Source organism: Maylandia zebra, linkage group LG1 (genome assembly GCF_041146795.1).
Source record: "Maylandia zebra isolate NMK-2024a linkage group LG1, Mzebra_GT3a, whole genome shotgun sequence".
Lineage (NCBI taxonomy): Eukaryota > Metazoa > Chordata > Actinopteri > Cichliformes > Cichlidae > Maylandia > Maylandia zebra.
In genome coordinates, this window is record NC_135167.1 from 29528118 (window position 1) to 29600206 (window position 72089).

At 41.3% G+C, this 72089-nt stretch overlaps 2 protein-coding genes and 3 long non-coding RNA genes across 5 annotated transcripts; 4 read left to right on the forward strand and 1 right to left on the reverse strand.

Moving 5' to 3' along the window:
* The first annotated feature begins 5330 nt into the window (after positions 1 to 5330).
* Positions 5331 to 10921, forward strand: LOC143419077 (uncharacterized). The gene is made up of 3 exons (XR_013099135.1): positions 5331 to 5619; positions 9831 to 9904; positions 10390 to 10921. It is a non-coding gene; the product is annotated as an uncharacterized LOC143419077 (long non-coding RNA).
* A 696-nt stretch (positions 10922 to 11617) lies between these two features.
* LOC112435312 (serine/threonine-protein kinase pim-2-like) lies at positions 11618 to 15349 on the forward strand. Its single transcript, XM_024803719.2, has 9 exons — positions 11618 to 11870; positions 12261 to 12497; positions 12623 to 12748; positions 12872 to 12966; positions 13105 to 13152; positions 13237 to 13455; positions 13545 to 13725; positions 13812 to 13982; positions 14072 to 15349. Exons 1-9 carry the CDS (start codon positions 11810 to 11812, stop codon positions 14161 to 14163), a joined length of 1230 nt encoding a protein of 409 aa, XP_024659487.2. The 5' UTR covers positions 11618 to 11809; the 3' UTR covers positions 14164 to 15349.
* A 54-nt stretch (positions 15350 to 15403) lies between these two features.
* On the forward strand, positions 15404 to 16785 carry LOC143418896 (uncharacterized). Its single transcript, XR_013098819.1, has 2 exons — positions 15404 to 16494; positions 16577 to 16785. It is a non-coding gene; the product is annotated as an uncharacterized LOC143418896 (long non-coding RNA).
* A 1961-nt stretch (positions 16786 to 18746) lies between these two features.
* Positions 18747 to 22085, forward strand: LOC101481717 (serine/threonine-protein kinase pim-2). Its single transcript, XM_004569867.6, has 9 exons — positions 18747 to 19417; positions 19807 to 20043; positions 20169 to 20294; positions 20418 to 20512; positions 20651 to 20698; positions 20783 to 21001; positions 21091 to 21271; positions 21358 to 21528; positions 21618 to 22085. Exons 1-9 carry the CDS (start codon positions 19357 to 19359, stop codon positions 21707 to 21709), a joined length of 1230 nt encoding a protein of 409 aa, XP_004569924.4. The 5' UTR covers positions 18747 to 19356; the 3' UTR covers positions 21710 to 22085.
* Positions 22086 to 22651: 566 nt separating this feature from the next.
* LOC143418897 (uncharacterized) lies at positions 22652 to 56013 on the reverse strand. Its single transcript, XR_013098821.1, has 4 exons — positions 55951 to 56013; positions 54924 to 55097; positions 52289 to 52413; positions 22652 to 23435 (listed from the first exon to the last, which is right to left on the reverse strand). It is a non-coding gene; the product is annotated as an uncharacterized LOC143418897 (long non-coding RNA).
* Between the last annotated feature and the right edge of the window lie 16076 nt (positions 56014 to 72089).

Below are 72089 nucleotides of genomic sequence, written 5' to 3' on the forward strand. Positions count from 1 at the left end.
GTTGTTAGCAACAACGACAGTAAGCCCATCGCGTGTCTGCTTGTTTATCTTCCACATACACCTTTCACAATAAAGCTCAAGATCCTGTTGAGACTTTTCAAAATAAACTTAATCACGTAAAAGAGTATGCAGAGTGCCAGAGAGCCGCCAGGTGCTAAAAAATAAACCTTAGACTCAAACGTTAGAACAGGCTTTTCCCCGCAGCACGCCGTGTAATAAATACTCACAAAGGAAACAACTTATGTCTAAAAAAGTGTAGTTTCATGCTTCGGTTAAAACACTCGACTCCAGCTACACGACGCCCAGCTGGAAACACTTTATGCAAGTCGAGCTGCCTGCGATTCTCAGAATGTACATAAAATGTAAAATTTTTGTGATTTATATCGTTATCGGGATGATAGATGTCTTATATCGGGATATGAGATTTTGGTCATATCGCACAGCCCTACTTTGACTTGAGCTTCCAAGGAGCAATCCTATTACTTTCCAGTCAGCTATAGTATCTTAAACTTTCAAAGAAACTGTTCTCTGCATACAGTATGTCAATTCTTATTCATTTCAGGTCAGTGCAGACTTCAACAATGCAGCAATGTTAGGATTAGTTTTCATATAATAAAAATTAAACATAATTTTTACCACATTCTATCACTAATAGTTGTCTGACACAGTGATATTTTTGGCCACTGTAATTACAGAATAAAAATGGGATGCCAGCACCTCTGCTCACCAAACCAAACTACAGAGTAATACTGCAAAGGATAATCCTTTTGGTGTGACCTGCTGTGAAGTTAGGAGTGTGGACCATGAAGCTATTAAACTTAGAGGTCTGTCATCTATAATAGTGTGCAGTGCATTGCATTGCAAGTTATGTTTATGATCTAAAGGCTACAAACTGCACTGTTGTTTCCTTTGACTCTAACTATAGACAGAATAAAGTGTGTGTGCTGTGTGCACATGGGATCAGTATTACAGTGAGAGTGTGATTGTTCTTGTGCGTGTAAGTGTGCATGCACATACACTCAACGCACACACACACTACATGGTGTAATGGGCTACGGGGGTGGTGTTCGTAGTCTTAAGCAGAATGGATGCAAAATCCACATTACACAACACATTCCCATTCCAGAATAGAGATCCATCAAGCCCTTGCACTAAGCATCTGTACATAAACCTCAATTATGCTAATGCTAATCCCTGGGACATTGACGTAAGTAGGCAAGAAGGCTAACAGCTAAAGACTTTGATGTGTTGTGCCATTTGGCTGGGCCTCCTCAAAGACTAGCATTGGACCCCAAACTCAACCAGAGCTTAAGGAGGAAAAACCAGCCCGGCCTTGTCTGTTCCTCTGCTGATTACAAGGGCTTAGGGGGCTTCTTTTATTTACCTCTTTGGTATGGACCCAATCATGGGTGTCAGTTCTCTCCACTGCTGCTTGGCAGTCCTCCTGCATTCATTTCTTGGTCTTACTCACCCCTGTACTGTGCCAGACTTCTGCTTTCTTTTGTTTTGTTTTTCATTTTCATCTTGTGGTTGCTTGCCATGTGACACGTTATGTTGCATTTGTAGGGGAAAGAAAATACACAATGGTGTGCACTGTACCATTTTTGACATTTTATTGCTAGGGATTAATAATTTGATAGAATATAAAATCAGCTATTGGAGTGTTAATCCCCATTCATGCTGGGATCAGAAAAAAAATCCATCCTACCTGTCTTGGGCTTTAATCAAAGAGAGAGAAATGATGAACAAAAATGGGAACCGGCTCCCACCCATCTAAAAAAAAGCATCCTTGGCTTTGGTATTGTCTTCTCGTTGCCTATTTGCATAATGGGACTTGTGTGATTACAAGTTGCTTTTTGGAAATTGAGCACGTAGCTCTAATCTCCTCCCTTATAAAAAAGAAATGGGAGATCAGACATTGCCTGGCAAACAGAAACATTGTTAGTAGTGATTTAGTTCCATTAACAGCAAGTGTTTTTTGAAGTACTTTGCCCTCTTTCTTACTCTTATGTTCTAATTTCTTTGAGCTTTCAGGGAAAACCCAGCCACAAGAGAAGGATTAAAGCTTATTTTCAGTGAATGAGTCAACACATGAAAATGGGAGGAAAAAACACTGCAGACAGTTTGTGTAACAAAAGAGATTATGAACATTTAAGAGGGATTTGGGGAAATAATTGCGGCTTGTTCTAATTTTAGGGGTAAGGACTGTAAAATGGTGGCAAAACCTTTTAGGTTTGGATTGAGAGAAGCAAAAGCAAAGGCCAAGCACTCAGGTTTTATGTGTATAATCTCAAACAAGTGATATGTTGAAATAGCATCAACCGGTTCTACTTGTTATATTCAGTCTGAGTGCCCATTTGTATAGTAACAAGCAACTTGAAACGTACTTTGGCAATAGCCAGCATTAACATACAATGCATCCTTCTGTAGATGGATTTGATAGTTATGACTGGTAAATATGGTGAGTTATAGCCCCTTGAATACTTGCTAATGCTGAGAATATGAAGCCGGCATATTGCTCACAACAAACATGTTCATATAAAACCAGGATCTTTCTGTATACAGAAATTTGGTCTTTCCTTAAGAGGTTTTGGCCTTCCCCCAAATCTCCTGGGGACAGACTCACTGCCAATGATACGTATTAGGTAGATCAAACCTACGAGGTTGGAACCCCCCCCACTCGGAACTTCCTTCGAACTGGATTAACTCTTCGTGTTCATAGATTCAACAGGGTGATGGAAACACACCTCAGAGATTTTGGTTAGAGTAAGTACCAGCTAAAGCATTAACTGCTAAATATTAGATTTTTTTATTGTTAGTATTCGATTTAATGAAAGAAAAGTTATTCCTATTTACTATGTACAATAGGATTCCCCTTTTTCAGAAGGAATTCTTTCATTTCTTTAACAGTATGAGCTCAGTGAGCCCTTCTCATAGGTTTCTTTGGTATACTACAACAGCATTTCTTTGTAATCTTGAAAAAAAAAAACTGTATAATGTTAAGACTCTCAAGGATTAATGATGTAGTTAATCTCCTTTACACTGAAAGTAACAACTTGGAGGTGTATTTAAAAAAAAAAAAGTTTATTAGACAAAATCTTCACTGGTCTGGCCGACTTAAGATGAAATAGAGCTGTATGTGGCCCATGATGATAAATGATTTTAGCACCACTCCTCCACACTGTCCACGCATTGAGTTGACAGAGTCAAATCACATATTGCACTAAGGAACAAAGGTATACCTACTCACCATACATCAAACATTCTTCTTCAATTTCTTCATCGCATTTGCCGATTTCTGATTTCACTGCAGGTGTAAACTTTGCATGTGACAAATAAAGGTTAGACTGATTGATCGATGTCTGATGTGAAAAGCAAAGACATTACTTTCTGGCAATTTTTTGAGATCGTGAGAAAATTCATCTAAGAATCCACCCATGTGACTGTTTTTCATAATCTCCAAGCACAAGCTTTGAAGCGCTAAAACAAGTAAATCACAACCAGAGGAAAACGGCCCTACACAGGCAAAGGTGTACAACTTAACAAAACCAGAGGGTGGTAATACAAGTACTCGCTGGCGAGAATCTAAATAGCACTCTAGGTATTACACACATAGTATTGCACATTTTGACATTTAGAATATTGGCGGCTTTCCTGTGCAGCCGAATGAAAATAAGGCTTTGCTGGGCTTTTTTCACTTTTGTGTTAATGTTGAGAGTACGGCTCCAGTATTAATTCCTTGGTCTTGTCTGTGTTGAGGATGAGGTCATTCTCCTCTCCATATTCAAGAACGTTGTCTACCAGGGTCCTGTACCTGGACTCGTCCCCCCGCCTCCTTGATGAGCCCCAGGATGGTGGTGTCGTCAGCGTATTTGATGACCATTGAGTTGTCCTGGGTGGAGACACAGTCATAGGTGTACGGGGTGAAGAGTTTGGGGCTGAGGCAGCAGCCCTGTGGAGCTCCTGTGCTGAAGGGGGGCTCAGCAGACACCCGTCCTCCCATTCTCACCACATGTCAGGAAGTCCAGAATCCAGTTGCTGATGGGAGTCAGTATGCTGAGGTCTGTCAGCTTCTTGATCATCTTGCCCGGGCGGATGGTGTCGAAAGCAGAGCTGTAGTCCAGAGTTTTGAAGGCCTAGCTGGTGCATAAACTGATATCTTCAACCTGTCACTATCCCAGGCAGTAGTCCCCCACCATCATACCAGTCCTCAAAAGACTGGACACATCCGCCCTGAATGACTTCGGGCCAGTGGCACTCACACCAGTCGTCATGAAGTGTCTAGAAAAAATGGTTCTCACACACATCAACCACATGGGTCTGGACACTATAGACCAGTTTGCATAACGCACTAACTAATCAATGGATGATGCATCAGCAATAGTCCTGCACCACACTCTGCAACACCTTGACAAACAAACACCTGGACAAACTTCCTGGTCATGTATGACTTTGTGTCAGGGTCTGCGGAGGCAGACCGTGCGGAAACGTGTGTGGTGGACCCAGGTGCGAACACAGGCGAGGATGCAGGAGTGGATTTAAACAAAAGCGAGCCGTTTATTATGGCTGATGAAAAGGAACAAAACGAGTGAAGGCAGCATAAGAGTAACCGTTCAAACGAAAACCTAAACTGGAAATAAACTAAGGAAAAGCTATGGCTTGGAATACGGAACACAGAGGTGGTAACACAGACGACGCGACACAGACTGTATGAAACACAGAGACTAAATACACATGAGGGATGATCAGGGGAAGTGGATGCACACGGGGAACACAGGTGACACTGATAATCATAACAAGACACGGCAGGAGTAAACGTAACACTGATGGGAGATGGGCAAAGTAAAACAGGAAGTACACAGAGGTTCAAACAGGAGGGGAGAGAGCACGGGGAGAACGCAGACATAACGGGCTGGGGAAAACATAGAATAAAACACAAAGAGAGACGAGGGCTCATAAATACACAGAGGGGCACACAGGGGGTGAGAGTCACGAAGGGAAAACACATAAGGAACAACGTAACAGATCAACCCAGGAAGCATGGCCTAAATAAAGAACAAAATACAAAAATACATGAAAACTAAGAATACTGGGCCCACATGGCCCAGGACCATGACACTTTGTGACTGACAGTCTTTGATATTTAAGTGAAGGCTACACTGAACTTTTGTTGGCAGATGCTTTATTTGCTAAAACCAAGTTCAGTTTTACTCAGGACTCTCATCAGTGAACGTCACTGAATTTCATTGACATTTCATGGTGTCTACATGGCTGTAAGTCTGTGTTGATGCCTTTCAACAGTTGACACAATTAGAGATGGACCGATCCGATATTACGTATCGGTATCGGTCCGATACTGACCTAAATTACTGGATCGGATATCGGAGAAAAATAAAAAATGTAATCCGATCCATTAAATATCACGAAAGCACCTCACAAAACTTGCAACACACCGTAACTCACCTCAGAACGTTAGCACGTCGGAGCAGTATGCATCACGTGATAGAGCGGCTGTGGCATGCGGGACCTGTAGGTGGTCTGGATAGCATGTGGAGCTTCGCTAGCAACCCGGCATTTCATCTCCGACAAAGTTATCCCCGAGAGAAGTAAAGCAAGTGTGTAAGTCCATCTCTGAATGTTTGTAAAGCATTCCTGCGTTAAGCTTAACAAACGATATATGGAGCGACTGCCTCTTCTTGCTGCTACTTCAATCATGAAACTGCTTAACGATCAGCTGATCAGCTTTTCTGTCGTGAGTCCGTGTCTCTAGTTTGCTTTTGGCCCACTTTGCACCAGAAAGAGGAAACCAGCGGCTGAACAACAGAAGCACGTTTAAGCTTGATCAGCTGTTGTTAGAATGTATTTAATATTACTTTCTACTCGAGGATCTTTTTCTACGTAGCTGACACTGGTAACTGTGCAGGGGCGGATCTAGCAAAGTTTAGCCAGGGGGGCCGATAGGGCATTAACAGGGAAAAGGGGGCACAAAGACATACTTTTCTTTCTTATTCTCATTTAAAATGTCAAGCTTTTAATAAATAATTATCTGACACCCAAAGTTTCAATTTGATGTAAAATGAATAGAAGTCAATTACTGTATATAGTAACTATTAAGTCTAATATATATACCCTAGTAAGCTATAGTACTTTTTCCTTTGGGAAGGTACCATCTGTGCAGTCTGCAATTTTGTTGAAGAAAGATGTTGAATCTATTTAATATTTCTTGAAAAATAATTGATTTCTGTGCATTTTTTTTCACACTGCATCAAATTAAGGTTGATTACGTCGATTAAGCATCATGAGGTGGAGCGTGAGGGGTGGTTCCCTATTTTTTATTTATTTATTTTTGTTGTTGCTGGGAGTTGGAACCCTGTTAGTTAGGTTGCTTAATATTTATGCTAAGTACTCTTTAAAATACCAGAATAGGGAGGATGGTGTAGGTTTAAGTTTATTAGATTGATCAGTATTGCTGAACTATGAAACTTTTTTTTGCATACAGGTATAACAGAATAGCTTTAGTGTAGTTGTTGTTTTAAACTTGAGTATGAACTTATACAAAATGCAGCAAGATATTTAAAAAACAGTTTTGTTGATTAAAAAACACTATATCGGATTCATATCGGTATCGGCAGATATCCAAATTTATGATATCGGTATCGGTATCGGACATAAAAAAGTGGTATCGTGGCATCTCTAGACACAATCACGATTTCTTCAAAACCCTCCATCAGCCCATATTACTTATTACGAGGGGGGTGGGGGTATTTAATATATTTGGTCTAATTCAACACACAACAGGTAGGTAAATCAATAGGCACTTTGTCAAGGGCCTAATCCCCCCTATGTAACGACAAGCCACTAAATCCTAAGCACCAGCTCAGGCTTGAGAAACAGTGCTGACAGCTTTAGTGAACTGGCTAAATTCCATAATTTGTCTCCATGTCTCTGCTGCTCTTGTTTTTAAACGCTGTCTTTTCTTGAAAATGCAGAGACTTTCTGTCCAGACTGTTTTCAATTCAGACAACTTCAGGATGGACGAGCAATATTAGTGAAAGATGATGGTGACCTCCTTTTTTAGAAAATGTACTGTGAATACTGTACGCACGCAGGCTGATGGATGAGGAGACTGAGGTGGATCTAATGAAAGAAGACATTTGTGCTTGGGCCTTTCAGAGGCGCTGTCACATCTCTCTTCACCAGCAGCAGTTTGTGTACCACCTGACTGACTGAGTAATTGCTGATTGACAGTTTGTCTGTGTCTGAGTCTCCATCTAATTGGTTGGCTGGCTTATGTTCAGCTTCCCGATGCGTTGGCAAACAATTATCCTCGACAACAGAATCACATTTGTCTAATTAATTAGATGTGTTTGCTACAAGAGCAGGTAGTTAGCGGTGACAAGAAAAGCGAGTTTAAGGCCGAGGCTGCTAGTCAGATAAATAGAGCTGTAATTGTTCTCAGTGTGAGAAAAGGAGAGGTGAAACTTGTGATGTTCACATGCAGTAAAGTGACTGTGTTCTTTTTTGGGTTTATATATATATTTTTTTTACCTCTTTAGCAGTTCTTTTGAAGACAGACATGAGGGAAACAGAACAATTGCTTAAAGCGTCTGGTCTGTCAAATCCTTAGTATGGGAAGAAAGAAAATACCTTTAGCGAGACAGCGGAACCCAGTCAGTCAGCCGCTGTTGGCTCAGTGAAGCAGTGAATCAATGCAGTCAGACAGGCGGACAAGGCAAGGAGCAGGTACCTCTGTTGTCAGCGGCACTCTCCTGACACTTATCTGCCTGGACAACCACTTTCAAACTCCTTCTCAAACACTCCTCCTTTCCCGCTCCCGTGATCAGCTTCTCAGATGTCCACCTATCACAGCTATTTTCTTTAAACGTGTCTTCAAGCTACACAAATCTCACACATCTGTCTCATCTCTTCCTCGCCTTTCTCTCAAATCTCTCATAACCATCTCTTTACGCTTTGCTTTGTATCACTTCAACCAGCCGTGGCGGGAGGAAAACGGTGAGGAAGATTGTGTGCGTTTGTGTGCACATGTGCACGTCTGTGTGTATGTGTGTGTCAAGAGGGCCTTGTATAGCGGTCCCAGCAGCAACAAGCTGTCATTAGAGTGGGCAGGAAAGAACCCTTGTGGCTTGGTTCCATCAAATTGTAATCCCCAGCACATTATTACCATAGCAGGGTCACCTCTCCACTACTGCTCTAGGGCAGGAGCAGGTGGAGCGCACAACACACACACACACACACACACGCACACGCACACACACATACACACCTTTCATTTGGTACCATTTCCACTGTTTTGCTAGTGTTTTTCTTGACAGTCCTTATATTACCTGGCCAGCCCCCCATAATGAATCCATCTGAGAAGGCCAGGCCGAGCTAGCCATCATGCATAATTCATTATTTACCCCCAATCCCCCCCGCACCTCCAAACAGACTCTCTTCTCCATGTTCCTCATTCCTGTCATCCACTGCCTCTCGTGGGGCTTCTGCTTCTGTATTGCCCAGCCCGATGGACTTCGAAGATTGCATATGTCTATAGTTGAATGTGTGTGTGAGAAGTGTTTCTCTCTCTACACCATTAAAGTATAGGACTCTGTCTGTGTGTGTGTGTGTGTGTGTGTGTGTGTGTGTGTGTGTGTGTGTGTGTGTGTGTGTGTGTGTGTGTGTGTGTGTGTGTGTACAAAGAAGAAATGCATTCACCCAACTTATGGACATCTATTCTAATTTGGGCATCAACTACAAAGAGAGCCTCCTGTGACTCCACAACTCATAGTACATGCAAATGATTTTAGGTAGAGCTCCCAGAGCGGATCTTCACTCTTCATTTTAGCTGTAAACTATACAGTTTACAAAACAGGGCATAAAAGAATGTTTGCATTGCTGTGATGTAAGATTAGAGGTTGAATTTGAAACCAAGAAGCCACAACTATAAAGTAAACATCTTAGCCCACTAAGGGTTTGAAACAATGGTTTATTACTGCTAATGATCCACTAATGATTTCATACTTGATTTGTGGCCTTCAAAAGCCCAACAAACAAAAACAAACACAATTACAGTACTGTGAAAAAGTCTCGAGTTCTCCGGGCTTTGCCTTTTGGCTGTTTTTTCACTCATTTCAAATACAGCAACTGAAGATTTGAGTGTTTTTTGTTCCTTAAGCTACTTAACAATGACCCACGAATCATTCTAGCATAAGAAATCCACCAAAGTCAAGGAACCAGTATTGTGTCTACACAAAACACACAACTTGGAAAAGAACCAATCTGCAAACAAATGCCAAAAAATAACAGTTTGACAAGCCTCCAGTCTGTAGGAATTTTGCACCAGCAAAGTGATTCCCAATTAGCTCAAAACTTGGAATATATCTGCGATCTGTGCAGTGAGTCCTTAAAAAATTTGAGGAAATTTGACAAGTGGAGGACAAGAAGTTGCAGGCCTAAAAACTGTCTAGAGCAGATGAACGGTATCTGAAAGTCACGTTCTTAATATTTCACGTCACTGCAGGCCTTCAAACAATGAGATTTGAGCCTAAACAGTGAAAGGCAGTCGTGTTTTAATCAGTAGAGGATGTCGCATAAAAAGAGATGAAAGAGCAAACCATGTACCGTAGTTTTGATTTATTTATTTTTAGCACAACACCAGAACAACCCCACGTGCCCATAATTTGCGGTACTTCAGAAAAAAATGAGTGAACATAAAAGGGAGTAAAATGTTGTGTCAGGTAATTTCAAATGCAGCATTTCTATCACCTCAACAAACACTAACTGTGTCACAGTGTGTTGCTAGCTAAAGCTCCACTTGCTGTATTTCACAGGAAGAGAAAGAATGAGAGCTAACTTCACTCAGAGATATAGAAAGAAAGAGAAAGAAACCAGGCTGTATTTAAAGGTAAGGACTGCTTAGTGATATTTGATAAAATGTAATTGTATTTTAACGGGGACATAAAGTGCTTGTCTTACTCCCTTCATCTAGCTCGAAATTACTTGCCAAGTGGTAAGGACCGTTCATGGTCACACGGTGAGAACATTGGTGTTGACTATGAAGAGATAGGGTCAGACAGGGGAGGGGCCAGTCAGATTTATCAACTCAACCTCCTTAAAGCATGGAGAGAGGCTGAAACCAGTCTCTGGTGAGCCCAGTTAAGGAAAGAGATGAGTTGGTGCCTGAGATGCCAAATTCCAACGTCCTCATTCCCGCCATTGAGATAACACTCTCACACAGACCCAGTAGGCAGATGTTGCTGCATTGCAGATGTGTTATACCCCATGCCCAGCCGAATGACTCTCAAAAAGAAAATTTTGCAGAAAATCAATGTGATCGCTTGGATCACTGGAATTATCATCTGGATATCTCTTGTCCTTCTTTCATTTCAGACGTCTTGAAAACAAGTTTTAACAAAGTCCTGGAGAAGTGCCCAAAGCTGGAGGACCTCCTGCTTTACCCCTGGCTCAGATAAACTCCTCTCTGACACAAACACACACACGCATACTGAATTCACATCTTGCCATACAAATGTGATACAGTAACCAACTTTCTTTCTTTCAGAAAAAAAGAAAATTGGGAGATTCAAAATTTTCCTCACCGTAATGTTTGCATCAGTCTATCAGATGAATCCCCTCCAAGTCCAATATTTACATCAGTTACAGTGATAATGCTTGGTGTCTACTTTCAGCCACCGCAGTATGCCAGGAATGAATCTCATTGAAATTGTAGTTGCATTTGCTATTTAATTTAATTGTCATGGATGATACACAGACAACCCAACAGCAAACAGAGGAAAACAATGGGCTTAAATACACAGAGGGATAAATGAGGGAATAAGACACAGGATGAGAGCACAGCTGCGAGAAATCACAAACAACAAGACCATGGGGAAGGAAAACTGAAAACACTAACATAGTCTAAGGAGCTTAGAAAGAAAACGTCTGGTCTTCTTTAAGTTGCTTGAAGACGTTCAAGCAAAGTTTAAGTTCTTTCTCATCTTCAAGCAACTTCAAGTCCAGACGCTTTCTTTCCAAACTCCTTAGACTACGATGACCTAGATGACTGAAAACCTTCACAGACATGAAAAAACTAACATAGCACACATGACTATCAAAGTAAAACAGCAAACAAGAGACTTTTACAAAGACACAGAGTTGACACAGAGACATGACTGACTGGGGAGAAATTGGGGAACATGGAAACAAGAGTGACTAGACATGACAAGTGGGACACAGGGGCAAGGCAAAGTAACAGAAACCTAAAGCCTAAGAATATGACACAAGAAGAAAACAATAAAGAGAACCAAAAACATACATAAGAATAATCAATGAATATAAATGAACAAACACAAAACACTGGGTCACAGACTCAGTACCATGACAGTTAAATGTACATAATAAATACTTTAAATCAGATGACAATGTAGCTGACACTGTGTTTATTAGTGTGTGGTCAACCACAAATCTTCATACTGTCATCCATACATGAGGTCTTTATACAAATGATGAAAGAAAATGAAAGAAACTGTTTAATTGATATGAAATGATTGAATCATATGAAATATTATGGCTTTGTCTGCCAGAGTGTTTTTTTGTAAACTACTTTGAACTGCTGGCAGTCAGTGAAGTCACTGAAAGGCAAGATTCTATGTTGTGTTGCCGTAGTTTCCAGAGTTTACTTATAAAGCTCACTTACAGAATTCAGTTAGAAAAGTCAAGCATTTGAAAGGTGCACATTTGAAGGAATATTAAGTCAGTATTAACTCATTACGGTTTACATTTTCGATTTTAAAGGGTCTCCGAAATTACAATGAAAGAGGAAACAAGAAAAATGACCACTCCAGGCGATAAGAAAGATTCAGGAGATCAAGGTAAGTAAAATAATAAAATAAAATCCTGGTAAAATACAAATCCTAGAACTGTTGACACTGTGTGAATCATTTTTAGAGCAATTGAATCATATGTTTGATTGAAAATAGCTTTAATACAAGATGTCTAATCAAAGAAAGGTTACCGGTCTTTTGGTAAAATAAGGTAATAAGTTTATTCTTGGACTCAACAGTAAAAACAGACCAACAAGTGTCATCAAGATCTAAGACTTAGTGAACCTAGTATCAATTCGCACTGGTCAGTTTTTTTTTATCCCAAGAATAAACTTGTGATAATTTAAGCAAAAGCAATTTCAAATTCTTTGCCATCAAACTACTTCCAGTCCTGATGTTGGGGACTCTTTTTCACCACTGTGTTGTTGTCGTTTATAGATTGTAAGAGCAGGACTGCTAAAAGAAAGGCCAGTCCTGAAAAGAAGACCCCAATAAAAAGGAGGAGGGTCGCTGACCAGGCTGGTCCTTCCACCAGCTCAGATGTGGTCAAAGGAGTGAAACGCAAGGTTGTGCAAGATGAAGAGGGCACAACAAAGAAAGCAAAGAGGGCTAAACTGCTTGATCATATGAGCGGTGACAAGGAGCAAGCATCCTCCTCGTTGGACTCTGGTAAAGGTAGGCTAATTAGTTGAATAAGGGGGTAGATTAAGTGTGGTTGCTAGGTTTAAGATATTGGTGTTTAGTGTTTGTGTCTATCATCCAGTGAGCTGATGTGCTTTTGGTGTTTTCCACATCTCCAGACTTGAACAACAAACGGGTGTGCGCAAAAAATGGCAAAAGAAAGGCCACGGGAGACAACAGAGAGTCACCCAAGAAAAAAAGAAGGAATGTGGACCAGGGCAAAAAATCAGTGGCAGACCAAAAACGTAAGTAGCAAGCAGCTTGGGTTTTATATTCAGGGGAAGGGCAAAAGGAACATTTAGGCTACAGAGGAGAGTAATTTGTGTCACAGCTGTAATAAAACAAGATTTGCTGTTTTGTCTGTTCAGGTGAATTCCAAGCCAGATATGTGGAGGAGCACCAGCTCGGAGAAGGAGGCTGCGGAGCAGTGTTTGCGGGCTACCGGATAGAAGATCGTTTTCCAGTAAGTGTTCAGATGATGGTAGTAAGACAGGCAGTAACGCAGATAATGGATAATATCGTAAACTGAAACGTCTGCTGTGTTTCCACCTTTCATTATGTCATACTGAGGAAATGCTCACCAATGCTCTGTGTCTTTTAGGTTGCCATCAAACACATTCCCAAAAATAAAGTCTACTGCAAAGTGGCGGTAAGCGTCCAACACTTGAATCAGTTTTACATTACTGGATTGAATGCGGCGTTCCTCATCATCCACTTTGTTGTAACATTTCAGGATGAAAGCGGGAAGAAGCTCTCGGTGGAAGTGGCCATTATGCTTAAACTTGCAGGTGAAGCAGAAGGGTCAGTGGGAATATCAGCACCTGTGTCCTTGCTGGAGTGGTTCGACCTTGGCAAAGAGCTGATCCTGGTGCTGGAGAGACCTGTCCCTGCTGTGGACCTGCAAAAATACAAAGCAGAAAAAGGAAGAACTTTACCAGAGGACAAGGCCAAGGTAGGTTGACTGGGAGAGCCTTGGACTGTACAGCGTTCAATCAAGGCAGAAAAGCATTAACTCATTATTGTGTTTTTCATCTTTTCCAGGTCATTCTGAAGCAACTAGTTGATGCTGTAAAGGAACTTGAGGATAAACACATCTTTCATCGGGACATCAAGGGAGAAAACATTCTGATTGAGACCGGCTCAGATGTGCCTCGAGTTCGCATCATCGACTTTGGACTGAGCTGCTTTGTTAAACAGCGATCTCTGTATCGCATCTTCTATGGTAACATATTCTGCTCCTGCTTTTCACAGATGTAACAATTTGTGTCTTTTGTTTTAGAAGAAATTGTAATTGTGTCTGTTTGTTAGGCACGCCTCTTCACACCCCTCCCGAGTGGTACAGGAGGAGCTGCTACAGGTGTGGACCCACCACGGTGTGGCAAATGGGAGTGGTGTTGTATGAAGCGCTTCATGCACGGGACTTTAGTACCGAGAGGTTCCTCGCAAAGAAACTGAGCATCAAAAAGCGTCTGTCCGCAGGTAAGAAAACTTCACACTTCCAGATTCACTGATGCCTTGGATCACTAGAACTATCATCTTCATCTTTTTGATCTTTTCTTTCTTTCAAGGATGCCGGAATTTCTTGGAGGCATGTTTAACTACAGTCCCGGAGAAGCGCCCAACACTGGAGGAGCTCCAGCTTCACCCCTGGCTAAGATAACACACACAAACACACAATTCACACCTTATCATGCAAGTGTGATACATTGTGGTAACTTCCTTTCTTTTTTCTGTTGGACAGGAATAGATAGGATGGGTCAATCTTAAAAAATAAATAAATAAAAATTTAGCTTTTTTGGAGCTCCTGTAACCCCCCCAGCCATCCCAGGAAAGGGGATCTCTCTTTGAATGGGCTTTCCCGAGGTTTCTTCCCATCGATCTGGCCCCCTGGGGAGTTTTTCCTCGTCTTCATAGAGAGCTTGGGCTGGGTCAGGAGCTCCATCAAAACTGTCTTTATTTGATGACTTTAATGCCATCAAATTAAGATGTGTTTTACTTAAAGAAAAATTTGATCAAAATAAAACTTGTTTAATTCATCTTTGCTGAGGATTCTCCTTCATTACTATTTTGTTTTGTTTTTGTTTTGTTTTTTATTACCCATGGTGCATTTTGACAAATAAGAAAACTGAATCAGGTCAAAGTGTGCACAAAGACAGTCACACTGCAAATGATCTGAAGACTTGCATCTGTTGCTCTAACCCCCAACTAGTTTAGACAGATTTCCTGGTTCTACCAGAGGTTTTTTCCTTCAAGAAGGGAGTTTTTCCTTCCCACTGTTGCTGAGTGTTTGCTCATAGTGGGTTGTAAAAGCATAAAAGAAAAAAGAACTACAAATTTGGAAAGGAATTCATTCATGTTCTTACTCATAGATGGAGTACATGGTTTAAAAAACACTCAGGAAACAGATATGAGGCATCTGTATCAACATAAAAACATTAATACAGTTAAAAATGAATAAAAAGTTGCACGCTTAAACTTATTTCTCTACAGTTTGTACAATTAATCCATGTAACAATAGGTTCTCTCTTAATATAGTAGTTAATTAAAATATCTTTACATAAAAATACATTTTTAAGTACTCTCCGGTGGAAGTCTGTTGTGGCTTATGTTTCTAAATGACACAACCATAAAGCAGCCCACAGAATATACAAATATGTCTTTGATAAGTGAATGTTGGCTCCCACAATGGCCTGTTAAGTTATTGCAAAAATAATTTACTGCATAATATGTCAGATTAGAACATGTTATAAGCACAAAACTGAAGGGGAAACAATAAAAACAAAAATGAAAAAACAAATACTAAATTAAGTTAAAGGATATTTCTTACTATACTATATAATTGTGTAATGTTGCGTTTGATTGCAAAAGAAAACCCACCAAGAAAAAAAGAAAGAAAAAAAAGAGAATAGAGTTTAATTTATTCAAAACACATTCTTTTCTTTTATTTAAGCTGTAGCGAGATTCAAATGGACAAAAGAGAAAGAAAAATATTACAGATTTGTTTTATTAATCAAGAATAAACTTTATTATACACAACTCTAAATTTCAGTTGGTCTTAGTCAGATGTGTTTTTAATTCAATCCTGCAACACTGTGCTCGCTGCCATCACTTTATATCTTAGTGTGCAATTCAAATATATACTTATTACAATATTTTTCCCCCTTAACTCTCAACTCGCGTTTTTAAAATGTCTGTGATCATGTTTGTCCATTGACTTCTGTCTGGGCCTCGAACGATTCATCAGACAGGTTGGCAGCCTCCAACTGATGCTCCAGACTTTCATCATCGCCTCTATTCTGATCAACTCTTATCTTAAACTTAGTGATGAACTCATTACTGGCCAGCGCGCCCTCCTTTTTAGGGCATGTGGGCTTTGATAGTCGCTCTGCAAAGAAAATTCACAAAACATTTCTTATTTGGTAAGCTTGTTAACAAATTTTAGTTCAGTTTTGCTGCAAGTTATAGCATGCATCAGGTAAGAAGCAATTGGTTCTTAAAAAGCATATACATTCCCCAAAACATTTTTATTATGTGCATTTTGGAGAATAAAAGATTGTACACAATTTCCCTTTTTGAAGTAAAAAGATTATTAAGTCTAATTCTTACTTATTCAGTAGATTAAAGTATTGAAACATCATTATTCATAAAATATGCACATTACAAAATTAAAGTTATTCAAAAATTACTCAAGTACTTACTCCAATACTCACATTATTCAAGTAAATTTAATTTTTGCCAATGTAATGTCACATAAAATCTTAATCTGAATAAGGGATTTGAACCCCACTGTCACGGCCAGGGGATCAGCAGGCCGCTGACTAGTAGTGTTCTCTCTCTCTCTTGCTCTCTGTCTCTCGCTCTCTCGCCAGGGCGGAACTCATGGTGGGTTCACGCCCTCGGCCCACGCCCCTCTGAAGAGGAAACACCTGGGCCTCATCAGTGCAGCCAGCATTTAAGCCAGGGAGTGGCTTCTACTCATCGCTGGACCGTTGTGTGTGACTCGTGCCAGTGCAGCAAGTTCTCTTTTGCTTCCCTGTGCAAAACCTCTAACGTGTGTTTCCTTCTGTACATAGATCCCCTGGACCCGACTCTGCATTCCCCGAGCGGATTCCCTTTTTGTGTGAGTGTTTGGAGAGAGAGTCAGAAGAGGAGCAAGTGGCTTTTCCCTACCTGGATTTCCCCGGAGCCTTTTCCCTGTCACCGCTTTGTATATAGCACTATCCCCTGCACTGTTTGTATATACACCTGGTGGAACTGTAATAAATACTGACTGTGCCTCTGAGTCCTGCTTGTGAGTCCTCAAGCGAACCGTGACACCCACACAGATGAGAGCTTAGCAGTGAAGCTCTCTCTTAAAATTTGAGTTATAAAGTCAGAAGTTATCACGGACAGAGATCCATGTTCTTTTAACATAAGAAAGAATATTTGCTGGAATTGACATTAATCCAAGCCCTTAAAACGCCATTTTGGATTAAGCATTTCCTTTTAGAAAAGTCTTCAATGAGCAGGAAGCTCCAGTACTGGCGCCGGTGAGGTCGGCTGCCGTCACGACTGCTCCGACCACTTTTTCTTTGTCTTTGTTTTTTAAGTTAGTTTTCAGCGTTTCTAAATCGGCAAAATCATCACCATTGGGTACATTAGGTATGACAGTGACACTCTTGTTTCTATTGGTATACAATGTACTCACAATTCGAAGTTTTTAACTCCGGATCCGAGCTGGCCGAGTGAGATCTTGAGGGAGAACAAAGGGAAGCGGCGGCGGCCTAGAGGGAAGCGAGCCGGCGTCAGGAACAGGCTGAGAGCTCGTGCACACCGCACACCTCTGCCTAGCATCCTGCTCGCCAACGTCCAGTCACTGGAGAACAAGCTTGACGACCTCAGGGCCAGGGTAAAGTTCCAGAGAGACATTCGGGACTGCAATCTCCTCTGCTTCACCGAGACATGGCTGAACCCAGCGGTGCCGGACCACGCCATCCAGCCGGCCGAGTTCTTCTCGGTTCACCGCATGGACAGGACACGGGACTCAGGGAAGTCAAGGGGAGGCGGCGTGTGTTTAATGGTGAACAACAACTGGTGCAACAGTGCGAACGTTGTTCCTCTCACATGCTCCTGCACACCAAATCTGGAACTTCTGTCCATCATGTGTCGTCCTTTTTATCTACCTCGGGAATTTACATCGGTCATTGTAAGTGCCGTTTATATTCCACCACAAGCGGACACGGTCACCGCCTTATGCGAGCTGCATGAGGCACTCACACAGCACCAGACACAACACCGGGACGCTGCGCTTATTGTGACGGGGGACTTTAATAGCGCCAACCTCAAACGCGCAGCGCCGAACTTTTATCAACACATCACCTGCCCCACCAGAGGTGAAAGGACACTGGACCACTGCTACACTACGGTCAAGGACGGCTACAAGGCACAATCCCGCCCTCCGTTTGGCAAATCTGATCACGCCGCCATCTTCCTGGTCACTGGTCACTACATTCTTCATTTCCGGTTAATACTTGTACAGCTGCTGTTATTGTGTGTATATATATATATTTATTTATTTATATTTCTTCATACATTCTTATATAGTTCTATATTGTGTATTTTGTTGTACAGTTATTTTATTTTCAACTTTAATTTATATATTTTATCTTATTCTTTCCCAGTTAAATTTACCCTTCATTCTAATTTGTGTTGTACAGTTATTTCATTTTTAACCTTAATTTATATTTTATTCCTTCCTAGTTAAATTTACCCTTTTTAATTTTTCAGATTTATTTCCTATCTTTTTCATAGCCTTTTCCTTTTTTGTTTTCTTTAGGTCACGAGCAGTTGTCCAAGCATTTCACTACATATCGTACTGTGTATGACTGTGTACGTGACAAATAAAATTTGAATTTGAATTTGTACTGAAAAAGAAGCCAACATCAACTACTAAACGTGCTAAAAGTAAGTAAGTCCCCGTAGACTCCTATGATCAAAGCACATACAGTATAAAAGTTATAGGTTACAGATCTGAAAAGTAAAACAAATGTCAAAGTGCAAAAAGACTTATGGTCCCATAGAAGTCTATTCCATTTGCCTGGAATTAGGTGAACACCTTTGTGACAAATTTAATGGCTCAGTCATTTGTTTCATGTCATGTTTAATAAAAGACCGACATGGTGGCATGTTGAATTGTCCATTTTGCACATATTTGGTCATTCTAAGCGTCAGAGGGGGAAAGATCATTCTGGGAATGCCTACTGGCATTAAGAGTGACTAGACATGACACGTGGGACACAGGGGCAAGGCAAAGTAACAGAAACCTAAAGCCTAAGAATATGACACAAGAAGAAAACAATAAAGAGAACCAAAAACATACATAAGAATAATCAATGAATATAAATGAACAAACACAAAACACTGGGTCACAGACTCAGTACCATGACAGTTAAATGTACATAATAAATACTTTAAATCAGATGACAATGTAGCTGACACTGTGTTTATTAGTGTGTGGTCAACCACAAATCTTCATACTGTCATCCATACATGAGGTCTTTATACAAATGATGAAAGAAAATGAAAGAAACTGTTTAATTGATATGAAATGATTGAATCATATGAAATATTATGGCTTTGTCTGCCAGAGTGTTTTTCTGTAAACTACTTTGAACTGCTGGCAGTCAGTGAAGTCACTGAAAGGCAAGATTCTATGTTGTGTTGCCGTAGTTTCCAGAGTTTACTTATAAAGCTCACTTACAGAATTCAGTTAGAAAAGTCAAGCATTTGAAAGGTGCACATTTGAAGGAATATTAAGTCAGTATTAACTCATTACGGTTTACATTTTCGATTTTAAAGGGTCTCCGAAATTACAATGAAAGAGGAAACAAGAAAAATGACCACTCCAGGCGATAAGAAAGATTCAGGAGATCAAGGTAAGTAAAATAATAAAATAAAATCCTGGTAAAATACAAATCCTAGAACTGTTGACACTGTGTGAATCATTTTTAGAGCAATTGAATCATATGTTTGATTGAAAATAGCTTTAATACAAGATGTCTAATCAAAGAAAGGTTACCGGTCTTTTGGTAAAATAAGGTAATAAGTTTATTCTTGGACTCAACAGTAAAAACAGACCAACAAGTGTCATCAAGATCTAAGACTTAGTGAACCTAGTATCAATTCGCACTGGTCAGTTTTTTTTATCCCAAGAATAAACTTGTGATAATTTAAGCAAAAGCAATTTCAAATTCTTTGCCATCAAACTACTTCCAGTCCTGATGTCGGGGACTCTTTTTCACCACTGTGTTGTTGTCGTTTATAGATTGTAAGAGCAGGACTGCTAAAAGAAAGGCCAGTCCTGAAAAGAAGACCCCAATAAAAAGGAGGAGGGTCGCTGACCAGGCTGGTCCTTCCACCAGCTCAGATGTGGTCAAAGGAGTGAAACGCAAGGTTGTGCAAGATGAAGAGGGCACAACAAAGAAAGCAAAGAGGGCTAAACTGCTTGATCATATGAGCGGTGACAAGGAGCAAGCATCCTCCTCGTTGGACTCTGGTAAAGGTAGGCTAATTAGTTGAATAAGGGGGTAGATTAAGTGTGGTTGCTAGGTTTAAGATATTGGTGTTTAGTGTTTGTGTCTATCATCCAGTGAGCTGATGTGCTTTTGGTGTTTTCCACATCTCCAGACTTGAACAACAAACAGGTGTGCGCAAAAAATGGCAAAAGAAAGGCCACGGGAGACAACAGAGAGTCACCCAAGAAAAAAAGAAGGAATGTGGACCAGGGCAAAAAATCAGTGGCAGACCAGAAACGTAAGTAGCAAGCAGCTTGGGTTTTATATTCAGGGGAAGGGCAAAAGGAACATTTAGGCTACAGAGGAGAGTAATTTGTGTCACAGCTGTAATAAAACAAGATTTGCTGTTTTGTCTGTTCAGGTGAATTCCAAGCCAGATATGTGGAGGAGCACCAGCTCGGAGAAGGAGGCTGCGGAGCAGTGTTTGCGGGCTACCGGATAGAAGATCGTTTTCCAGTAAGTGTTCAGATGATGGTAGTAAGACAGGCAGTAACGCAGATAATGGATAATATCGTAAACTGAAACGTCTGCTGTGTTTCCACCTTTCATTATGTCATACTGAGGAAATGCTCACCAATGCTCTGTGTCTTTTAGGTTGCCATCAAACACATTCCCAAAAATAAAGTCTACTGCAAAGTGGCGGTAAGCGTCCAACACTTGAATCAGTTTTACATTACTGGATTGAATGCGGCGTTCCTCATCATCCACTTTGTTGTAACATTTCAGGATGAAAGCGGGAAGAAGCTCTCGGTGGAAGTGGCCATTATGCTTAAACTTGCAGGTGAAGCAGAAGGGTCAGTGGGAATATCAGCACCTGTGTCCTTGCTGGAGTGGTTCGACCTTGGCAAAGAGCTGATCCTGGTGCTGGAGAGACCTGTCCCTGCTGTGGACCTGCAAAAATACAAAGCAGAAAAAGGAAGAACTTTACCAGAGGACAAGGCCAAGGTAGGTTGACTGGGAGAGCCTTGGACTGTACAGCGTTCAATCAAGGCAGAAAAGCATTAACTCATTATTGTGTTTTTCATCTTTTCCAGGTCATTCTGAAGCAACTAGTTGATGCTGTAAAGGAACTTGAGGATAAACACATCTTTCATCGGGACATCAAGGGAGAAAACATTCTGATTGAGACCGGCTCAGATGTGCCTCGAGTTCGCATCATCGACTTTGGACTGAGCTGCTTTGTTAAACAGCGATCTCTGTATCGCATCTTCTATGGTAACATATTCTGCTCCTGCTTTTCACAGATGTAACAATTTGTGTCTTTTGTTTTAGAAGAAATTGTAATTGTGTCTGTTTGTTAGGCACGCCTCTTCACACCCCTCCCGAGTGGTACAGGAGGAGCTGCTACAGGTGTGGACCCACCACGGTGTGGCAAATGGGAGTGGTGTTGTATGAAGCGCTTCATGCACGGGACTTTAGTACCGAGAGGTTCCTCGCAAAGAAACTGAGCATCAAAAAGCGTCTGTCCGCAGGTAAGAAAACTTCACACTTCCAGATTCACTGATGCCTTGGATCACTAGAACTATCATCTTCATCTTTTTGATCTTTTCTTTCTTTCAAGGATGCCGGAATTTCTTGGAGGCATGTTTAACTACAGTCCCGGAGAAGCGCCCAACACTGGAGGAGCTCCAGCTTCACCCCTGGCTAAGATAACACACACAAACACACAATTCACACCTTATCATGCAAGTGTGATACATTGTGGTAACTTCCTTTCTTTTTTCTGTTGGACAGGAATAGATAGGATGGGTCAATCTTAAAAAATAAATAAATAAAAATTTAGCTTTTTTGGAGCTCCTGTAACCCCCCCAGCCATCCCAGGAAAGGGGATCTATCTTTGAATGGGCTTTCCCGAGGTTTCTTCCCATCGATCTGGCCCCCTGGGGAGTTTTTCCTCGTCTTCTTAGAGAGCTTGGGCTGGGTCAGGAGCTCCATCAAAACTGTCTTTATTTGATGACTTTAATGTCATCAAATAAAGATGTGTTTTACTTAAAGAAAAATTTGATCAAAATAAAACTTGTTTAATTCATCTTTGCTGAGGATTCTCCTTCGTTACTATTTTGTTTTGTTTTTGTTTTGTTTTTTATTACCCATGGTGCATTTTGACAAATAAGAAAACTGAATCAGGTCAAAGTGTGCACAAAGACAGTCACACTGCAAATGATCTGAAGACTTGCATCTGTTGCTCTAACCCCCAACTAGTTTAGACAGATTTCCTGGTTCTACCAGAGGTTTTTTCCTTCAAGAAGGGAGTTTTTCCTTCCCACTGTTGCTGAGTGTTTGCTCATAGTGGGTTGTAAAAGCATAAAAGAAAAAAGAACTACAAATTTGGAAAGGAATTCATTCATGTTCTTACTCATAGATGGAGTACATGGTTTAAAAAACACTCAGGAAACAGATATGAGGCGGCTGTATCAACATAAAAACATTAATACAGTTAAAAATGAATAAAAAGTTGCACGCTTAAACTTATTTCTCTACAGTTTGTACAATTAATCCATGTAACAATAGGTTCTCTCTTAATATAGTAGTTAATTAAAATATCTTTACATAAAAATACATTTTTAAGTACTCTCCGGTGGAAGTCCTGTTGTGGCTTATGTTTCTAAATGACACAACCATAAAGCAGCCCACAGAATATACAAATATGTCTTTGATAAGTGAATGTTGGCTCCCACAATGGCCTGTTAAGTTATTGCAAAAATAATTTACTGCATAATATGTCAGATTAGAACATGTTATAAGCACAAAACTGAAGGGGAAACAATAAAAACAAAAATTAAAAAACAAATACTAAATTAAGTTAAAGGATATTTCTTACTATACTATATAATTGTGTAATGTTGCGTTTGATTGCAAAAGAAAACCCACCAAGAAAAAAAGAAAGAAAAAAAAGAGAATAGAGTTTAATTTATTCAAAACACATTCTTTTCTTTTATTTAAGCTGTAGCGAGATTCAAATGGACAAAAGCGAAAGAAAAATATTACAGATTTGTTTTATTAATCAAGAATAAACTTTATTATACACAACTCTAAATTTCAGTTGGTCTTAGTCAGATGTGTTTTTAATTCAATCCTGCAACACTGTGCTCGCTGCCATCACTTTATATCTTAGTGTGCAATTCAAATATATACTTATTACAATATTTTTCCCCCTTAACTCTCAACTCGTGTTTTTAAAATGTCTGTGATCATGTTTGTCCGTTGACTTCTGTCTGGGCCTCGAACGATTCATCAGACAGGTTGGCAGCCTCCAACTGATGCTCCAGACTTTCATCATCGCCTCTATTCTGATCAACTCTTATCTTAAACTTAGTGATGAACTCTTTACTGGCCAGCGCGCCCTCCTTTTTAGGGCATGTGGGCTTTGATAGTCGCTCTGCAAAGAAAATTCACAAAACATTTCTTATTTGGTAAGCTTGTTAACAAATTTTAGTTCAGTTTTGCTGCAAGTTATAGCATGCATCAGGTAAGAAGCAATTGGTTCTTAAAAAGCATATACATTCCCCAAAACATTTTTATTATGTGCATTTTGGAGAATAAAAGATTGTACACAATTTCCCTTTTTGAAGTAAAAAGATTATTAAGTCTAATTCTTACTTATTCAGTAGATTAAAGTATTGAAACATCATTATTCATAAAATATGCACATTACAAAATTAAAGTTATTCAAAAATTACTCAAGTACTTACTCCAATACTCACATTATTCAAGTAAATTTAATTTTTGCCAATGTAATGTCACATAAAATCTTAATCTGAATAAGGGATTTGAACCCCACTGTCACGGCCAGGGGATCAGCAGGCCGCTGACTAGTAGTGTTCTCTCTCTCTCTTGCTCTCTGTCTCTCGCTCTCTCGCCAGGGCGGAACTCATGGTGGGTTCACGCCCTCGGCCCACGCCCCTCTGAAGAGGAAACACCTGGGCCTCATCAGTGCAGCCAGCATTTAAGCCAGGGAGTGGCTTCTACTCATCGCTGGACCGTTGTGTGTGACTCGTGCCAGTGCAGCCCGGCTCTGAGCAAGTTCTCTTTTGCTTCCCTGTGCAAAACCTCTAACGTGTGTTTCCTTCTGTACATAGATCCCCTGGACCCGACTCTGCATTCCCCGAGCGGATTCCCTTTTTGTGTGAGTGTTTGGAGAGAGAGTCAGAAGAGGAGCAAGTGGCTTTTCCCTACCTGGATTTCCCCAGAGCCTTTTCCCTGTCACCGCTTTGTATATAGCACTATCCCCTGCACTGTTTGTATATACACCTGGTGGAACTGTAATAAATACTGACTGTGCCTCTGAGTCCTGCGTGTGAGTCCTCAAGCGAACCGTGACACCCACACAGATGAGAGCTTAGCAGTGAAGCTCTCTCTTAAAATTTGAGTTATAAAGTCAGAAGTTATCACTGACAGAGATCCATGTTCTTTTAACATAAGAAAGAATATTTGCTGGAATTGACATTAATCCAAGCCCTTAAAACGCCATTTTGGATTAAGCATTTCCTTTTAGAAAAGTCTTCAATGAACAGGAAGCTCCAGTACTGAAAAAGAAGCCAACATCAACTGCTAAACGTGCTAAAAGTAAGTAAGTCCCCGTAGACTCCTATGATCAAAGCACATACAGTATAAAAGTTATAGGTTACAGATCTGAAAAGTAAAACAAATGTCAAAGTGCAAAAAGACTTATGGTCCCATAGAAGTCTATTCCATTTGCCTGGAATTAGGTGAACACCTTTGTGACAAATTTAATGGCTCAGTCATTTGTTCCATGTCATATTTAATAAAAGACCGACATGGTGGCATGTTGAATTGTCCATTTTGCACATATTTGGTCATTCTAAGCGTCAGAGGGGGAAAGATCATTCTGGGAATGCCTACTGGCGAAGGATGTGTGACTGACAAGTCCAGTGTGTGAAGTTTAACTACAGTCTAAGGAGCTTGGAAAGAAAAGCATCTGGACTTCTTTAAGTTTCTTGAAGATGTTTCACCTCTCATCTGAGAAGCTTCTTCAGTTCACAATTTCTTCAGAGAACTGAAGAAGCTTCTTGAATGAGAGGTGAAACGCTCTTCAAGAACCTTAACAGACAGTTCTTCCCTTCATTCATCATGCCTGATTTCAAAACACCAAGATGGCAGTCATGAAAACACTCATCTTGAGTCTTCATGGGACTACGGTGAGATCAGTTATGCCTCTTATGATGAGGCATACTTTTTTGCCCCACTGTACGTTGCTGCTCCTGGAGGAGCTGGAAATGTTTCCTCTTTTCATCTTCAGCCTGCAGCAACCTGAAGGAGGGGAAAAAGGGAAGAAGCAACTGAAAATGTTAATACTTCTCATGGATATATCAGATCTCCATCACAAATAAAATAATAAAGGGCCATAATAAGAGTTAGAAATCCATTGTTACCGCTCAAGCTCCAGTCTGGCCCTCTCCTCCTCCAGCCGAGCCTGGATCTCCATATTAAGAAATATGGTGAAAAAAATCCAGCACAGACCTGACACAGGACCTGTGATCTGGCCCCTTCAGTTGATCCATCTACTGTTCACTGAAGCCTCATCAGAAATGGTGTCAGTGGATTCTTCAGGGAGGCAAAAATTAAGAAAAGGCCGAAGTTGCCCAAATTACACAAGAACTGTCACTGAAAGAATCAGTGAAAACAGGCCTGATGGAGTAAGGAATCCAAACGTTTTGCATTATTGGTTGAAATTACTGTAGCAAGTGTCTACAGCCATTTATAAAATGCAGATGGTGTTGCAAATGATGAAAATATTAACACAAAAAAGTACAGTCAGATTTTGATCCACCATGGAAAACTATGTGGAAAGCACTGGATTGGTATTTTTTCCTTATGTACTGTATTTTCATGTATGTTTGTATTTCAGTAAATAGCTGCAACATTTCTCAAGCAAAATATAAAGAAATTGAAGGTGGCTCAAGATGTTTTCCCAACACACATAATTAAAACTAATCAATTTGATAAAAATGGCACAATGAAATAATTTCAAACTACAGTGGGGCAAAAAAGTATTTAGTCAGCCACCGATTGTGCAAGTTCCCCCACCTAAAATGATGACAGAGGTCAGTAATTTGCACCAGAGGTACACTTCAACTGTGAGAGACAGAATGTGAAAAAAAAATCCATGAATCCACATGGTAGGATTTGTAAAGAATTTATTCGTAAATCAGGGTGGAAAATAAGTATTTGGTCAATAACAAAAATACAACTCAATACTTTGTAACATAACCTTTGTTGGCAATAACAGAGGTCAAACGTTTACTATAGGTCTTTACCAGGTTTGCACACACAGTAGCTGGTATTTTGGCCCATTCCTCCATGCAGATCTTCTCGAGAGCAGTGATGTTTTGGGGCTGTCGCCGAGCAACACGGACTTTCAACTCCCGCCACAGATTTTCTATGGGGTTGAGGTCTGGAGACTGGCTAGGCCACTCCAGGACTTTCAAATGCTTCTTACGGAGCCACTCCTTTGTTGCCCGGGCGGTGTGTTTTGGATCATTGTCATGTTGGAAGACCCAGCCTCGTTTCATCTTCAAAGTTCTCACTGATGGAAGGAGGTTTTGGCTCAAAATCTCACGATACATGGCCCCATTCATTCTGTCCTTAACACGGATCAGTCGTCCTGTCCCCTTGGCAGAAAAACAGCCCCATAGCATGATGTTTCCACCCCCATGCTTCACAGTAGGTATGGTGTTCTTGGGATGCAACTCAGTATTCTTCTTCCTCCAAACACGACGAGTTGAGTTTATACCAAAAAGTTCTACTTTGGTTTCATCTGACCACATGACATTCTCCCAATCCTCTGCTGTATCATCCATGTGCTCTCTGGCAAACTTCAGACGGGCCTGGACATGCACTGGCTTCAGCAGCGGAACACGTCTGGCACTGCGGGATTTGATTCCCTGCCGTTGTAGTGTGTTACTGATGGTGACCTTTGTTACTTTGGTCCCAGCTCTCTGCAGGTCATTCACCAGGTCCCCCCGTGTGGTTCTGGGATCTTTGCTCACCGTTCTCATGATCATTTTGACCCCACGGGATGAGATCTTGCGTGGAGCCCCAGATCGAGGGAGATTATCAGTGGTCTTGTATGTCTTCCATTTTCTGATGATTGCTCCCACAGTTGATTTTTTCACACCAAGCTGCTTGCCTATTGTAGATTCACTCTTCCCAGTCTGGTGCAGGTCTACAATACTTTTCCTGGTGTCCTTCGAAAGCTCTTTGGTCTTGGCCATGGCGGAGTTTGGAGTCTGACTGTTTGAGGCTGTGGACAGGTGTCTTTTATACAGATGATGAGTTCAAATAGGTGCCATTCATACAGGTAACGAGTGGGGGACAGAAAAGCTTCTTACAGAAGACGTTACAGGTCTGTGAGAGCCAGAGATTTTCGTTGTTTGAGGTGACCAAATACTTATTTTCCACCCTGATTTACGAATAAATTCTTTACAAATCCTACCATGTGGATTCATGGATTTTTTTTTTTCACATTCTGTCTCTCACAGTTGAAGTGTACCTCTGGTGCAAATTACTGACCTCTGTCATCATTTTAAGTGGGGGAACTTGCACAATCGGTGGCTGACTAAATACTTTTTTGCCCCACTGTATATACTGTCAAACTACAACCCTGTGAGTGCTTACTGTATTTGGGTCATTACAAGCTTGTGATTTTATTTAAACTGTCTCTTTAAATTTAACATGTAAACACATGTTACACACTGCATGTTCAGTCAGTAACTACAGAAATAAGGATATAAGGAAAATCCCTGTTGTTTATTAAGTGTGACAAAACTCATTCAGTCTGTAAACATTTAGTAAGCACGTTAGCAAGTGATTCATGGGGTGTCTCTGTGTATGTGCTGGGACGGCAGGGCGCATTTCATCATGTCATTAGCAGTCTAGCAAGCAGAAATGACTTTTTCTGCACCTTGGAGCATGTTTCAGATCAATGCCCTTGGCAGTTCTTAAATCAATGAGTGATGCTGTAACTAGGGGACTCATCTGTGAAACAGACCCCTGGGAGAGAGCTTGAGTGAGAGAGCGGCTGTCAAAGAAGAAAGACGAGAGAGAAAAAATCCACAGTTTAAATAAACAAAAAGACAACTGAGGGGACAGGAGGACAGGCGGAGGGGAAGTGTAGGTCATCTTAGTGGATATGCATGTAGTATGTGTGGTATGGATGTGTGCGTGTGTGTCTGTGTATTAAAGACCATAAAACAGAAACACATCCAGAAGCACTGACCTTTCTAAGTGCCTTTTGGTACAGCACAATGCAAATGCAATCATGTCTAAATAATTGGTTACTTGATGAGGCAGGTGAATCTCTGCACCTCCATCTTTCTCTCCATCTCGCTCTGCCATGTATTCCTGCAAAGTGTGCGCCTCATACGGGGTGGGGGAGCAAAGTAATGGGCAGGAGGTGGAGCATGAAAAAGGTTAGGGAGAAAAATCACATCACCAGAGAGAGAAACGATGAGAGTGCGCCCACCACCCAAGGCCAGATGTATTTACCTGGGTAATGATAGTCATCTGGACCGACAGGGTGCGTATATGTAGTGTATATATATGTGCATGTGTGTGCTTGTGCGCGCGTGTGTGGTACAGGTGCTGTGTAGGCTAGGTTTCTCTTTGACTGCTAGCTTGCCAATTTATTTGCTGGCGAAAACACAACAGTGTCTCTTGTTCGCCCTTTCCTCTGTTTGTCCTCCCCTCATCTCATTTTTGTTAACATTCTCTTTTTATTCCTCTCATCCCATCTTGCTTCTCCGGTATCCTCTCTCTCTTTCTACCACCATCATCTCTGCTTTGCTTGAAACGTTGCCTTTATTAATTCATAAACAACACACTCCACACACGATTGGGTTCCATAGGCACCGGAGCATGATTCAATCCCCTGCATGCACACATGCTCGCGCACTTTTTCCTTGTTTATGCACCCTATTACCTTGCCTTCCCTCACCCCTCTTCTCGCCGGCTACCTCCGCCAGACAGTTCCCTACTTCAGCAGGCATAAAGTGAAGGCTACAGCCATTTGTGTTCTGTTATGTACAAATAGTTGGCACATTGACTCGCCTCTAGCACAAAGGGAGAGAAAGCAAGCTGATGTAAATACTTCGTTTTTGCCTCGGTTGTCCAGCGCTCTTCGCCACGGGTCATGGATCTTTCTGTTTTGCTGATTTTCTGTATTTTTTATTTTTCTCGCAAACATTTTTCGTTTTGTGCATTTGCAGAAAAGAGAAAAAGTCTGTCTGCGAGTGCGCGTACACGCACATTTGATTCATTTCTTTGGGGCATGTGTGTGACACTTGACTGTTCTTATCGAGGGTTGCCAGATGTGAGCCCTGAGGTCAAAGAGGGGTCCCATTTATGCGCGTGCACGCACAAACATGTACATGCCCTTTCTCAAGCCTCCCTCCTCCCCACTGGAAAAGAGTAGGAAGGAAAAGGAATGGGTGCTTGGATATGGATTGCTGGGATTGAATTAAAAACATTAGCTTGAGGCTGTACGGCTGAATTCTGATGATGAGGCCACCGGGGGAAAATGGAGAAAATGGGCTTTCGCTGCCAGGGCCTTGAAAATCCCTTACTAATGGAATGAGAAAAGGCAGATAGCAAGAGCGAGGGAGGGGAAGAAAGGATATCACACATATGAGTGTGCGTGAATGGTTACAAAGACAATGCATTCTGTTTGTGTGCGTGAGTGTGTGTTCATGTGAGAGCAAAATGGGCTGAAACAAATGGAGCAGAGCCAGAAGGCCTCCAATGAAACATCATTACAAGTAGCTCCAGAAATATTATGCCAAAGGCATAACTAGCAATGCTGGGGAGGGCAGAGCAGATTATTTCCAAGGAGCACACAAGTCACAGCACAGGCACTCGAGCGCTAACACTTGGACACAACATTCACACACGAGTTTGATGTTGTTGAGTAGTCTCAGCTTCGGACATTAAATCGATCCAGCTCGGTTTAGATGGTTAGGACTTTTGCCAAATATGTTTAAAAGATGTGCTTATTTTGTTCATGGCGGACGTTTCCATTCCTGGTGCCAACCACACCGGAGTTAAACAAAAGATCGTATAGAATAGAAGGAAAAAATGCTGAAGGCATGAAGTAGCAAATGGTAACTGCCTTCTCTTAATCGTTGTCTTTATTCCTGTTATAAACAATTCTGGACTGTAGTCTGAGAAATATGGGCAGATGGTTAATTAGAAATAAAAAGCTCTGAGTGCACACTGAAGAAATGCCTGTTTCTTTTCCTCATTTTGCCTTTCTCCACCACCATCACGGTTAATTCTCTGGTAAATTCTCCAAGCGGTGGGCATTTCAGCCCCCTCATTTCTCTGTAAAATGAATAGAAGCATCTGACATGGGCTGCCATGGGCTTTAAATGTACAATCTGGCTGTTTTTATAATGGGAACAAATTAATAAGTGAATGTTATCTGTGAGTAGCAGCGCGGGGTGGCTTGCCAGGCCCTTTTGTTCCCGTACCACTTCTTTTCATGTAAAATGACAGAAGACACAAAACAGACAGAGCTCTTGGTCTGAACTGGATTTTGACACGGGTATTGACACACTTTTTGTGTGCATGCACGTGCAATGTGGCACGCATTAAAGTGCACACACCGAATGCGGATAGGAATGTGTATTGCTTTGTTAGTGCAGCGCTATTTAAATGTGTTTGCGCGCAGTGTTTAGGATGAGACTAGTTTCAGGTTTGATGGAGAACGTGCGGCTTCCCTGTGGAAACATGAATTTTCTGAGCATAAACAGGCGGCCAGAGCAGGAATGAAAAATAAGGTGAGGCTGAATCAAGCATAGGTGGCCAGCAGCGTCTCGCTCCTCTTTCTCTCTCAATATTGGTATTGCGAAGTCACAGAGATGGCAATCAGCAGGAGATGTGTCTCGAAGATGAAAGCAGGGAGAAGAGAAACAGAAGGAGAGCGAGAGAAAGGACAGCCTCTTAAGGCACCTCTATCAGTCTGTCGTTAGGAGGGTAATGAACCCAGCACCAGTGCTGCCAAGCAACCAATGACTCACTCGCACACACACACAGCACATGCACAGACTATACAAAATAAACACACTAACAAAATGGAAATCTCTCAAGTACCTGAGACGTGTCCCTGCTACTCAGCCATTATCAGACCATCTTCCCAATTACACAATGTTTATGCAGAAAAGAGAGGATGCACACAGTGCATCATACGAGCAGGAGTAACAGATTGTTTCCATGTTTACTCAGATCCATCGTTCTCTTATATTTTTCCCAGGCTGCTCGGCTTTTGCCATATGCTGTAGGTTTTACTCCACTTGATGTGTTCTTCAAAGATCCATTTATCTCAGACAGAAATATGCCTTAAAGGATAATTCCAATCATTTTACTCCTGGGGCGCACTTATCTAGATTTTACCAACACGCCATCTAATGATTTTTTTTTCAGTTACCACACTAAAGAGCTGTTTTGAGCTGTTTGTGAAGTGTTTTGTAATTCATTCAAGATTTTTGAGTCACCCCTGATTTCTTCATATTTTGTTTAGAAATTGGGACATCGCCATAGTAATTTCTTAAACATGTGCAAAACCAATAGAAAAGCAATATACAAGTGTTCAACTCTTGTAGCTTGAAAGTCAGTATTTGGTATGACCATCTTTATTCTTCAGCACAGGTTGGACTCTTTCAGACAGCTTTTTTGTCATTTCTTTAAGTACTCTCCAGGAATAGTTCTCCAATGATCACTGTTGTACCTCTCTCCTGACGTCCTCCATATGTATTAACAAATATATGAATACAAATTTCATCACTCCATAATACCTGCTGCCACTGATTTTCAGTCCAGTTCTTGTAGAACTTGGCATCCTTGTCACGCCATTTCCCTCCCTGAAGAATGGCTTCTTGACAGCCACCCTTGCACTGAGACAATGGACAAGGCCTCAGCGAACAGTAGATGGATCAATTGAAGGATCAGATGCATCTCTCAGGTCCTGTGTCAGGTCGATTGCTTCCATATTTCTTAAGGACATGACTTTCAGATACTGTCATTTGCTGCAGTTTTTAGTCCTATTGTCCTCATTGGACACCATACTGAGATATGCCAATTTTTCAGCTAATAGCTCTTTAGTAATCACTTTGCTGGTGCAGAAATTCTATCTAATGCCTGTCAAACTGTGTTACCTTCGGCATTCTTGTATATTCAGCTAAAGCAGGGGTGGCCCACTCCAAGCCTTGAGAGCCAATATCCTGTAGGTTTTAGACATCACCCTGGGTCAACACACCTGAATCAAATGATTAGTTCATTACCAGGCCTCTGGAGAACTTCAAGAAATGTTGAGGAGGTAATTTAGCCATTTAAATGAGCTGTGTTGGATCAAGGACACATCTAGAACCTGCAGGACACCGGTTCTCGAGGCCTGGAGTTGGCCACCCCTGATCTAAAGAATACTATGTATGTGTTAAGCAGCTTAGCAAACAAAAAATACTCATCTAAAAATGTTCAGGTCCAAGGACTGGACTGAAAAAGCAGCTAATGTACAGTGAAACACTATGATATAAACTCACTTAAGTGTAAATGATGCGTCTGATCAATATTCAAAGTCAACCCTACTCAACAAGCTTACACTTAATTTGCCAAATGCAATATAATGTATTCCTCCTGCTCTAGCCACTATTTAAGTTCAGCTGCCAGGAATGTATTTGTGCCTCATGTCACAAAAATCTGAAAAATGAGTAAATCACACCCACGTGGATTGGCTGCCAGAGTTTGGGCTTGTGATTCTGCCCAATGTGAGGCAAAAGAAATCTATCATCACAAAACTGAAGTGAATTCCTCCTGCTGCTGTCACTGGTCACTAGCTGAAGCTTTAAATAATACAATCTGATCAGCTCAAATCCAGGACAGCTGATTTTTCAGCCGAACAAACGCTTAAAGGAATTCCCTCAAGCTCTGCCTACGAATCTGAGGCACTGCTTCTGTTAACGTAAAGTACACAGCACAAGACAAATGTTCACATATTCAACTGTTGTATGCGCATCCAAAGCAGTGACGAAACAAATGCACATTTTAACTTTAGGAAGCACATCATGCAAGGTTGCAATCTAATTACTCAAACATCAATCACATTACTCTATCCTTGCTTGAACTCAGCCCTGCTCACTTCTAGCTCTGCCTGCACAGATGCATGTTGTGCATTTCTGCAACACTGAACCAATGTGTTTGTTTTTGGCTGCTGTGTTTACATGTCAGCAATCGTCATCAACAAGCCACCCCCCCTGAGGACATGGGTTTAACTGTCAGCCTCAGTCAGACATCACACACACACACACACACACACAGTTTTTGATGTGTGTCATCTTCTCTTAAGATATCAGGCAGACATATACATGGCTCAATACCTCCATCATCTTCCACCAGAGTGAACCTGGACTGGGCTCTCCATGAAAGCGAGCGTGAGAGTTAGAAGTCAATCGTCCTCAAAGCTGGGCCTCATAGAGTTCACAAGCAGTGCCGGTTATGGCTGAGCCAGAAAGCTCCCCACAGTAACAGTGACTGGGTTAGTAAGTGACTGACCTAGTCCTCTCCCCATCACCCTCACTATCACAGACACTCAGGCCGACTGTGGTTTGTCTTATTGTCACTATGTGAGATTGCCAACGCTACATTACCAACACTCTGATTTATATATTCCAGTGACGTCTGGTACGCTTACAGGCCTTTGTTGTTCCTTTCACTTAAACCACAACAGTACTGGACGGTATCAAACCTTCATGTACACAGGCTAATCAGAATGAGCCCTCATACAGTTATTAATGTAATTACCGACAGATCATCCGTTCCCATCCTTTGTAATGTCTTGGTCTCTTGTTTATTCCCGGCCTGTTTGGTCCAGCTGAAATGGCTGTCATCTTAATTGACCAAAAAAAGGGGGAGCCAATGCCACATTTAATCGTGTAATAGTGTGAATATTATTACATGCCTAATTTCCATTAGCCAGCATTAATCCACTGAATGAAGTGGTGCTCACGGCCCGCTCACCTCTATTCAGGGACAAATTGCACGAGTCTCTAGGCTTGTTTCTGTGTCTCCACTGGTCGTACTCGCAAGTCAGCTCGGTGGCCAGACTGTGGTGCTGATTATAGGTGACAGGGACACTGCTGGCCAGAGGGACCTGGGAAAGTTGGCATGGCAATGGTGAAAGGTCATTACCACAGCACTGTCAGCATCATCACTGTGACACTGTGACAAAAGAGCCAAAGAGAACAACAAGGAGACTCCAACACATTCACACCTCCCCTTTTTGGGAAAAAGGTCTTTGCTAAATAAAAGTAAGGGTTATTTAAAAATGAAAAATGTTTTTCTCAGATTGTTACAAAGCCAATAAAACATAAAACACTGCTGAGTTAAAACAATATATCCTACAGCTTATTAAATGGCTTTAAAGCAATTATTATCCAAGCAAGGATCTGCTCTAAGTCCTCACATGACTTTCATCTAAAACCGCTACATGCTTCAGCTATATATTTATTTTTTGTCCCTCTAAGGGTGAAGCATTACCTCATTAATAAAGAATTGAGCGAGGCTTCTCGATATTATCATTCCAAATAACTTTCAGCCTCATTTGAAAGTAATGTTGCTCCATTACTGGGGCAGTAAACTCTATAAACACACATATGAGAAGATTTCTGGCAGTAAAAGCTTTCTGTTTGACGTTGGTACTCCGATTCATGGTGACTAATCACATTTAAGCAAGCTTTAGTTACATGCGTGTAAACAGCACATGTGAGGAGCAAAAGCAGGAACGCCTTTGCAAAGTACAACCTAAAAACCATTGGCTAATGTCTGACAACAATGGAGCTTTTTATTGTCTTATTAAAATGTGTGTAGAATTTAAACAATGACAAGGACAGGAAATGTTGATATTCGAAGCTACGACAGAGTAATCCCGCCTCCTCCAGATTTCTACATGCATATATATATATATATATATATATATATATATATATATATATATATATATATATAGGGGTGCAACGATACTCGTATCAGTGCTTTCGGTTAGGTACGCATATGTATCGAACAATACAACATTTTTTATTTATTTTATCAGCTTTCCTTCTGACTATGCTGTCTGTGTTGAGCGCTCAGTGGATCTGCGCTCGACAGTGCAGCCTAGGCGGAGTAGTCGAACGCAGATTCACTGAGCGCAGGGCAAGCTAGCGAGACAGAAGTTAAGCTGTCGTTGCAACATGGCAAATTGAACCTCCCCCACCCTCATTCAGATCTGGCGTTTGGAACTATTTTGGTTTTCATGTGACGTATGACCCTGAAGTAGAGCTGGGCGATAGAACGATAACGATATGTATCGCGATATAACTTTTACTCGATAGAGAAATTAAGCTACCGCGATAGACCTCGCCGCTCTTGTCCTCTTAAAAAAAAAAAAAAAAAAGTCAGCCAATCCAAATTCAGTAGCGCAGAGCCGAACCAATCACAGCCGCAGCGTCACGTCGCGTGACTTGTTACGTACAGCACAAGTGCCAAGCCGCACGTGTGTTTGTTTGGGAAGCAGCCAGCGGGCAATGGAGCCAGCACGTAATGGAGGAAATGAGTGTGCCGACTAGAAAAATCAACCGAGCGTGACCGAAGAGAAAACAGATGATGGTTCCAATGCCGGAGAGATTGTCGAACGGAAGAGCCATAGAAGTTCCGTAGTGTGAAGGTATTTCGGCTATTTCAAGTCTGACAAAAACAGAGTAGCGTGCACTGTAAATTGTGCCGAAAGCAAGTCTGGAAATACAATAAACTGGTGCATGCGTCACACTGTGCGCCACGTTATTGTTTCGGTGAAATGAATTTCTACAATACTGTTACTGTTAATTCTACTCTCTGCAGTGTTTAAATGCTTACATATACACACAGTTACTGTCCCTCCACACATACGACTCTGTTCTGCTTCTATGCCCCAGCTTTGTTTACTTTTTCCCACCGAGGCTTCTAGACTTCTGATTGGCCAACATTTCTGCACGGTTAGGAATCTAGCGCCACCTGCTGCTTTGGCATGTTCATAGCAGCGTTTTCCTTCATTTCTGCCTTTACGTGTGGACGGGATTATTTTTTAAAACGAAAACGGAAAATCTCCGTTTTCAAAAATACCCGTGTACGCGTGGACGTAGCCTCAGTCTCTGACTGGAAGCGCTAATTCGTCATTCGGCTTTTGTCAGACTAAAGTAACTGTTAAAACTGTTTGAAAAGCTAAGCTATACAACAAGGAGAGATTGAGAATTTCCTTTTAGTTCTCAGTTTATTTGATATTAACAAAAGTTAGTCAGTTTTGTCTGTTCTTCTGTAAAACAAACTAAGATTTATTTTTAGAATTAATATTTTGTTTCTAAGTGGAATTGACAATTTAGTCTGTTTCGTTTGTTCTATTTTGAAACTTAAACGCTTTAGCGGCTGCCTTTTGTGTAGTTTGCAATATTTGCCTTTATTTATCTGAAAAAGTCTCATGTTCCTTAAGTACATCTACCCTGTTGAACTTATTATGGGAAATAAATATTTAAATAAAAACAAGCTGCTGATTATTTCACATTTTACTTGTGAGCAACGGCACATTTAAATCTTACAAATATAGTTATTTGGCTTATATCGTGATAGATATCGTTATCGCCTGAAATGAAAAAAACATACCGTGATATGAAAAAATCTCATATCGCCCAGCTCTACCCTGAAGGTAAGCGCGTCATGGACTAAAGTAAAACAGTATGTCGGATGTGCCACGCAATGCTCAATTACATTGGTGGGAACTAGTGTGTTAGCGCAGTTAGCTCGTTAACGTGTTGACCGTCCAGCTCTACGCCCGGGGCGATCCGGGGTCGCTCGTTAACGGAGATTTGCCGCGTTGTGGCGTTAACGTCATTTCAACGAGATTAACGCTGACAGCACTAGGGGGAACACAACGAATATGACTGCACATTTACTCCGACATCATCCTAGTGCAAAGACAAGTGGAAGCAGACAAAAACGACAAGCATGCATGCTACAAACTTTACCCGAGTCATTTAGACAGCCGTTAGCACATGATTCTCCTTATGGGGACCTGATATGTTTAATATGCTGCTGAGAATATAGCCCAGAAGAAGCGTATAGTACAGCTTTTATTTTGGAAAGAGCCATTTCTCTGTAATAAACTCTCTTTTCCAAAGATGAGTGATTTCTCGATCAGATAGATTAATTATTTTATTACTTTGTTGTTTCAGCAACATTAAATTTAAAAACTGTGCTTTTGAGTTAAGATATATATATATATATATATATATATATATATATATATATACACACACACACACACACACACACACACATACATGTGGTTCATCTCTTAAGTACTATATTTTTACCAATAAATAGCTGTAGACTGGCTTGTCATTACAGTTATTTTGAGTCGTATTTTTTGTTCCCCATTACTATCCATGAAATCCATAGAATATTTTTGTTAGAGCTATTTTTGAATTTTACTTTCAGACATTTTTTTCAGGCTCAATTCTCTGCGTGTGATTCTTTTGCTAAACACTTCAATCCCTTGGACTGCACGGCCTCTTTGTCTCTCCATTCGGCACTCTCCTTTTTATAACTTCTCGAGTACAAGTGGGAGCAGAGGGTAGGAGGAGGGAGTGATTGGAATTCATTATGGTCAAATGATTGCAAACTCTAGAAGCTGAGAGGCTTTTCTAATCACAGCTGAATGGGCTGGAGAGTTAATGTGGGCAGGCTGTGGAGAGTGGAGAGGAAAGGAGGAGCGAGAACTCCATCGTCGGTGTAGCGCTTTCAAGGGCTCTTCACGGGGCTCTAATGGTGGAATTGTTCTGACACTGAATGGATGTTTGAGATGTTGTGTTTCATGGCCGTGACTCACTCTAAAAAATGTAGTTAGGTTCATTTCTGTGCAGAGGTTTTTATAGAAATGTTTTCACAGGAAAGAAAATAGACAATTTTCCTCATGACAGCAGGTCGGTCGCCAGTCGGGTATTGATGCGTGCCCATAAGGGTCCTTTAAATCAGAGCCCATTTGGTTGGCTGCTGAATCAAAAAATAACGACAACAAACCAGGTGAGATGCAGAACTCCAGTGAACATCTATGCATCTGCACCTCAGTCGGAAACAGAAACTCCGATCTGACCCAGATTTCTTCTGGCGATTGTTCAACTACAGTCATTGTATATGCAAGAATACTATTACCTATAACTGCAGTTCAGCTTTTCATCTGTTTTCGCAAATACTGACTGATCTGGATGACTTGTATGGAATTGCTCTTTCTCTACAGTGTGATTTCATTTGTTGCTATGAGAAGAAATACAAGGACGACAAGGTCTCTGTTGAATTCATTTAACTCTGCCCCTCGAAAGTGTATGATGAGTTAACCTTGAAGCTCTTTTCAGCACTGAGTTGTTTCTGTCATATTTCTGCCTGTATATACAAAAAATGGGTTTGCAACAGAAGTTAGTGAGGATGGTCTCTGCCTGTGCAGCTACCCCTGGAAAAACACAGAAACTATTCTAATGGTCATCAAACCAGATCTTTATTGAAGGATACTGAGGTGTCCAAACTAGAGATGGACCGATCCGATATTACGTATCGGTATCGGTCCGATACTGACCTAAATTACTGGATCGGATATCGGAGAAAAATAAAAAATGTAATCCGATCCATTAAATATCACGAAAGCACCTCACAAAACTTGCAACACGCCGTAACTCACCTCAGAACGTTAGCACGTCGGAGCAGTATGCATCACGTGATAGAGCGGCTGTGGCATGCGGGACCTGTCGGTGGTCTGGATAGCATGTGGAGCTTCGCTAGCAACCCGGCATTTCATCTCCGACAAAGTTATCCCCGAGAGAAGTAAAGCAAGTGTGTAAGTCCATCTCTGAATGTTTGTAAAGCATTCCTGCGTTAAGCTTAACAAGCGACTGCCTCTCCTGCTGCTACTTCAATCATGAAACTGCTTAATGATCAGCTGATCGGCTTTTCTGTCGCGAATCCGTGTCTCTAGTTTGCTTTTGGCCCACTTTGCACCAGAAAGAGGAAACCAGCGGCTGAACAACAGAAGCACGTTTAAGCTTGATCAGCTGTTGTTAGAATGTATTTAAGGTTTGGAGTCTTCTCCCACCCCCATTCTCTGCGGCCTGCTGGAGCGGGAGGGCTAGTAGGAGGAGTTGGCCGTCCGACTGCGGTCTGGGGTGTGGGGCCTCCCTGCTGCTGCGGAGTCGGGGTGGTCTGCCTCTCCCCACCGCAGGGGAAAGGGTAACACCACCTGGGTCTGGGTGCAATTCCCACCTCCAGGGGCAAGGGTACCTAGACCCGGTTTGTAGAGTACGCTTGGGGAGTGTGATTGTGCGTACAGCGTCTCTTTATGTCTGTCTCCACGTTGGTTAAGTGTGGAGTGAGTGCATATGAGAGCATGAGGGTGGGAATGGATGTTTGTGTCTGTGTGTGCCTGTATGTCTGTGTCTATATGTCAGGTTGGGTATCAGACGCCACCTCTCTGGGGACACCTCAGGCCCTCCAAGGTTTGGAGGCCTATCTCCACCCACCACCACTTCCCCTGCCGGTGGCGGACTCCCTCAGGTGTCGGTGTGTTGGTGGTTCTTTGTGTCTGGGGGTGGGCGTCCGGGTACACACCGGCTCACTCCTTGGCGGCCGCTTGTCGGGGCCTGGGGCCTGGGGCTCGCTCGGGCCCCTTTGGAGGTGGGGTGCCCCCGGCCTCTCGGCCTAGGGCTCGGTCACTCAGGCGCAGCTGGGGGCCGGCGGAGCTCACGGGCGCGTCACTGCAACTCCCCCTGACTTCTGCTCCGCGGCTGCTGGGCGAGCCCTCATCTGGGACTCTCCTCAGCTCTTACTGGGACAGTGGCGCGGCTGCCCCTCTGTTGGTCTTCCATGGTCTCTTGTGTTCTGGGGGCCTCTGGATGTCTGGAGTTTTGATCTCCTCCATACCCGCTTCACACCCTGGAGGATGGGGCTGTGGCCCCCCCACACTCCCTAGCAGATCATTACATGGAGAAACCTTTGGAATGCAAGCATGCTGATCCACACAGGTATGCACACATGGGTATTCACAGACGCGGACTAAAGCTTTCTTGGCTGCTGCCTCAAAGCACACTGTGCGCTGTCTATCTTGCGTGCTGCACAATATCGTTTATTACTTAGTAAATACTGATATCTATGACTAGCTAGTTTATTGTGATGGTGCTTTGTTTTCTCTATTATTATGTTGCTCTTTGTTGTTTGCTGTCTCCTCTGTTTGTTTTTGTTTGTTTGTTTGTTTGTTTGTTTTTTTTTCTCCATACAGGTGACCTAGGAGTTTTTTTTTTTTTTTCTCTCTCTCTTCCCCCCCCTTCTCACCGTCTCTTCTCCCCTTTGGTTTTCTTTCTTTCTCTCCCCCTCTTTCTCTCATTCATTCCCCCTGTCCTATTTATTAAAAAAAAAAAAAAAAAAAAAAAAAAAAAAAAATGACAAAGGATGAACTGAAGCTCTGCCATCACGTAATGTCGCATACTGCTGTTTCTGATGTCATTTAGAAAAAAAAGAAAAAAAAAAATAGAATGTATTTAATATTACTTTCTACTCGAGGATCTTTTTCTACGTAGCTGACGCTGGTAGCTGTGCAGGGGCGGATCTAGCAAAGTTTAGCCAGGGGGGCCGATAGGGCATTAACAGGGAAAAGGGGGCACAAAGACATACTTTTCTTTCTTATTCTCATTTAAAATGTCAAGCTTTTAATAAATAATTATCTGACACCCAAAGTTTTAATTTGATGTAAAATGAATAGAAGTCCATTACTGTATATAGTAACTATTACGTCTAATATATATACCCTAGTAAGCTATAGTACTTTTTCCTTTGGGAAGGTACCATCTGTGCAGTCTGCAATTTTGTTGAAGAAAGATGTTGAATCTATTTAATATTTCTTGAAAAATAATTGATTTCTGTGCATTTTTTTTCACACTGCATCAAATTAAGGTTGATTACGTCGATTAAGCATCATGAGGTGGAGCGTGAGGGGTGGTTCCCTATTTTTTATTTATTTATTTTTGTTGTTGCTGGGAGTTGGAACCCTATTAGTTAGGTTGCTTAATATTTATGCTAAGTACTCTTTAAAATACCAGAATAGGGAGGATGGTGTAGGTTTAAGTTTATTAGATTGATCAGTATTGCTGAACTATGAAACATTTTTTTTTGCATACAGGTATAACAGAATAGCTTTAGTGTAGTTGTTGTTTTAAACTTGAGTATGAACTTATACAAAATGCAGCAAGATATTTAAAAAACAGTTTTGTTGATTAAAAAACACTATATCGGATTCATATCGGTATCGGCAGATATCCAAATTTATGATATCGGTATCGGTATCGGACATAAAAAAGTGGTATCGTGCCATCTCTAGTCCAAACTCGTCATTAAGGGTACAGGGGTGGTCACGTTGCACTCAATTTTGTCTCCATCAACGAGGCAGTGCAACATCACACTCATTTCTGAAACTTCTGAATGTTCAGATGATCTGCCAGTGTGCTAGTGTTAGACCAATACACAGGATGGCTGCTGCCCCAAAACATTTGGCTCTGCTGAGATCGCTGTGCCCACTTCCTAATATCTAGGAGTAGAGCACTACTGCTTTTCAAATCCTGCTTGGGTCTCTGCGCTTCTCCTCTACCCGTCTGGGCATGTTGGCACCAACTACAAAGGAGCTGAATAGTTGGCACACATTGGGCATCCGAGGGCCGGGGATCAGAGGAGAGGAGATCACTCATCCTGCCATCAACTTGGCGCAGGCTTTTGGGACAGACTCACTACAGATTAGCCTGCAGTGCTAACCTGTGCGACTGCAGACCATTGGCGAAGCACATCAATGGCTGAGAGACTCCCCGCAGACTTTAAAGACATATGTGCACATGGCAGATCAAATTAAAATGCTGACACTGAGGTGGTTTCATCTTTTGGCACTATCTTCCAAAGAGCCACCTGGTCAGTGCAGCGTGCCTGTGCTCATCACAGTCCTCATTGCAGATAACTGCTGGTGTTAGCCTGGAAATTCCTAGCACTTGAATCCAAAGCCATATGTCTCTGTTAGCCTGCGCATAATATTGAATATATTATTGCCACTTGCTGCTGTGCCTCTTTTTTTCCAGATTCATCAAGATCCAGTCCTGTGTGGCCCTATAAGACTGAGTAATTTGTCTCAGAAACAGAAGATAGGCTATCAAGCAAAACAACATATGCAGGATAGTTAGCACCCTTTTTTTCCAACCAAAAACCATATGCACTAATGCTAATCCAGCAGGGTTTAAAACAAAATCAAATGGCTTCAAGCTGTGAAGCTTGAAGAATGACTGTGTAAGCCCATAAGGAGAAACAACTGGATTGGGGTGACAATTATCATTTAATATGTTGTTAGTTTGCGCAGGAAAGATGGAGTTGTGACGAACCATTTTAAAAGTGTCTAATAGAGTCGACAGGAGGTCATGAAGTCCTGGAGGTTTTCCCAGAATGCCTCAGCAAACGTAGATGGACATCTGCGGCGACACAACAGCGGCCTGAGATCATGTGTCTGACTTCATTACGCATTATGCTTCCGACACGTTGGCAGTGTAGGGGCTCAGGGTCTGCACAGTGACATGCGCGCGCATGCGTGTCCAAACAGACGCACATCCTACTTTTACTGACAACACAAAATGACCCTGGACTATCTGCAATATCAAGACTCACGGATAGGTTGGTGCTTGTTGGATGCTAAATTAATAACGCAAACATTACTTTTAAAAACAAAGAAGAAGAAGAAAAAAGAAAGACATGCAACCCAAGGCACTAATTTGGCCAAGCAGACAGACTGGCTTTAAGTGTAAATCTAAACGGTGTTAAACTGCGCTGCAAATATGAGGTCCCCTGTTGCTAATGAGTCGGTTTAGCCAGAGGAGGCCAAACATAGCTGGAAAGCCTTTGACTGATCACAGTGCTAAGAGGCATTTATTGAAGCTGGCGGATCTTATTTTCACACTCCCAGCAAACCCTGACTCCTGGTGTGAATGTGCAGGGGGTGTGATATGTGCATGTGTGTGTGCCAGCTGCATTTCACTGTTGATGGACAAGCAGATTTATGGGAGGCCAGATGGGTCTCAGGGTATGCGAACTGAAATTAGGTTCAACTGGCACTCCGCTGTCCTGTGTTTGCCCAAGTAAAGGTTAGTGTCCAGACGCTTTTTGTTATCAGCCTATTTAGTTTTTATAGTGATGAAGCAAAATGAAGTAAAGAACACGAGGAGAGACCGCAGTTAACCAACCATCCACTAATTAACAGGAGAACGCGTGGCAGGCTTCCAGAACACACACTGCAATGACTGCTGATTTAATCAGGGCAACAAAAGTGAGATTATTAGTAACCCCAAACACCACCCAAGGTGACCGACAACATGGGATCCCTATGCTGCATCCTGCTTTGTCAGCACTGCTACACACAGTTAAGCTGCAATGCACAGCATACACTGTGTGGCACTTTTATGGGTACGCATCATAGCCACGAAACCGAGTGAAACAAATCGCATCTGAGTTGGGTTGGAGCCTGCACGCTCACTATATATAGAGGTGTAAATGCCTCGCACCGGTCCACCTCAAAACATCTGACGATGCAAATCTAATCTAAGCAAACATGCCACAGTTATGTCGCGCCTCATTTTAGGTTTGTAGCAGTGGCCTTTAACTGGATTGTGGAGTACAGCCACCCTTACGCTGCTTTTCTCTAAAGGGGAATAAGGGGTGGGGGCTGGGGGGGAGTGCAGATTGGCTAAGAGGAAACGACAGGTGGACACTTGGGTCATGAAACCTGGATTGCCACTGGGGGGCCTGCTGGTTGCTTTCAGCATGGTCATGTTGTCATCCCCCCTTCCCAACTGTTTGACTGCCAACCCCCCACTTTCTGGCTTCGTCCACTCCCCCTGCAGCACAAGCACCTCCTGTTTGCCCCCTCTCACCCACACGACAGCAGAGACCCCCAAGCAACTGGAGCCGATGACACTTGTCAGCAAAGAGATAGAGTGTCTGACTCCAGCCTCTCAGACTCATGCACACACTTACAAGCTTCATACATGTCCATGTTCACACACACGCACACGCATTTTCTGACACCTCCTGACAGTATATGTCAAAGATCATTCTAGAAAGTCAGTACGCGTGAGACGAGACTGAGACAAAGCCGATGCACACAAATGCACACACGGCTTACTGGGTGGTTATACAGACACGACGCACTGTACAAAAGCTCGCTCAGACACTTTCACTCGCACTGCAATGTGGGCACACCACTGCGCTGACATGGTTTTAAACTAACGCTGGGAATTGCAAAAGAAGTCACTACACTATCATGATACGTTACCCACAATAATGATGTATCACAATGCAATTATACAGACACTGCCAGGCAATTCTGTACAGCAGGGAGACACAAAAGGAAGAATGCAGACATAATGTGTGCAATCAGTCCACACTGTGTCGACGTGTGTGTGCGCTATCAAGTCAGTTCAGTTTTTAGCTTTTTGATAACCCTCGACTGACCACCGTTTTCTTCCTCTTCTTCCTGCAAATTCAGAGACCATCAACACCTTTTGAGGAGTCGTGAGGTGCTGATGAGCATTTGGTGAATATGAATCTGTTTAGTGTGCTCATGTTTTCAGAAAAATATCAATATTTTTTGCCAATGTGTTGATAAATGCATTGCAAGAGAAAGGAATCCACTATATTGCCATATCAATAGTTTGTCCTATCATATACATATTAAAGGCATAAACAAAAACTCCTGGGTTTACATCTTGACTGTGCTGAGTGCTTTAAGGAAATCTGTATTCATTATGGAACGGTTTTCAAATGACTCAATCTTCAGATTAATGAGATTTAAATGAGACGGGTGCTGTAAACATAGTGGTATTAATTGAGCCAATCAACACTTTTCAGTCTTTCTCTGCTATATCCCTAATGTTATGTCATAGATCATTCCTACAGCCACAGCAGCTACACGTTGCCAGCTGCAGCTGTTATAACAGTGGTTTGCAAAGACTTCATAGTCTTATTTATTCTCTCGCATGTAATGATTAGCTTGCACCCTGGAACTTTTGCCGTGTTTTGCATTAAGTGTTTCGGGGTTAAACAGCGGCAATCAATGCACTCGGTGAACACATGCTCGACAAACCATGTGCTGACTGAGAGGACTGAAGCAGCACGCAAGAACAAATACTTACGCACTGGTTTAAGACTGGATCGGCAATTTTACTCTGCAGATGTATCCTTTTATTGTAAATGCAAAAATGAATGACAGTTTCATGCAGTAGCGTTTAGTATATAAAGCAGCTCTCATAAAAATGTAGGTGCTGTGCTGCTTCAGCTCTGACTCTACCCTTTCACTTCTGATCTATGCAGTATTTTAACATGCTTATATGAGCTTGACAGCCTATATCCGTGTCCACCCTGCTCCCTCAGAGTGGAGAACCAGGCACAGTGTCAGATGGCAAGCTGAATTAAGGCGATGTCAACACATTCACCGTGGCATGGATGAGTTTCAGCAACTCACTGACCGTTCTGTCACTGTCATCTAAAGGTATGCATGTACTCTATGCATTAGGAAGCCGCGTGTTGAGATGCACGGACTGCAATCAAATTGAACCGAACACAAATGTGAATATTTTCAATTATGTCCGATTTTCTTGATCACCACCTGTAATGCTCACCTGTGCTTTGACAATATCAGTCAAAGAGTCTGGGCTGAGGAATAAATGACAAAAAGCTTTGTTTAAGGTCTGCTTTACTTTAATCGTTCACCAAACATTTTTGGCTGCAGTTTACACCAAATGTGTATTCAGATGCGTACTCTTTTAAATGTATGTGTTTAAAACTGTGATCACCTTTAGGTCCTTCTTCTTCCTACAACCTACTGTGTATATAAAATGTAAAAGGAAATGAAATGTAATGTTATCATCTTGCCCTTTTTTTTTTAGCCTGAAATAAAATACACTGTTTTAGAAATAAGCATCTGCATATTCAAAGCAGGAATGAGGTTTTGGTTGTCACTTGAAAAATGACAATTTTAAAAATACGTGATTTTGTTTTCCTAAAAGAAATTCTTTGTCAGTAATTCATAATGATTTGTATCAAACACACATGAAAAGATGCTGACACGAAACAAATGTAGACAAGACCAGTAAACACCCGAGCACTATGTTTATTAATGCATGGAGGTTGCATGGATGTAGCCCAGCATGAATGAATTATTGTACATCTCTGGTTTTTATCCATATACCGTCTTATATGTGGAGTAGAAATAAAATGAAAGCAGTTGGACGTTACAAGAAAGTGTAATAAAGTAAAAAGCAAAATATGCCAAATTGTAATTTTGTCTGTTATCTTAAATAAAGATTAAAACACTGGAGCTGCATCCTTTCTGTTCAAGCTGCAGTGCTATTATTAGGAAATATACTGTGAAGTACACACATGACTAATATAACCAGCACAGGTTTCAACAGAACTTGTGAGGTCAGCGATGGTTTTGAAGTTTGACACATGACCAACTTTAACTGGGCTCGGAGTAGGAGTATGGATATGTGAACAATGCCAAGTTGAGTCCTGAGCCAAAAGCTCCTTTGCTCAAGCCTCAGCTTCCTGACAAGCTTATTCCACTTGTCAGACAGACCTGAATTATACTTTGTATTACAGACGCCTTCAAAGGAGAACTCTACCATTTGGGCCAAAAATATCTCTGTCAAAGGAGATGATTGAAAATGTCAGGATGACGCCTCGCGACAGTGACAGTAGCTATGGGGTTTTTCTTTAGCATTGAGAGGAACAAAGCTAGCTCTTTGTGGAAAAATAAAAGTTTGAGTCTGTTATGTGTGTTTGTCTGTGGGTGGTATCTGCATGTGCTGTGTTGTTTGTTCACTGTTCATATGTCATACTGCTGTATTCATGTTAGCCATGCTTACATGAATTCTATTTTTATCCTCCTCTCTAATGCACTTAGTTCAAGAGTAAATTTCCTTTTAAATCTGTGCATGAGCCCTATACATCCGCACCTACTGCGAGTCCAGCCGAGAGGTTCAGGTGCTATGTCACACCCTCGCGGTCAAAGCCAGAATCGATCATCTCCTTCCCATCCATCATCAGACTGCAGCTTGAAGGAAGGAACGCGACACTCAGAGCTGCGGCGAACGCAAACTGCTTCACCTCCTAAACAAACTTCTCACCAGGAGAGGTTTTAATTAACAAGCGAGACACCGAGGAGCAAACAAGTCAAGTGGGGAGAAATGTAAACACATTTGATAAACTCTGGTTGTTTGCATCGGCATCCCTGGCTTCCTTTTACACACAAGCCAGAGACACATGTCCTCCACTGCCCCACTGTCCCTTCCCTGTGCATCCACAGCACTTTGCAGCTTGTTAGTGGGGCAAGATGTTTGGTGCAGTGTCCCAAAGGCAGCGGCGTGAAGGTGACATCTATCACTTAGAGCCCTGGCATGCTATAAATACCAACCGGCAGGCTCCCTGTGGTTCCGCCTTGTGACAGCTATAGCTTGGAGTGGGAGGGAAACAGCTGATGGGGGGGAGGTTGGGTGATGGAAGGTGGGGAGGAGAGTTGGAAGGGAGGATTTACAGCTGAAAGGGAGGGGCTGGTGGGGGGGGGGGGGGGGGGGGGGTTATGCCTCCAGTGGATGCTGTCACTACCAGGGGTATCTTAATTATATCCTTCAGACACAAATCTAAAAAGCAGTTGGTTCGTCATGACAAATCACATACACAAAGAGCTTAAGGAGACTGTTTTCATTTCCGTGCATACCTGCATACCTAAATACCAGTGAGAGATGTTCTGTGCTAAAGACTTTGCATTCAAATCACAACAAAGCATTTTACGGTGACGCAAACTGAATACCAACAAAACCCAGGTATGCGTTTCAGGGTTAAAGGACTTAACATTAAAGCAGAAGGAAAGAGGCGATGATATGGATCCACATTTTTTGGTTATTATAGGCACACACTACACAAACACAAGGCTCATGAACTCTCTGCAACACCCTTAATCTGTTTAAATGTTGGGTTTTTGAGATTTAAATTGTGTGATTTCAGTAGATTATTTCCCTTTGCTTGTCATAATCCATTCGCTATAATACCTCGGCTTTATAACAGCGTCTGACAGATGCTGAACAAAAGTGTTTTTCTCATACAACCACTTAGAAATGTGTTGCTCTGTGCCACCTTCTGTCTATTCAGCTCTGTTTGTACGCTTCTTTATCTCAAGGGCTTGGCCATTAAACAAAAGATTATTGTCATCTTTTCAACCGGCGAACCAGAAGAGAAAGGCGTTTCCCAACCCGACAAGCCAAAAGTAGCATACGCATAAACCTGTCTATAAGAAAATGTGCTTAACAGTCTATCGTAGCTATGACTAACAATCTACCCATTCTTCTCTACTGTTTTCCTTCTGCCTCCTGTAAACATTATATTCACCTGTCATCACACGAAAAGCCACAAAAACCACAGCAGCTGGAAATCAGCCACAGGTATTTTCCACAGAGCAACACGTGACGCTTGTATTTACCTTCTGAGTTACTGAATTCTTTAACGATGACTCTGTAAGCCATAACTTTTCCCCCCCTATCGCACTGTCACACTGTTTGGTAACATAGCAGCGGGAAACTGTAAAAACAAAATTAAGCCGTCAAAACATTTAATGATTAGATGACATTTACACTTCCTGTTAGGTAAAATGCCTTGACTTTCTCACGAAAAACTGATAATGGCCATTTGGCAAATATAAATATTATTTAGCATTATTATGTCTCCTAAAACAACGTTTTGAGAATAATCATCAGGGTGTTACAGACTGTACATGCCTTGCGCTAAACTTGCTTGGTTAAAGGGGACCTACTGAGCTCAAATCCAACATCGTATTTTTTTATTCTTGGCCATTACTGAAGTAGCATTGTAGGATTTACAGTTCAGTATAATTATTATTACTACCTCGCCTTTGTACATGCACTTAAATTCCTCCCCAGTTTGAAAAATCTGAAGTCTTCCTCCCTTTAACTAGTATTTAGTCAGCCACCGATTGTGCAAGGTCCCCCACCTAAAATGATGACAGAGGTCAGTAATTTGCACCAGAGGTACACTTCAACTGTGAGAGACAGAATGTGAAAAAAAAAATCCATGAATTCACATGGTAGGATTTGTAAAGAATTTATTCGTAAATCAGGGTGGAAAATAAGTATTTGGTCAATAACAAAAATACAACTCAATACTTTGTAACATAACCTTTGTTGGCAATAACAGAGGTCAAACGTTTACTATAGGTCTTTACCAGGTTTGCACACACAGTAGCTGGTATTTCGGCCCATTCCTCCATGCAGATCTTCTCGAGAGCAGTGATGTTTTGGGGCTGTCGCCAAGCAACACGGACTTTCAACTCCCGCCACAGATTGTCTATGGGGTTGAGGTCTGGAGACTGGCTAGGCCACTCCAGGACTTTCAAATGCTTCTTATTCCTTTGTTGCCCTGGCGGTGTGTTTTGGATCATTGTCATGTTGGAAGACCCAGCCTCGTTTCATCTTCAAAGTTCTCACTGATGGAAGGAGGTTTTGGCTCAAAATCTCACGATACATGGCCCCATTCATTCTGTCCTTAACACGGATCAGTCGTCCTGTCCCCTTGGCAGAAAAACAGCCCCATAGCATGATGTTTCCACCCCCATGCTTCACAGTAGGTATGGTGTTCTTGGGATGCAACTCAGTATTCTTCTTCCTCCAAACACGACGAGTTGAGTTTATACCAAAAAGTTCTACTTTGGTTTCATCTGACCACATGACATTCTCCCAATCCTCTGCTGTATCATCCATGTGCTCTCTGGCAAACTTCAGACGGGCCTGGACATGCACTGGCTTCAGCAGCGGAACACGTCTGGCACTGCGGGATTTGATTCCCTGCCGTTGTAGTGTGTTACTGATGGTGACCTTTGTTACTTTGGTCCCAGCTCTCTGCAGGTCATTCACCAGGTCCCCCCGTGTGGTTCTGGGATCTTTGCTCACCGTTCTCATGATCATTTTGACCCCACGGGATGAGATCTTGCGTGGAGCCCCAGATCGAGGGAGATTATCAGTGGTCTTGTATGTCTTCCATTTTCTGATGATTGCTCCCACAGTTGATTTTTTCACACCAAGCTGCTTGCCTATTGTAGATTCACTCTTCCCAGTCTGGTGCAGGTCTACAATACTTTTCCTGGTGTCCTTCGAAAGCTCTTTGGTCTTGGCCATGGCGGAGTTTGGAGTCTGACTGTTTGAGGCTGTGGACATGTGTCTTTTATACAGATGATGAGTTCAAACAGGTGCCATTCATACAGGTAACGAGTGGGGGACAGAAAAGCGTCTTACAGAAGACGTTACAGGTCTGTGAGAGCCAGAGATTTTCCATGTTTGAGGTGACCAAATACTTATTTTCCACCCTAACTTACGAATAAATTCTTTACAAATCCTACCATGTGAATTCATGGATTTTTTTTTCACATTCTGTCTCTCACAGTTGAAGTGTACCTCTGGTGCAAATTACTGACCTCTGTCATCATTTTAGGTGGGGGAACTTGCACAATCGGTGGCTGACTAAATACTTTTTTGCCCCACTGTATACCTAGTAAAGTATTTGGTGATTATGACAGAAAGTAAGGGAAAGCATGATAGGGATAGGTAACTCTTTACCCTTTGAAAGCCAACTATGAGCAGCTCTTGAAGCTCTTATCATATCATTTATACTGATAACTACTGTCAAAACTTGTCATTTAGGTTATGGGGGAGGACATCATAGGGGAAGAAGTTAAAATGACAATTGGATCAGAGATATGGGAAGATTTCATTGCTGCAGTCGATGTTGCCTAATAGAGTTAGGTATAAAAAATCTAAACTCTTGTCTGTATGCTTCATATGAAAGAAAAAGACTAATAAAATACAATTAATTTACTTAATGTTTACGTTAACAGAAATCTAAAAGCCATGTGGTTAGCCAAGATGCTTTTTAACATATAAATAGAGCCTTGTTAAATTCTTTAACAGCTTTTCTAATAGCAAGACATTAAGGGCTTTACGTTTGCTATGGTAACAGTTTACAAACTGACATGTTCATTAGCTGAGGCTGGCTGAATGTAGGTTACAGTGCACCACATCAAAACAGCCAAAACCACTTTCACAGATGCCTCCAGAATGTCAATCTACAGTGCAAACACATTTTTTCCTGAATAAAACTATCTTTAAATGCAGCTCTTATGAACAATTTGAATCAGCTGCAATGTTAATAAATGACATGAACAGCCTGTGCTGACAATTTCTGTGTGGTGAGCAGTAGATAAATCTCAATCCTCATTCAAAATAATTCAGTTCTGGCATAAGTCAAACTCTGTTGTGTATGTATCCTTTAAAACCCAGAAATAGAGACTCCAGCATTGTGACAACTTAAGAAAAACTGACTTGGACAAAGCAGGGATTTGTCTGTAATGTTTTTCAGTGTCCCGTTGAGTTTCTTCCCAATTCATCTTTCTTGAAAGTTGTTTAGACATTTTATAACCAAGTTACTGGACTAAAGAACAGTTTGTTCCCTAAAGTTTTTGTTGAGTACCACCAACCATTAGTTCAAAGAAGAGAAAAAAGAGGAAATGCCAATTCTAACAAGCCTCCAGAAAAAAAGTCCATGTTTATGTTCCACTGTGCATAACCCAACTGTGTTTTGTGGTCGGGTTTTGAATAACAGCGGTCTGGCTCACAATGTTGAGGATATAAACCCCATGCCTCCACTGTTTTGGCTGAACTTAATGTAAACACATGCAGTAAAATCCATTTCATTGGCAAGCCAGCCCTTACTGTGGTTACCAAACCTGTTTATGGTATTGTCCCGTAAATGCTGGAAAAGTCACAGCATTCTCCCACAGGCTACAGTCCAAAGTATTCCCAAAATTTACAATCTACAAATTATAAAATAGCCAGTGACTAATGGGAGATTTTATTCCTCTGCTGTGTCAAATCTGTTTGTCTGACTGCTTGTCAGCAAGATAATACAAAAGCTACAAAGCTGAATTTTACAAAGCACGATGGAGAGATGGAGTTTGTGCAAATAAGAACTCATTGCAGTTTGACGCTGATCCAGATTACTTTCTTTCAAGTTGTGAGAAAGGACACTGACCTTGGCAGAGGACGCACTCTCCAAATGTACTTCTAGTTACATTTTGGCGTTGTTACTCTGCCAGTCCCTTCCGCTCGCTTAGTTGTATCCATGGGCCAGTAGAGGGGAAAGAACTGGCAGAAAAGCTGCAAAGAAATAAGTCCAAAAACAGGGTTTTTGAGACATAACTTTATGTGCATGATCTTTATCTTTAAGTGTAGTCGGTTATTCTGGCATGGATGACTTTTAAATTGGCTGAAATGAAAACACCAGACTGCGTTTGGCAAATGGATGTGGACAAGCCAGCAGCTCCAAAATTCAAAAGTCTGAAGTCATAAGAATATATTTGAAAAAAAAAAGTTGTAATCTACATTTGACATTGTTGACTGAACATCATTAAATATTCAAATCTTTAGATCTCATAGTCAAAGCAAGAATAGCAGAAGGCTTGTTTTTTGTGCTGCTGCTACAACAGCGTTATTATTTTAGGATATCTCATCAAAAACATAAGTGTCCTCATATACTTGGCTTCTCTGCCTGACAGATTTAATGCATCACAGATACAGTCAAAAACTCATAGCAACATGAGTCAGGCGCTGCTTATGTGTCCCTATGTGATGAAAAGTGAAACAAACTGATACTTACTGTATCTGTGCATGCAACCAGTGAACACTCAAACAATTACTCGGATGTCTTAACGCAGCGGTCCCCAGCGCCGATTTATGTCCAACAATATTTTCATGGACGGGCCTTTCAGGTGTCGCGGATAAATACAACAAAATAAAACCAGTACTGGTACCAAAAAAAAGGAAGATTTATTCATAACACACAGGAAAAGACCCAGGGAAACTGAGTTAATGATAAAATCGATTAAAAAAATAACGATAAAAAACAATAAAAACCCTGAAAACATTACATTTAACACATAAATTCAACTCTCTCACAGCCTGGTACCAAACGTGGCCCGGGGGTTGGGGACCGCTGCCTTAATAGAAACCACAACTACAAAGACATCTGTAGCCACTGCATTGGTCATCACTTATAACCAGCAGCAGTTATTTTTTCCAATGAAATCCATGTAATGGATCATGAGAGACATGCCAAGAACAAAGCTGTAGCTTTAGCTTTGTGCCTCTACTTTGACTCTAGAACACTTTGGTATACAGAGGAGTTCAAGGTCAACTCAATGAGTGCAAGGTGCTCACTGTGTATCTGTAAAACAAGCCTGAATCACCTCCTCCACCACCGTGCTTCTGGTATGAGGGTTGCTGTTATGCCGAGTTTGTTTTTTGCCACACGTGATGCTATGCATTACAGCCAAGCATCTCCATTCCCGTCTCATTTGTCTAAAGGACCATTGTTCCAAAAGTCTTGTGGTTTGTTCAGATGCAACTTTGCAAACCTAAGCTGTGCTGCCATGTTCTTTATAGAAAGAAAATACTTTATTTTAAACAAGCCATACTTGTTCAGTCTTTTTCTAACTTAACTGGCATGAACTCAAACATTTAACATGCTAACCGAGGCCTGGAGAGTTTGATAAACAAACTCCATGAGAGACCAGCAAACTGCCAAAACGTTAGGCTTTTATAGAGGTGTTAACACTTGCTGATGATTGATTAATTAATAAAGTGCATTTGATTAGCAGCACCTGGCTGCTATCTACCCTCTTAATTCCTGTGGCAGCAGTGAGGGTGTATAGTTGTGGGAAAAGCAACTTTGGAGTGCAACCAGATATACAGACAGCTTAGTAGGACAGGGCACTCATACCATGAGCTGGAATAGTCACGGTCCCTTTAAAAAAAATGAAATTAGCCATCCAAAACGTCTCACAACATAAATACATTTATTCTTCATCCTCAATTGTAATTGAAGAGAGATTTTCATATCTGTTTGATTGGCTTAACAAAACAGCCAAGCCAACTCATCCTCCTAAATCTCTGTTCTGGGTCCCGTTCAATAATTCATCTGCAGTGGAGAGCTCAGGATGTCACCTCCACTGCTACAGGCCTCTTGGCCAGGCTACAGTCTGGTTGGGAGGGCTGCCTTCTGCCATTAGAATGGCTCTGATCAGATTAACAGTTGGCCTTTTGCCAAAGGAGAGGAATTAGTGGGGGGAGAGCTGTGCCTGGCATGGCTTGGATATAGCACAGCACATTTAGCAGGCTGGAGTTACCACTACACTTAGCACACTGCCATCATGGTGACACAAGTGGTGTGATACCCCTGCCAGGAAAGGGAATCAGTGTAGGTTAATCACAGCAGCAGTGCTGTTTATTTGGTTTCATTACATTAGCAGTCACCACCCCGGTAACTTTATTCATTACTGTATATCATTTGGTATGCTTTCTATCATACGGCAATGTTTTCTGATGACTCTGAAATAGCAGTGCTAGAGCCTGCTGACATACAAAAACCCAGTAATGGAAAGAGGCGGCTACGAAAGGTTTCTCAAAAGAAATTCAATATTAAAAGCAAAATGTCAAAGAGAATAAAAACTGCCTAAAGATAGAAGAGGGACAAAACCGTTGTAAAGGACAGAAGGTATAAAAAGAAGAAGGTGAGGAGTGACAGACAGTGTTACAAAAGGATGAAGTGGAGAGAAGGAATAAAGAGTATGTGTGTGTGTGGATTGATGGCCGCCCTCCCACAGCTCTACCTGTGGTGAAACAGATTGGACCCGCCGCAGAGCTTTCTGATTGCTGTGTCGACCAAGCATCAGCTGACAGATGGCTGCCTCCGAGCACAGGGCACCAGGCCGTCCACGGCTTGCACTGATTCGAAGTCCATGCACACACAACACTCCTGACACCCACATGCACAAACTGGTGGCCTACGAAAATGGAAAGGGGGAATGGAGGACACGGCTGTTTTGATCTTGAAGATATTGGGCATTTTGACTCTTGCCATTCTTGTAAACAAGGATTGACCACCTCCAAAATAAACACAGACAAGCCGGGTCATACATTGTTCACAATCAGGGAAGGGAGAGAAGCAATGAGTGTCATTATATTTTTTCCTTTAGAGTGTCTATTTTGGGGGGGATTAAAATCTATGCATTAAGCACTGAGCAATATAGACAGAGACTGGATAAATAACCACAGATCCATATCAATGTGCATGAAACCTAGAAGAAAACATTCATATAGCTCCCAGAAACAGTCTTTCCAAGTTACTCCTGTTAATGTGTGTCAGTGTGTGTAAAGGACAACTGCTTTCAGATACCTACAGTAAACCCACAATGATAGAAATATCAGGGTACTAAAGCATTTACAGCTGTGCCTCAAAGTACAACAGTATTACATATTCACAGGATATGCTCCTCTACTTTAAGTTCTGATGAATCTAAAATCTAATTTAAAAAACTAAAAAGTTTCCAGTACCAAAATATATGGTGGCCCTGAGAGGCCAAACGGACTGCAACTTAAGAAAACACCAGCAATAAGAAAAACGCTGCAAAAGCACACAAGGCACAATGGAAATAGGAAAAAGCTAAACAGAAATAGAAAAAACAAAAACAGAAATAGGAAAAACTGATTTCCAAAAGCCAAAGGGAAGTGTTTCTGGGGAGGCATTAACCCGACAGACCAGTTGCAGGAACCCAAAACATGCTAGGTGTCTTTTATCATGATTCATATAATACTGATGATGGATTTTTAGGCTAATAGTTAGGCTAACACACTTACCTCTCATCATTTCTTTCCTAGATCCTCTACTTCTTTTAAGTGTCTCCCAGTGCAATTCTTAGCATGTTTTGGTTCCTGCAACTGGTCCGTCGGGTTATTGTCTCCCCAGAAACACTTCCCTTTGGCTTTTGGAAATCTGTTTTTTGCTATTTCTGTTTATTAACAGCCAACAACGGGAAAAACGGCAGCTTTTCTAAAAGAAAAGTTGAGCATATCCTCTACAACTCACTCCATTATCACTATCATCAGAATAAAGTGAGCTTCACTGACGTATTGTTAGATGTTAGACTATTTTTACAAAGTTTCACAGCGTCCTTCATATTAAAAAGATGTGGCTGCCTCTTACCTAGCATTGACAGCTGAGGTAAATGGTGAACTGACCGCAAACCCAGAAAGGAGTTGGGCCAGATCCAGTCCAGAGTCCTTTTGCTATCTAGCTACAGGTGGCTGGCTGATGATATCATTCGAATATGTTGAAATATTATGTGTACACAAATATTTTTTATATAAACAGTAGAAGGATCACGTCTGTTTGGAGTCTCATCTCATGTTTTTGAGCTCTCTGTTGACAGCAATCTGCAATCTACTGACATCTAGTGGTGTGATTTTGCACACTGTAACTTTAAATAGAGAGGATGGTCATTTCTAATTGAGAATGTGAAACAAAGAAGTTCTTGAAAAATTTCTGTCACACTTTCATTAACACTATAGTAATAAGCTTCGCCTCAGATTGAAACTACAAAGTAACGAATATTTGTACTGCATCTGCAAGTGACATGAAAACCAGCCTCAAGCCCCCCCTCCCCCCCCCCTCCCCCCCATATGATCTTGCCTACATTTTTCAACCCAGTCAGACTTGTGTTAAAAACACCCTCATACAAGCCAGTCAGCAAAGTCATACAAGTGTGAAATAGACAATAATACAGCGTATCACAGCAGCCATTTCCCTACGCAATTCACTTTCTTTCCGCACCATTTACTCTCTCTCTCCTTCTCACATACACAGGGGCATTGGATCTCTGAGGCAAATGGGTTGCGTGTGTCTCGCACCTCCTGTTGCCATAAATATCTTGTTATGAAAGGCAGGTAATGAAAAGCGCTGCCTTGGTAATCCGTGACGGAAGGCAGTTTCATGCTAGTTCAGCTTCCATCACCCCCCCTTGCTCCCTCCACAGGCCCAATGACACAAGTCCTTGTCTTTGGTACACTTGTCCTCTCTCATCTCCTCTTCTTTGTCCCTTTGCAGAGAAACGTCACGGGTCATCTATCTGCAGGAGCATTTATGAATATTATATGTGCATTCTGTGTTTTTTTTTATTTCGTTTCTTGGCCCGAAATGGAGCGCGAGAATAACAAAATTGGTTTATTGATCCACCCTGCTTTGTTTCACTTCAGGATATTTGAGGCCCCGCCCCCACATATGATGATGGATGGATGATGATTGTTGTGATCTTTTTAAACTAAGATTCTATGATTATGGCTCAACCATGTGCATTTTGATTACCTTGATTACACATTGCTTTGTAAAGCTAAATGAGCCTGAATTTATATGTTGAGTCTTTGCACATAGTGTATAAGTGTAAACTTAATTCTTTTTATTCTAAGTATGAGGCAACAAAAAGAGCTCCTTTTTTGACCTTGTTCTCTCTGCCTCACAATCAGTGAGGCAGTTGGCTCCTGAGAGCAAGCAATTGATCAGGCTGGATTGCAGGAGACAGTGGCTCAGAGCTGCAGTCCTAAGAGGAAGACCCTCTCATACATGCTGGCAGGCCTTCCAACAGAATAGATAATTCTGCAGCAGCCGTTCCCACTTTCACCTCGTGCCAACAAATTTACAATTCAAACATGGAACAAGGTGTTGAAGAGGGATGATCGAAAACACTTTGATTTGTTTTTATAAGAGATTTGACAGAGGTTGGACAAAGGAAAGCCCCAACAGTGCAGGTCCTGAAAGGAATTTAAATCACCCTTTACGGTGATTTTATCTGGTTATAGTGAAGTTTTGATGCACATGAGCTCAAGATCAAAAGAGAGCAAAGCACGGTTAAAATGTGTTTTAGCATTTAAAATCAGCATTATAAGCACAATGTTAGGAGTAGAAGTCCATTCACCCACCCTCAACAAACAGTTGGACCTAATGTTACACAAATATGGTTGCATTTGAAATGCACAAAAGTTTGTCCCCAATATCCAACAACCCGAATCAACAGTCAGGCTACAGCAACATTTAAAAACGTATCACTTTCTTACAGAGCCACTGCTTTCTTTCTCACTTCTCATGAGTGAATGAGTCACCCTAACTTAGTTATTTTAAGTAAGCTTTGCATAGTTATTTTACATCATTTGTTTAAGTTCTGGGAACAAAGATTTTACAGTGCCTTTTCTTTACTCTTACTGAGCACTCAAAGTGGTATATAAATGTAAATACGTTATATTATATTATTATGCAAAACATAAAATTGAACCATGAATAGCTCCAGTTGACCTTAAAGTTGGTTATCTTGTCCTTCATTTCATCAGGAGTTGAGAGGCTTTCATGAATTGGATTTTCTGCCAAAGTTGTCATGTTTTTCAGCTCGTGCAGATGCAGATTTGTCTCTTTTGGCATGCTGAGATCTTACGTAAGAGTAACTTACCAAACCTTTCCTTGGTGTTAAAGCGCCATGAGACAGGTTGACAGTCTAACTTACTTATTAATAATTAATAAACCATTTTTTCCCTGTCATGCACTTAATTTAAAATGTAAATGTTTTACTTCATTTTAGAGTCCAAGCCAGCTCTAAATTTTAGTTAATAATTCTATGGGAAACATTTGAGTGGAACAAGTTTAATTTTTAAACATTGTTTTCTGCTAAAAATGCCAGTATGCCAAACACGTCCAACCTACACCAGTAGATACCGAAGCATATTATTGTCATTTCACATAGTCGTGAAGTGAGCTGGTACAGCTCCAGAGTCTGCAGTGTTTTATTACTATCCCAGTACATTAGCAGAAAAACCGAATAGCATCGCACAAGTTTTTTTGATATACAGACTCTTTATAATATACCTTTTCCATAGCTCAGACATGTTTGTATTTGCATATTGTTGCACTATGTTTATCTTGGACTCTGTGCCTCACCGCCTTTAGGCATGATAGCTCAAGTTCCACTGCTCTCAAAATTAAAAACCTCATCAGGAGATAATTCTGGGAGCTGCCACAATGCCAGCTATGTGCGACTGTCACCTTATCTTCCAGGCCTTTGCGAGCTGCTTCCCTTGTCTGTACCCTGGGGAAGACAGCTTAGTACCCGTTCTGGCTGCAGCAGAGAGGAGCAGGGCAGCGGAGATCACTCATTTTAATAGGCCTGTCACATCTGTTTTTAGAACCTGCAGAGGTCTCCTGCTGCAGGCCTCTGAATGAAGTGACCCCAAAATGATGTGACAAGCTGTGATGAGCTCAGGGAGGGGAGCTTTGGGGCAGAGGACTAGAAGAAGGGATTAGATACAGGGTGAAAAAGTAAAGGGATTACATCAGAATCATAAAATCTACCACAGTACTGGTTTTGTCACTTTCTAACACTGAAACATTTTATGTTTACTGAGAATTCACTATCTTAGGAGTTAATCTGTACTAGTGGATTCTACATTTTGTCATGATTGTTCTTCATTCATGCAATGTTTCATATGTCTCAATCAAACCTTTCATTTTTCTAGAAATCTATGTTAGAGACTGCAGTGTTTCATCCTTGGGCAAAATGTGCCCATACAGACACTGGCAGCAACATGCCTGACTCTGCTCTCCCAAGTATAGTAAAGCGTGTAAGCTCTCAGATATCACCGCAGTTTAAGTGTTAGCTGAGCTGTGTTCAGCCACTGTGTAAACAGCATTTACTGAAGTCTCGGAGGACCCCCTTGTTCTCGATGCAAAAGAGCCAGATGCAGGTGCAAACTAGACTCAATATGTTACAACAATACTGTGATGTTGCAATGCCGTGCTCATTACCCTCACAATAAGGTTATTTTCCATATTTTCAGGCACAAGTGGCCAAACATGCCATTATTCATTTGTGCATGGAGTGGCCATCAAAATCAAACTTCCTGACACTGGTTTGCAAGTGACCCTGATTAACAACTCAGCATCAATGCATATTCACCTGACGTGGCCACACAGAGGAAAGCACGTCACAGAAAAATGAGCCGACATTTGCACTGTAGAAATGAATGCAGGAAGAACTGCTAAAAATCCAACTTCATTGTGTTGGCCGGAGTCAGAATTACTCTCAGAATTGGTTTGGGCTTCTTTTGCTGCTAGCTTTGTGTGTAAAAGAGAAAGGAATGATCCTTTTGCAGGTGTTTTGATGATGCATGGGGTTTTCTTCTGCCCATATGGCCACTCCTCGTAACTGATAGATGCCACCGCCTCTTTTTTGGTCCTGAAAATGTCACACTTGCTTGACCATCATGAAGATAGCTGAAAAAAACTGTCCAACGCAAGTAGTAACATTGTTGTTATTCTGTATGTGTAAAATATTTATTAAATGCAATGTGATGAACATATTAGGTAAGGGAGTGCTACAGATAAATGTAGTGTGTTTTATTTTCTGATTTTGAGAGGAGAAATAAGAACGAAAAGAAATATTGCACATGGAGCAGAAAAAAATCAAACCCTCTCAGTACCATATGAGACTGTAGTTGGATGGATAGCCTCAGGCAGAGGTGTTATCTGTTCCAGAGGCCTGGCTGACAAAGAAAAGGGAGGTCAAGACCGCCGGGCTCTGTAACGACCTGCCTGAAGGAATCAGCTTGTCGGAGTCAGTAACATCTTTTACATCACATTTAACATCCTTTAAATAAGATACTTTTAAGCTTTCAGATTTATTTTGACAGCTTTTATTTACTTTTACTTTTTATTCGGCCTTTATTCTAACCAACTTTCGTTATGTCTGATTTTGTTTTGAACTGGTGCCCTTACTTTGTAACTGCACAGACTTCTTTCAGCACCTCTTGGCAGATTATGGCAGTTCATGATTTTAAAAAAATGAGTTATGTGCTCTGTTAATGTGTCAACACGTGCCTAAGGTAGCCACGCAATATTATGACAGACGGTTTTGTGCACTTACAAACTTCCTAGTCAGTAATTTTCACATTTAATGTCATTTTGATTGATTGTTTTGAAGAAATTGAGTGGTTTTAACAGAGTGTTTTTATATCATCTTAAAGTAAATGAATTGCAGTGACATAGTTACAATGCATATTTAATTTCGCCTACCCTTTAGCATTTAATTTTCTTTTTTCAATTTTTTTTTTACAGCTCCTCGTTTTAAAAATCCCTACTGTAGCTCAGTTGTCCTTTTGCCCTTTAACCTTATGTTCTCTACAGACTTTCAGGTTGTTGTCTGAATGCACCCACATTAGTGCATGGCTTCAAAACATCAATGAGAGTGCTCTTGCATGAAGGGTTATGCAAAGTGCATAAGAACATGTCTGAAGAGGTAGCATGCTTTCAAGCATGCAGGAACCAAGAAGAAAAAAAAATTAGGCACCTGATGCAATCCCATATTGAGTCCTTGTTTTCCACAGAAACCTGTGTAGTGCCAGTATTTTCTATTGCTGTGTTCAGTGGGTGAAAAAGTTATTTGACCCCCTGCTGAATTTGTAAGTTTGCTCATTTACAAAAAACAGTCTCTAATTTAAATGGTTGCTCCATGTTAATGGAGGGAGCGAGAATAGCAATAGTGCTGTGTCATTATGAGCCCTTACAGTACTATGGGTCCTTCTCATGTTTGTGCTGTTTGGATTTAACAAATGTATGAAACATTTTCAAAAACAGAGAGCTGACTATATACTGCAAAAAAGATTTTCTTAGTTATAAGACAAATGTAGTTTTACTGGAGCTCATACTGCGCAGATGTACAAAGATGCTGTTATGGCTACCATTAAGGCAGAGAATGAAACTGGATGAGACGGCTAGCAATGTCAGTGTCCTTGAGTAAAACACTAAACAGACTCATTCAGCTGTGAACAGTTTTACAAAGCAGCTAAATGCCTGACGCTGATGGCTCGTTACAATGGATATTCAATGGTTACAATGGATGCTTGTGTTGATCTAACTACTCAAAAAGTATAGCAAACCTTTCCAGTGTGTTTTTACACTGTCAGTTCACCATGTTTGTATGTGTGTGTGTTTACCTGGTGGTGACAATCATGTGGGCGAGTGTGTGATCTGCTTCTTTCAGGGTCAAGTAAACAGCCATCAGATAAGGGCAGCCACTATTTTGGTCTCATCTGCCATACAAGTGGCAAAACAACACTTGCTTAATCATAGGAAACAAAAAATAAGAGGAAGGGAGTGACTGCTGATGTTTATCTCTGCATGTGAGGCACAAACCCAAGGGCGCCGACTCATCTGTATCCCAAGCTGGAATTTGACAACAATGAGACGTATTCCAGCCATTTTGTACCATTTGTGGTTTAGCGGTAGCTAACTGTGTGGGCAGCAATGGAATCTGAGATTCCCATCTCTGAGATTCCCATCAGATGGAATCTGATGGGAATCTCAGCTGATGGGCGAAAAACAAACTACAAATCTAAGATTATAAAAACATTGGAAAAAAGAAAGAAATGGTAATTACAGTATCTTACAGTTTAATGTCATCAATTGTTTTGCTTTAATGTATAATAATAATGTATAATAATAATAATAATTGAATAATTGACCCCAGGAGGGAATAAAAAACAACAATTTCAACTTATATTCGGTTGGTTAGCTAAGCATACCATGAAAACCTATGAGTTATTAATAAATGTATATTTTATAATAATATTAAAATCTACATTTTCAAAAATAATTACTTACCCAACCTCAAAAACAATGACTTGAAATTGAACTAGCAGTTTAAATACAGATTCCCTGTTTCCATTTAAAACATACCGGAGAAAATGAGCTTCATCAATAAGCGTGGCGAATGGGTACGTTTGCTGGAACATTCCTGTTTGCTTTTTACCAGTGAAGATAAATGGTAAATGGCCTGTAATTATATAGCGCTTTACTAGTCCCTAAGGACCCCAAAGCGCTTTACATATCCAGTCATCCACCCATTCACACACTGGTGATGGCACTGGGGCGCACTGACAGAGGTGAGGCTGCCGGACACTGGCGCCACCGGGCCCTCTGACCACCAGTAGGCAACGGGTGAAGTGTCTTGCTCAAGGACACAACAACTGAGACTGTCCGAGCCGGGGCTCAAACCGGCAACCTTCTGATTACAAGGCGAACGCCCAACTCTTGAGCCACGATCGCCCCACCACACACAGATGTCTGGTCAAGCTTTCTATAGAACAAAAAAAGGAGATATTTTGTATCAGTTTTAATTTGCATACTTTCTAAATCAATTTCACAGTTAGCATAAAGCATTCATGTTGCAAAAAGTGAAACTTACATATGACCATCATAAGCTTCCTGCTGTTTCCGGAGCCTGTAAGAACCTCCTCTTTGCTTTAGTACTTTCACACTGTTGATATGAAAGCTATCAGGATAAAATATTGATCGCAAGGGGGGGGAAACCTACTCAATAGAAAGTTGAGTTCACATCTCAAATACCCAAAGTGAGCTCAAAACAATAAGTCACATAAAGGAAACAACCAGTTCATAAATATTTGTCACCTAACGTGTGTTTATCAAAAGTTTGTGAGTAATAATGCCACACCATTGTACATACTGTGGCTAACAGAGAGACAGTATTGTGTACAGCTGCCTTCAAGTGGCTCTTTGGCTGGGGTGATGTGGTTTTGATGGCAGTGTGTTCAAGGTGTAGGCTAAAGCAAAGCTGTTAGGAGAGCTGTCATCTTGGGGACAATAGACCTATAAACTCAAACCAATTCTCTCAGCAAGAGAGCAAATCTTCGCCTGTCAGGGTAACGCAGGGAAGAGAAACTCCATCCAGCTGACAGCCAGTGGGCTCCTTAATGGCTCTGTCCCGGCTGAAGACAACAGAATAGAAATACAAGGACCACACTAGCATTAAAGCTTTCTGGTTAGATTGACTTGAGTGTCTATTTTTAAGACGCTGAGCTCGATTGTGCACCTGTGCCCACAGTCCTAAACAACAGAGCCCTCCGGGGTATTAAACTGTTCTGAACTGATTGGAAATTGGTTTTGTGAAATATAGTAAAACAAAGTATTGAGAATCCAAGGTCAGATCATTTGGATTTAACTGACCTGCCTCATGCATAACAGTAGCTCTGAAAGTACAATGTCACTGATCTGTATGTGAAGAAACGGTTTCAGTGGGAAACGGTACGTAAAGGAAGTTTAAAACCTGGACAAGCAGCGAAACACTTTAAATCACATGGGAAGATTTACAAGTGTTGGGTTCTGCCTGAAAATGGGTTGGGACTTAGTGTTATTACAAACTAGACAATAGATAAAGAATCATAATTTAAAGTGTGGGGTGTTAACTGACCACATTACCACCATAGAAGAGGTCAGGTTTTGAGCCATTTCTTTAAAAATAAAAGATTACTTTCCACCACAGCTCATTTCCACTGTTGCCTAAGAGTGGTGCGGCCACAGACTGAAAAAAGGTTACTGATTTAAATCAAGAAATGAGTGCAAAACAGAAACGCTTTTAAATGGCTCTGTAAAACTTTATCAAAACACGAGGACTGCGTGAAAAGCATGTCAAAGCAGCCGAAAAGGAAAGCTACGCAATTAATCAAATGACATTTTAATGACACACTCAAATTTTGCAAAGGAAATATGGTCCAAAGTCATTTCACCCTAGATTTCAGTCTAACCATCCAAAGAAAACAAAAGGATAAGAGTCAAGTCCCAAGGAGAGTAACACCATGCATGCAAACACCATTTCAGCCAAGACGTGGTAACTGTGATACATATGCACATTTAATCAGCCTCTTCCTGTGGAAACCACTAATAACATCTAAAAGTCTCAGCCATTATGAAACCCAACACACTTTCCACAAAGAATGAAGGAAACAAAATACCCAAAGCCTGATTGCTCAGACATTTATGTATAGAACATACGGAGCAATGTAATTTCCATTAGCATGCCTAAATTCTCTGGAGAATGTACAGTTACAGCAGTTAACAATGTAATGGCAGTTGTAGTTTTGATGGTCATATTCAACCATTAGTCATACAAAGAAAAACACACTTCCCACGGTGACATCAGATATATTAGCAGTTGAATCATTTTCAAGTTGGTGCACAGTAGTCAAAATTTAATCATTTTATCAAGCAGTTTGTCAAACAAGATTTGAGGAAATGGCAAAAAAATAAAATACAATTCCATATGAAATGATTAGTAACAAATAAACAGAAAGAGGCTGAAAATTCCAATTTATTAAGTAAAATGAACTGCGAAATTTCTAGATAATCCTTTATTATTATTATTTTGACTATCTGGGGTTTTTATTCTGACAGTTCAACAAATTCTGAAGCACAATGCTTTTTCATTAAGAAACTTTGGCTTTTATTTTGAAGGTCTGGCGCATATCTTATCCCTCTTACTGGTCACTCTCAAGGCCTGGGACTATTATTTATTGTCCATGATTCTGTGCATGTGAGAAAAAAATTAGAGCAGAGAATCTTGAAATGATTCAGCTTGAATACTTGAAACTACGCTATCATTTGAGATGCAATTAAAATAACTTGAGGATGGGCATGCAGTTCCACATACTGCATGCCCTTACTCAAAATCACAAACTGCCAATGACAAACGGGCCTAAACAGAATGAAGGGTGTTCAAATGCAGTTCCTGCTGGTCACTATGGTCATTTGTCTGAGATAGAGACAAATACCTGGAAACATCTGCAGACCCAGAAAGAGAGTGATAGCAGTTAACGCTACCACAGTGATATGATTCTCTGTAACTGATGGTGAAAGCTGTGTTCACTCTGCACTGCTCACAAGAACGAGACAACAAATTCAGATTAACAACCTGTATCGGCATATTTTCAAAACCCTGATTTTGTCTACAGATCATGTGGTCAGGGGAAGCAAGCAGGAAAGAGGTAATTTCTGCTTAAGTCCAAAAATCCTTGAAAAAATTTTTAATGGGGCAGTTAGACGGCACTCCTCTCACTCAAATAGCTGTAGATAAAATTCTGCATCTGCCCGCACTGATTAGAATTTGAAAGAAGACAAATTTTCCTTCAGTTTGGTGGTAAAATAATGTCTGCAGAGTGAAACCTGTAGGCTTACCAGCAGATTAGAAGCACATTTTTCTTTCTATATTTTCTTCAGATTCTCCCGCTCTGTCAGCTAATTAGCCCACTCTAACTCTACCATTCACTTGAACCTTGACATGCATGCCCGAAAAAGTAATAGCAGTCATCTCACCACTGACTTGGTTAATTTGGTGTCTGTACGAGAAAAACGGCGTGGGAAGAGATACACGCTGAGGCCGAAAAATAATCATAACAACGAAACTTAGCCGAGCAAAACCTATACTGGGATTGTTGGCTCTGAAAGAATCCCACCAATTAGAATTAATTGCTATCTGCACTGATTGCATATTTCAGATACACACACAAGTTATAATTTTACTGATAGGTTTGAAATTGGCAACCAAAATATTAGTTATTAGCTCGCTATTTACGCCCATGGCTTCAGAGTATATTTCTTGCTGCTAAAGAGCACATGACAGTAACAGCTGCCATGCTAAAACTTAGCATAGAAAAAAAGAGTAAAATGATAACAAACTGAACCTACAATGATTAGTAAAATGCATCATTTGTGCTCACTCACTGTGAAACCACCTCCTACACACAAACATGTTGGGAGGGTCCTAATTCCCTGTGTGATACAGCCCCCTGAAGAGGCCTTATATTTATATCCGTTGTCAGTGCAGAGCTGGAGAGACTTGCTGGCTCATAAATCTGACCGTGCTTAGCAAGCACAAATTTCCACCTCATTAGCGCTCCACACCCTGTGGAGAGACCTGAAATACACACCAGTTTCGAAATTTTGCCAATCAACCAACAGTAGGATCGCTCTGCTGCTAGCTATGACACCTCCTCACGCATCTAGTTTCAGTAGACTGTGTCATTTTAACATAAAACTATTTTACAGCATAAGATTGTGTGTTAATCCGGGTCACACAAAGACCGCAGTGAGCACCTTTGAGCAGATTTCTAAATGCAAATTGTTCCCAACAACCATCAAATGATGAACCACTGAGTTTGCATCCATCTGCATCCTAATTCCTTCCCTTCTTTTAAGCATTGTGAAAAATCCACACCTCTGTGATGTCCACTTTGATTATCGCACACCCCTTATGGCTTTATCCCGCACTCGTGTTGCCTGTGGGTGGATACACCCCATCTTTGAAGCCCAAACTAGAGCCACAGTGAGGTATAAAATAGGCTCAATACGCCTCCCCCTTCTCCACCTCCCACACTAAGCCTTAGCCCTTCACTCAAGCTTCAGTCTCTTCTCTCGGGGGAAACATGTATGTCAGAGACAGCAGGTGTGAAGTGAGATTAGAAAGCACAGGATAAGGAGGAGGGGATGGAGGATGATAATGGGAAGGGAAGGGGAGAGAAACACAAGGATAATGTTGACGGTATACGTGCCGGTGTCTCACTTTGTATGCAACCAAGTTATGTGAAGTTAATTTCGTATGCTTGTGCATCAGCTGAGCACATACACTGCTAATAGCCTTTGTTTCTCTTCGGAGAATGTCACTCGTCAGGCCCATATGATGGACAGCTTGGTGGCTGGCACCGGTATGTGAAGAAAGCTCCCAGGCCATCCACTCCTCAGAGCAGCAATTATCTCTTAGCCTCAGCCCCACACCATGGGGCTGCATGAGAATGAGCCCAGGGCCATGCCTCGACGTCTGGCGTTCTCTCTTTGGAAATACAGACCACATGCACATACAACACTCACAGTGATGGATGCATGGCCTAGCTCACACATACCAAAGGAGGGAGGCGGACGAAGCTATAGTATGCTAGTACCGTCCTCCAGTGCTAGTTCCTTCAAACAGAGACACTGGAACTGTTGAATATTTAAGAAACGCAACGTGTCAGCGCACGTTTAAGCAGGGAAGACATGGGCTGGAAATGAAGCTGCTGAAACTGACAGGTGAAGCCCTGTGGCCAAGATCAAGACCAGGTAGCATTTCTGCTGCAGCCTGAGGGTGAAAGAGTGCAAAGTACCTGTGTCAGGTAAGTTCTCAGAAAAACCTGATCTGGAAGTTAAATTCCCAGGACTGTAAATAATCATTCAGGTGACATTTGTAAGGTCAGTTTTAGATAACAATTATATAAAACAAAATAAACGCTAGCTTTTTTCTGGTGACACAATTTTAGCTGTGGGAGTAAAGCCAAACACTTTGATTGAAATAAACATAAAAATTGCTCGGCTTGTTTGGCATGAGCAGCAGACACATATGGCCCACGAACAAACAAAACTTCTGTCAATATTAGGCCGTTTGTTTATTTGCTTGCATAGCCCATCACTTACACTGGTGTTTAGTGTTTGTGCCCAGAACAAACACTAATTCAAGAGAATGCTTCTCAACCAGCTGAAGAAGCTTGTACATCCCGCCCACCTCCCCTGAGATAAAACTGTAAACATTTCGCAGCTGCTCTTTCTGTTTCCTCAATCTGATAGCAACAGCAAAGTTCTCCAGTGCCGTGATTCTTCTTTTAATTTGCATGAAAGCAGGTATGAGCCACGGTGGCAAGGTAACTCATCAGCATATCGACAGGCAGGCATTTTATTCAAAACTGGCCTTAAAACACATTCATCATTCAGCACAGAGGAAAAAGCAAATGCTGCTTTTTGTAAGCATCCAATTATTCACCCAGTAAACACTGGCGAACAATAAATGGCTAAGACATTTTAAAAATGAGTAGTGCCAACAATCATACCGCAACACACTTTTTAGACAGAAGTTGTTCTAAAAAAATGTTTCCTTTTAAAGTCAGCGACTAATTTGTTAGGCCAAAACAGCATATCTCAGAAAATCTTTGTTTATAGCAGTTTTTTTCTACATAAACAAACTAACTAATAAATTGTTCTCTAGTAACACATTGCTACGTTTAAATCAGGTTTTTTAGAATAGTTACAAAGGATATGGATATATTTATATATGGAGAGAGAAAATTACATCAGAGAAGAACAATATACTTGTCTTGTCTATGGGGAAATTATATGGTGATGAAACTCTGTCAAACATATATTTTCTGTACTGTAATTTCTTTGGGTTTGTCAGCTGCCAAGTACACGGTAGCAGTGCAGTTGACCAACTCTGTTATGTCTTTAAGACAGCTTTCTTTATGTGCAATGCAAAATCTTGGACATCCCTGGTCAAAACTGGTTTGACTGAAGAAAGCAAAAGACAAAGTGAGTCTAAAACCACAGTCTGGACTGCATAATCCACACTTAGTACAGACCATACATGAACACAGCTAGCTTGAGGTCCTTCAGTTCTTGCCTTAGGGTTTTTTTTTTCGATTGTCCCGGCAAGAGATGTCTGTGAGATTCTCGGCCTATCTTCCATGCTCTGCTCTTTTGAGATCTATCCGCAAAATTCAGAATTATGTTTAGTCCAGGGGACTGTGAGAGCCTGGTCAAAAGCTTCAGTTTGCCCCTCTTGAGGATTTCTGAGGTGTGTTTAGGATCATTATTCTGCTGTAGGAGTAATCCTCATTTCATCTTCAGCATTTTTACAGAAACTGTGATATTTCTCAAGAACCTGATGGTATTTAATCGAATCCACACTTCCCTGAACAAAGCACACAGTGTGATTCACCAAAACCTGGGTATAACTGGAGAGGTATTCTTTTTCTTAGACTTTGTTATCTCTCCAAACTTACCTTTGCTCAGGGCAGCCACTGTTTCTACTCAGTCCATGAGAGTTGTTTGCAGAATGTGTCATGCTTATCCAACTGCTTATTTGCAAACTTCCGATCCTGTATTTTCTGGTGAAATTGCAGGAAAGCTTTTCTTTTAAAGACTATACCACAAAGATTGTATTTATGCAGGTGTCACTCCAGAGAACAGTGGACCACCTCCTCTGAGTCTGCTATTTTTCTTCCTTCGTTGTGTTTCCTACAAGCATTCCCTTTAAAAGGTTTAAGTTTCCCATTTGGTTCTGATTTCAGCTTGACCTGTGCCAGTTATTTCCAAAGCTTTGAAATTTGCCTCACCTAAACCTTCCTAATCATAATCCCCACCTTTGAGGGCTGAAATGATCCAAATTCTTTCAAGACTTCCATTGTAGTTGTTCTCCCAGGTGTAACAATCGGGCAGTATTGTGCAGACCTCCATTATGTGGCACTGGAGGTTAGCAGAACCCAAGAAGCAAGCTGTCAACTAAAAATTACATGACATGTTGTGGTACAGAGATTTCTAAAAAGACCAAAACAAAGTAAGATTTTGGAGGCTTAGTGAAGTTAGGCTGCCACCTTGCCACTAGCTTTTAGGCCAACAAAACAAAACAAAGAAACACCAGTAAAGGTTATGGGTGTTCTTAGTAAATGTTCACACTTAGTAATTCATTGAGTCCAGAGGCAGTGGTGTACACTGGGAAGTCTTAACAAGAGTTTCATACAACAGAGCAGAGGGTTAGACCTGGGAACAGAGTTTATACATCAACATTTAATACACTAATCTTGCTTTAAATTCAAATTAAATTTAAGCTTATAAATGAACCTTTGATTCAAATTTTTGAGACTGTACATTTGAGAGAGGTTTGGCAGAAACATCTAAACAGAAGCAAGATACTACATGGGTACGTCTCTCTTGTTTCTTCTTGAATGCCGTACTTCACCTGTAGCTGGCTCTAGAAAACCGTGTATATACCTGGCTTAAAGTACGAGGTGCACAGCTCCTAACAGCACGACATTCTATCATAAATACTAGGTTATGTGCAGAAAATGGTTTTCCCCCAGGCGTATCATTTATAGATATGAAACTTTTCCCTAGTGGAAACAAGGCCAATTTCTCCATTTGTCATTTGCAGAGCACACAGTGCTATGTAGACTCAGTGATCAGAGTCCTGGACTTTGCTGTTGGACAGATGGTCAGTGAACTTCAGTGACGACAGCTTTTGTTTACAAAGGTCAGGCCTGATCTTGTTTATGTAAGCTAACAGGTAAAGATACACCCATTGATCGGCAGTAACCAGACTGCTCTAGTTTCCTGCTGATCAGCCATGACTGGTGACAACCTGATAAGCCTGTTGCATTTTATTGATTTATCTGATATATGTTTCATTCTATTTGGCACGGCACATCTTTCAGTGTAGCCAACCTCTGGTTTGTATGTCTCTTCCAGCTCCAGTAGGCTCTGTTGGTTATGATGTTGCTGCTGCTGTTTCACATGAATTTGCTCCATCTCCAAAGGCTTGGTTTGCACTACTGGAGTACAAAAGGAAGCTCTGCACAGCACAGTGTCCGCACCGCTTTTTAGTGTTTAGAAGGCGTAATCAGAATGCAGCACAGACATGTTGTACACATAACGTGTGGCTGCACAGCAGTTCGTTTTGATTTGTACACACAAACTGGCCGAAACTACTGTGGGATTTGTTCACGTGAAAGCAGTTGAAGGTCCTCGTGGAAAGTGTAAGAGGGAAAACAAAGAATAACCTCCAGGTGAGCAACATCAGGGAATAAATGTACATGAAAACAAAGCAATAATTATATTTCCCAGCAAAAAAAAGACTATATATGCAATAAAAATATATTTAAAGTGGTTTTTGCAACAGGTTTACGATCTCTCTCAAAAAACAGTGCTTGGCCGTGATATGAGGGACTGCAGGTGAGCGAGGTCAGCAATAAGCAAATTGGAGGCAAACAATGGTTTTGACTAGAATTGGGCATATTGATCGAAATATTGACAGCATCCATAGAATTGTTGGCATTGGCATTGTATTTATTCACTTCAGCTTATCCTTAGCAGGGTCACAGAGGGGCTGGAGCCTATTCCAGCTGCCATGAAGGCGGGGCACACGCTGGACAGGTCGCCAGTCTGATGTAGGGCTAATTCAAAGAGACAGACAGCTATTCACACTCACATTCACACAGCTGGGCAAGTTAGAGTTTCCAGTTAACCTAACCCCACTAACTACATGCATTTGGACTGTGGGAGGAAGCCGGAGTGCCCGGAGAGAACCCACACAACC

Excerpts from the sequence above, each read along its gene's own strand:
- LOC112435312 (XM_024803719.2), top strand. The coding sequence starts at position 11,810 with ATGAAAGAGGAAACAAGAAAAATGACCACTCCAGGCGATAAGAAAGAT. Across the intron at positions 11,871-12,260 it reads GAAAGATTCAGGAGATCAAG|ATTGTAAGAGCAGGACTGCT; the intron begins GTAAGTAAAATA and ends TGTCGTTTATAG. Across the intron at positions 12,498-12,622 it reads CTCGTTGGACTCTGGTAAAG|ACTTGAACAACAAACGGGTG; the intron begins GTAGGCTAATTA and ends CCACATCTCCAG.
- LOC101481717 (XM_004569867.6), top strand. The coding sequence starts at position 19,357 with ATGAAAGAGGAAACAAGAAAAATGACCACTCCAGGCGATAAGAAAGAT. Across the intron at positions 20,699-20,782 it reads AAGTCTACTGCAAAGTGGCG|GATGAAAGCGGGAAGAAGCT; the intron begins GTAAGCGTCCAA and ends GTAACATTTCAG. Across the intron at positions 21,272-21,357 it reads TCTGTATCGCATCTTCTATG|GCACGCCTCTTCACACCCCT; the intron begins GTAACATATTCT and ends TCTGTTTGTTAG.